This window comes from Triticum aestivum, chromosome 2D, assembly GCF_018294505.1.
Source record: "Triticum aestivum cultivar Chinese Spring chromosome 2D, IWGSC CS RefSeq v2.1, whole genome shotgun sequence".
In the NCBI taxonomy this organism is placed as follows: Eukaryota; Viridiplantae; Streptophyta; class Magnoliopsida; order Poales; family Poaceae; genus Triticum; species Triticum aestivum.
Window position 1 is genome coordinate 550,257,403 of NC_057799.1, and position 71,661 is coordinate 550,329,063.

Genomic DNA, 71,661 nt, shown 5'->3' on the forward strand with positions numbered 1-71,661 from the left:
TGCGAAGTGCCCACACCATCAGAAGACTACATGGATTATAAGCTCATTGCCGTGTTCAACATGGGATTAGTCTATCTGGAATCCGGTCGCCATACATGGTTATGGCTCATCGTCGATCCCCTTTACCCAACACTTCTGTCTGATGCTATAGTGCATGATGGCATCGTTTATGCGGTCGACGCACAGATTGGCTGCCTATACTGGAGGAATCTATCGTCGTGTAATTGTTCTATCTCATCTCAACTTTACCTTAAGAATACGACTGCCTGTTCATTGTTACAAATTTAGAATATATAGTATGTCTATAACCACATCATTGCTATATGTTCCTCTCATTTCCTAGATTGTTATGACCACACATGTTATTGTTAGAGTTGATATGAGAACAATTGGTATCTAATGATTGTTAGAATAGATATTATGAGTATAACCTCATGATTGCTATATGTTACTCTCATTTCCAGGATTTTTATAACAACGGATGTTATTGCTTAGAGTTGATATGATAACTGTAGTAAGTGCTATGGTAGAATATGAGTAGGCCCTATCATATCTGTTTTCCTCTCATTGTTACATGATGTTTGAACCATGATATATTGCTAGAATATGAAAGCCATTGGCTTATTTTTTTAACTTGGTGTATGATTATGACCACGGCATTGCAATTCTCGGTCTATGATATGTGTCACTGTTATAATAATCTTAATTCCACACATACTCTGAACATGATTGTTTATTTTTGTCCTTTTGGTCTCCAATTTGAATTGTTGCAGCAGACGCAAATGCGCCGGCCTTCATGATTCCAGGACCTGGAATCATACCAGCTGATGGGTGGTGGTTTATCGCTCGTTCAGCTGACGGTGGTCATTTGATGCTCATTTGCACGTACCAACTTGACCAAACCATTTCATCAAACCACATGCAGTACAATGCCTGGGGCGTTCGTGACATTGATGGCTATGGCTGCTTCGTGTATTGCCTCTTGCAAAATCTATCTTCCCTATTTGGTGTGTACTTGCAAGCTCCATGTATTCCACAAAAATTGACATGCTAAAAAGAGGCATTTTCATCATGACTAGTGCAATCATCATTAGTACTATGGATATTCAAAGAATTCATACTAACAACATTGCAATCATGCTCATCATTCAAATATTTAGTGCCAAACATTCTAATGCACTCTTCTTCTAACATTTGAACACAATTATCGGAATCCTTATTTTCACGAAAGACATTAAAAAGATGAAGCAGATGAGGCACTCTTAATTCCATTTTTTTGTAGTTTTCTTTTATAGACTAAACTAGTGATAAAACAAGAAACAAAAAGATTCGATTGCAAGATCTAGAGATATACCTTCAAGCAAGCACTCACCTCCCCGGCAACGGCGCCAGAAACTGCTTGATGTCTACTACGCAACCTTCTTCTTGTAGACGTTGTTGGGCCTCCAAGTGCAGAGGTTTGTAGGACAGTAGCAAATTTCCCTCAAGTGGATGACCTAAGGTTTATCAATCCGTGGGAGGCGTAGGATGAAGATGGTCTCTCTCAAACAACCCTGCAACCAAATAACAAAGAGTCTCTTGTGTCCCCAACACACCCAATACAATGGTAAATTGTATAGGTGCACTAGTTCGGCGAAGAGATGGTGATACAAGTGCAATATGGATGATAGATATGAGTATTTGTAATCTGAAAATATAAAAACAGCAAGGTAACAAGTAATAAAAGTGAGCACAAACGGTATTGCAATGCGTTGAAACAAGGCCTAGGGTTCATACTTTCACTAGTGCAAGTTCTCTCAACAATAATAACATAATTGGATCATATAACTATCCCTCAACATGCAACAAAGAGTCACTCCAAAGTCACTAATAGCGGAGAACAAACGAAGAGATTATGGTAGGGTATGAAACCACCTCAAAGTTATTCTTTCTGATCAATCTATTCAAGAGTTCGTACTAGAATAACACCTTAAGACACAAATCAACCAAAACCCTAATGTCACCTAGATACTCCAATGTCACCTCAAGTATCCATGGGTATGATTATACGATATGCATCACACAATCTCAGATTCATCTATTCAAACCAAAGTACTTCAAAGAGTGCCCCAAAGTTTCTACCGGAGAGTCAAGACGAAAATGTGTGCCAACCCCTATGCATAAGTTCACGAGATCACGGAACCCGCAAGTTGATCACCAAAACATACATCAAGTAGATCACGTGATATCCCATGGTCACCACAGATAAGCACATGCAAGACATACATCAAGTGTTCTCAAATCCTTAAAGACTCAATCTGATAAGATAACTTCAAAGGGAAAACTCAATCCATTACAAGAGAGTAGAGGGGGAGAAACATCATAAGATCCAACTATAATAGCAAAGCTCGCGATACATCAAGATCGTACCACCTCAAGAACACGAGAGAGAGAGAGATCAAACACATAGCTACTGGTACATACCCTCAACCCCGGGGGTGAACTACTCCCTCCTCGTCATGGAGAACACCGGGATGATGAAGATGGCCACCGGTGAGGGATCCCACCTCCGGCAGGGTGCCGGAACAGGGTTCCGATTGGTTTTTGGTGGCTATAGAGGCTTGCAGCGGCGGAACTCCCGATCCAGGTTATGTTCTGGGGGTTTCTGTATATATAAGAGGTTTTGGCGTCGGGGGCAAGTCAGGGGGGTCTCCGAGGCGGCCACGAGGTAGGGGGGCGCGCCCAGGGGGTAGGGCGCGCCCCCACCCTCGTGGCTGCCTCGGGACTCTTCTGGCCCATCTCCGGTGCTCCGTGGGCTTCTTCTGTCCAAAAATAATCTCCGTCAAGTTTCAGGTCAATTGGACTCCATTTGGTATTCCTTTTCTACAATACTGAAAAACAAGGAAAAAACAGAAACTGGCACTGAGCTCTGGGTTAATAGGTTAGTCCCAAAAATCATATAAAATAGCATATAAATGCATATAAAACATCCTAGATGGATAATATAATAGCATGGAACAATAAAAAATTATAGATACGTTGGAGACGTATCATCTGGCTACAGCAAAAGCATCAACGACTTTGGCTACAGCGAAAGCAGCAGCAAGGATGATCCGGAATGGAGTGGGGAAGAAGAGGAGCAGAGTGGGGATGAGGAGGTGCAACCTATTCTGTCTGACGATGACCTCGCGATGGTGGTGGCTGACGATGGCGAAGCGATGGTGGTGGCTGACGATGGGCAAGAGATGGTGGTGGCTGAAGATGACCTAGCGATGGTGCTGCCTGAAGATGGCCTCGCGATGGTGGTGGTGCCTGACAATGACCTCGCGATGGTGGTGGCGCCGGTGATCCCATAGCTGGGCGACATGATCATGCCAATTGTGGTAGAAGACTACATCCCACTACCTCGCCGCTCTAAGCGCATCAGGATGATGAAGGAGAAGAAGGAGGAGTGAAGTATGTCAGGTATGTCAGATCTCCAAAATGATTTATACTTAGCTTTATTTCCTCCGAAATGACCTAAGTTAGCTCTAATATTCTAGTTATCTCTAATACGCTTAGTTACCTAGGTTTGCTCAATAATGACATACACTTAGCTTACTTATGTAAAAAATGGCATAATTAGCTTACTTAGGTTTGAAATGGCAAAACAATCTTGGTAACCTCATATATGTCATATAGTTAGCTTATTTTCCTCGAAAACGGCATAATAAGCCTAATTAGCTCCAAAATGATCAATTTTACCTAAGTTAGCTCTAAAATGCCAAATTAGCTCTAATATGCTTAGTTACCTGGGTTAGCTCAAGAAAGACCTATACTTAGCTTACTTATGTCAAAAATGGCATAATATGCTTAGTTAACTCAAAAAATGGCATAATTAGTTAGGTTAGCTCCAAAATGGCCAATTTTACCTAGGTTAGCTCCAATATGATCCATTTTACCTAGGTTAGCTCCCAAATGACCAAGTTTACCTAGGTTAGCTCCAGTATGATCCATTTTACCTAGGTTAGCTCCAAAATGACCTATTTACCTAGCTTAGCTCTAAAATGACCTAACACACTTAGCATTTTTACCTAGCTTAGCTAAAAAATGGCATTTTTACCTACCTTAGTTACAAGAAGAAGAAGATAAAGAAGAGGAGAGGAGAAAAAGAAAGAGAAGATAAATTCTTCTTCTTCTTTTTCTTCTTCCTTTTCTTCTTTTTCTTATAGCTAGTCTTCTTCTTCTTCTAACTTTCGTCTTTCCCAATTTGCAGATTTGCTTTAGATGAGGAAGCTTGCGTTCATGGAGTGTACTCTTCTCCTTGTGCTTCCTTTTTGTTTATGGAAACTTGTTGGAAACTTCTTTTGGATATGTATGTATATATGGATATGTTATTGGAAACTTCTTGTTGGAAACTTCTTTTGGATATGTATGTATATATGGATATGTTGTTGGAGACTTCTTGTTGGAAATCATTGTATGTTGGATATGTTGTTGGAAACTTGTATGTTTCTTATGTTATTGGAAACTTATTGTTGGTATGCTTGTTGAAATTATTTTGAAATGTGTATACATACATACATACATACATACATACATACATACATACATACATACATACATACATACATACATGGCAGCTGCCACGTGGCAGCTACCTGCATGACCTGGGGGCACTGAGCTGGCCTATGTGGTTTCTTTGCCGTGTGCTGGCAGACGGCAAAGAACTTTGCATCTTTGTCGTCTGTCAGCAGACGGCAAAGCGCACCGTTAACCCCTTAACGACCCTAAGCTACCACATGTGCCGTCCAGGTCCTTTGCTGCCCGCTAGCTGACGGCAAAGACCATTTTATATTTGCCGTCCACCAGCAGACGACAAAGAACCCTTTGCCGTATCCTATTCAACCGTACCTGTTGCCGTCTGCTGGCTGGCGGCAAAGGCCTTTGCCGTCCGCCAGGCATGCCTTTGCCGTCAGCCATGGCATATGGCAAAGTGCCTGATTCCTGTAGTGATTGTTCAAGCTTGCAGGTTTACCCGGAGATGAAGTTATGAAGAAGGTTTTCCCTTTATCTTTGAAAGGAAAAGCATTGGCATGGTATAGGCTATGCGATGATATTGGATCTTGGAATTGGAATCGATTGAAATTGGAGTTCCATCAAAAAATTTATCCTATGCATCTAGTTCATCGTGATCAGAATTATATATATAATTTTTGGCCTCATGAAGGAGAAAGTATCGCTCTAGCTTGGGGGAGGCTTAAGTCAATATTATATTCATGCCCCAATCATGAGCTCTCAAGACAAATTATTATCCAGAATTTTTATGATTGGCTTTCTCGTGATGATCAATCCATGCTCGATACTTCTTGTACTGGTTCCTTTATGAAGAAGACTATTGAATTCCGGTGGGATCTTTTGGAAAGAATTAAACGCAACTCTGAAGATCGGGAACTCGACAAAGTTAAAGAGTCATGTATTAAACTTAAGTATGATTGTGTTAAATCTTTTATGGATACCGATGCTTTTCAAAAGTTTAGCACTAAATATGGACTTGAATCTGAGATAGTAGCCTCGTTTTGTGAATCATTTGCTACTCATGTTGATCTCCCTAAAGAGAAGTGGTTTAAATATCACCCACCTATTAAAGAAGAAATTAGAGAACCGGTACCAGTTAAAGAAGAAACTATACTTTACAATGTTTATCCAGTTGTTCCTACTGCTTACATTGCGAAACCACCTTTCCCTGTTAGGATAAAGGAACATGCTAAAGTTTCAACTGTGGTCAACAAAAGTTATATTAGAACACCTAAACCTGATGAACAAATTAAAGTAGAACCTAGTATTGCTATGGTCTCTTGGAAGAAAATGTAGATGGGCATGTTTTTTACTTCTGCGAAGAAGCTGCTAGAATTGCCAAACCTGATAAAAAGGATAAACATAGACCTGTTGTTGGCATGCCCGTTGTCTCAGTTAAAATAGGAGATCACTGTTATCATGGTTTATGTGACATAGGTGCTAGCGTGAGTGCTATTCCTTATTCCTTATATCAAGAAATTATGAATGACATAGCACCCGCAGAGATAGAAGACATAGATGTTACTATTAAACTTGCTAATAGAGATACCATATCACCAATTGAGATTGTTAGAGATGTTGAAGTCTTGTGTGGGAAAATAAAATACCCTACTGATTTTCTTGTTCTTGGTTCCCCACAAGATGACTTTTGTCCCATTATCTTTGGTAGACCTTTCTTGAACACCGCTAATGCAAGGATAGACTGTGAGAAACAAATTGTCGGTGTTAGTTTTGGTGATGAGTCTCATGAGTTTAATTTTTCCAAGTTTAGTAGAAAGCTTCATGAAAAAGAATTGCCTAGTGAGGATGAAATAATTGGTCTTGCTTCTATTGTTGTGCCTCCTACTGATCCACTAGAACGATATTTGCTAGACCATGAAAATGATTTACATATGCATGAAAGAAATGAAATAGATAAGATTTTCTTTGGACAACGTCCTCTGCTTAAACACAATTTGCCTATAGAAACTCTAGGAAGTCCTCCTCCACCTAAAGGTGTTCCTGTGTTTGAATTAAAACAATTGCCAGACACTTTGAAATATGCTTATCTTGATGAAAAGAAGATATATTCTGTTATTATTAGTGCTAACCTTTCAGAACATGAAGAAGAAAGATTATTGAAAGTTATAAGGAAGCACCGAGCTGCTATTGGATATACTCTTGATGATTTAAAGGGCATTAGATCACTCTAGCTATGTCAGCACAAAATTAATATGGAACCTGATGCTAAACCCGTTGTTGATCACCAACGTCGTTTAAATCCCAAAATGAAGGAAGTGGTAAGAACGGAAATCTTAAAACTTCTGGAAGCAGGAATAATCTATCCTATAGCTGATAGTAGATGGGTAAGTCGTGTTCATTGTGTCCTTAAGAAAGGAGGTATAACTGTCGTTCCTAATGATAAGAATGAACTTATTCCACAAAGAATTGTTACAGGCTATATAATGGTAATTGATTTTAGAAAATTAAACAAAGCAACTAGAAAAGATCATTACCCTCTGCCTTTTATTGATCAAATGCTAGAAAGATTATCTAAGCACACACATTTTTGCTTCCTTGATGGATATTCTGGTTTTTCACAAATACCTGTTTCTCAACCTGACCAAGAAAAGACCACTTTTACTTGTCCCTTTGGAACTTATGCTTATAGACATATGCCTTTCGGTTTATGCAATGCACCCGCTACCTTTGAAAGATGTATGACTGCTATATTCTCTGATTTTTTGTGAAAAGATTGTTGAGGTTTTCATGGATGATTTTTTCATTTATGGAACTTCTTTTGATGATTGCTTAAGCAATCTTGATCAAGTTTTGCAGAGATGTGAACAAACAAATCTTGTCTTGAATTGGGAGAAGTGCCACTTTATGGTTAATGAAGGTATTGTCTTGGGCCATAAATTTTCTGAAAGAGGTATTGAAGTGGACAAATCTAAGGTTGATGCAACTGAGAAAATGCCATGTCCTAAAGATATCAAAGGTATTCGTGGTTTCTTAGGTCATGCTGGTTTCTATAGGAGATTTTTCAAAGACTTTACCAAAATTTCTAGGCCTCTTACGAATCTTTTGCAAAAGGATGTTCCTTTTGTTTTTGATGATGATTGTTTAGAAGTCTTTGAAACACTCAAGAAAGCCTTAATTTCTGCACCTATTGTTCAACCACCTGATTGGAACTTGCCTTTTGAAATTATGTGCGATGCTAGTGATTATGATGTTGGTGTTGTTCTAGGACAAAGAGTTGATAAGAAACTGAATGTTATTCATTATGCTAGTAAAACTCTAGACAATGCCCAACGAAACTATGCTACTACTGAAAAATAATTCTTAGCAGTGGTGTTTGCTTGTGATAAATTTAGATCTTACATTGTTGATTTGAAAGTAATTGTTCACACTGATCATGCTGCTATTAAATATCTTATGGAAAAGAAAGATGCTAAACCTAGACTTATTCGATGGGTTCTCTTGCTACAAGAATTTGATTTACATATCACTGATAGAAAAGGAGCTGAGAACCCCGTAGCTGGTAACTTGTCGAGGCTTGAAAATGTGCCTGATGACCCACTACCTATTGATGATAGTTTTCCTGATGAGCATTTAGCTGCAATAAATGTTGCTCATAACACTCCTTGGTATGCTGACTATGCTAATTACATTGTTGCTAAATATTTACCACCTAGCTTTACATACCAACAAAAGAAAAAAATCTTTTATGATTTAAGACATTACTTTTGGGATGACCCATATCTTTATAAAGAAGGAGTAGATGGTATTATTAGAGGTTCTGTACCTGAGCATGAACAGGGACAAATCCTATGGAAATGTCACTCTGAAGCTTATGGAGGACATCATGCTGGAGATAGAACTGCTCACAAGGTATTGCAATCTGGATTTTATTGGGCTACTCTCTTCAAGGATGCCCGTAAGTTCGTCTTATCTTGTGATGAATGCCAAAGAATAGGTAATATCTGTAAGCGTCAAGAAATGCCTATGAATTATTCACTTGTTGTTGAACCATTTGATGTTTGAGGATTTGATTACATGGGACCTTTTCCTTCCTCTAATGGGTATACACATATTCTGGTTGCTGTTGATTATGTTACTAAATGGGTAGAAGCTATTCCAACCAGTAGTGCTGATCACAACACCTCTATTAAAATCCTTAAGGAAGTTATTTTCCCAAGATTTGGAGTCCCTAGATATTTAATGACTGATGGTGGTTCACACTTTATTCATGGTGTTTTCCATAAAATGCTTGCCAAGTATGACGTTAACCATAGAATTGCACCACCTTATCATCCTCAGTCTAGTGGTCAAGTTGAACTTAGCAATAGAGAACAAAGTTAATTTTGCAAAAGACTGTCAATAGGTCCAGGAAGAATTGGTCTAAGAAATTAGATGATGCACTTTGGGCTTACAGAAGAGCATACAAAAATCCTATGGGTATGTCTCCTTATAAAATGGTTTATGGAAAAGCTTGTCATTTGCCTCTAGAGTTAGAACATAAAGCATATTGGGCAATCAAAGAGCTCAACTATGATTTCAAACTTGCTGGTGAAAAGAGGTTATTTGATATTAGCTCTTTAGATGAATGGAGAACCCAAGCTTATGAAAATGCTAAGTTGTTTAAAGAAAAGGTTAGAAGATGGCATGATAAAAGAATCCAAAAGCGTGAGTTTAAAATAGGAGAATATGTTCTTTTGTACAACTCTTGTTTCAGATTCTTTGCAGGAAAACTCCTCTCAAAATGGGAAGGCCCCTATGTAATCGAGGAGGTTTATCGGTCTAGAGCCATCAAAATAAATAATGTCGAAGGTACTAACCCGAAGGTTGTTAACGGGAAACGAATAAAACATTATATCTCAGGTACGCCCATTAATGTTGAAAGTAATATTATCCAAACTTTGACGCCGGAAGAACACATAAAAGAGTCCTTCTGGAACACTCTAGAATCGTGAAAATAAGGAGGTACGTGATATGGTAAGTAAACGGACTCCGAAAAATCCGCAAAAATATTTTTTGTTAGTTTTGGAATATTTACAAAATTATGAAAATAAGAAACTTCCAGGAAGCGTACCCTGGTGGGCACAAGACACCAGGCCAGGAGCACCCAGGTGGGTTATGCCCACCTAGGGTACCTTCCGGACTCCGTTTTTCTTCCGTTTGCTTGTTTCCCAAGATAAAAAAATCTTTATATACCCCCGAACCTATTGATCACCGTATCGTGGAGAAATCTTTTATTTTCTTTTCCTTGCTGTTCTCCTGACAGATCTGAAAATATGTCATCCCAAGACTCCGAGGGTGAGAGCTATGTTGCTGATTTCATCACAATCCCAAGTTCTATGGGGATGTGGAGCACTATGGCTGGACCACGGAGGAAGAGGAAGACTATCATCCTAGGGAGAAGCATGAGACGAGCTCAGATGAGGACGAACCTCCGCTACCTCAACCTGGGGACATTCATGTGGAATTCAAGAAGTCAAGCCTCCCCAATAAAGCCAAGAGGCCTAAGGTTCAATTTATACCTTTTCGCCTTTTGTAGGAATGCAAGCAGGATTATGTAAGAGGGTATTGGAGCTCGAGCAGGAGGTCGATGAATTGAAGGAGGAAAATTCCATCCTCAAGCGTAAGCTAAGGAAGAAGGGCAAACCTTCTACAACATCACCACCACCACCATCTTCTTCATCACCAAAAGAGAATTGAGTATCGGGTATGGGCACTCACCTTGGCTTCCGCCAAGCTTGGGGGAGGTGCCCCGGTATCGTATCATCCCCACTATCTTTTGCTTTTACTTATTTTAGTTTGATCTTTTGCTTTAGATGAATAAAAGTTTAGTTCGATCCTTTATTTTCGAGAGTTTTCTTAGTGATCTATCCTTGTAATCGTGTGCGAGATATATAATAAAGTTAGTTTGAGTTTTTTGCTTTCTTTACTTTCATGTTGCAATCAAAAGAAAGAAAATAAATGAAAAAGATCATATGCTAATCTTATGGTAGGTGATGACACCACATAAGGAAAAGTATAAGTAGAAAATTTTGTTAGAGATTGACATGCATAGCATTAGTCAATGATGCAACTCATGAAAGAAATAATAAGGGAAGAGAAGATTCACATATAAATATACTATCCTAGAAATCTTTTGTGATTGTGAGCCCTCATCAAAATATTATATGCCAAAATTGTTGACGTTGGACAAGGAAGACAACCTAATGGTTTATGTTTGTTTATATTCACATAGAAGTCATATTGTCATGGATCCTTTAACATGTGGTGCTTGCCCCCCTATCTTTGCTAGCCAAGAATTCCGCTCTAAGTAGAGATACTACTTGTGCATCCAAAAACCCTTAAACCCAAATCTTATTTTCAAGAGTCCACCATACCTACCTAGGGATTGAGCAAGATCCCTCAAGTAAGTTGTCATCGGTGCCAAAAGGCAATAAAAATTTCTTCTAAAAGTGTGAGATCATTTAGTGTAAGAGAAGATTGAGCGTTGTACGAACTTGTGATGGTGAAGAATAAAAGTGACAGCAGACTAAGGCATAGCCTAGTGGTGGGAAGGGGTTGATGCCTTCCCACCCACCCAGGTTCAAGGCACGGTACTTGCAATTTGGGTTTGTTGCACCAATTATACTGTAGGGGGTTCCCTTACAGTCTTTCTGTCAAAAAAAAGAATAAAAGCAACAGACTGCATACTAAAGGTTGCTATCACAAGGGGCAATACAACGTGACGTTCTTTTGCACTAATGAGTTGAGCATACAAACAAATAAACGCATGGCAACCTCTGCTTCCCTCTGCGAAGGGCCTATCTTTTACTTTTATGCAAAGAGTCAAAAGTTTTCTCTCTATTCCTTTTTATTTTTCTCCTTTGGCAAGCATCATGTGGTGAGGAAAGATCTAGGAACATATGTCTAGTTGAATATAGATAGCATGAGTTATTATTGTTGACATCACCCTTGAGGTGAATACGATGGGAGGCGAAACTACAAGCCCCTATCTTTCTATGTGTCCGGTTGAAACGTTTTGCTCATGTGTACGCGGTGAGTGTTAGCAATCATGGAAGACTATACGATGGTTGAGTATGTGGACTTTCCTAAAGGCTTCGATACGTGACCCTTCCTGAAAAGATGATGAATTGTAGTTGCAAAGTTGACTGAGAACATAGTTTGTTAGTTTCTAATAGAGCTTTTGCTTTATACTTCAATAGTGTGATGAATTGTCACTTGTTCATGAGAAGTCTGTGATAAAAGTTCTATGATAAGAGTCTTATGTTTAAATTTGTTATTTTTATAATAATCAACATGATGCTTCTATGTCTGTATTTTGTTTTTATCGACACCTCTTTCTCTAAGCATGTGGACATGTTTTTCGATTTCGGTTTTCGCTTGAGGACAAGCGAGGTCTAAGCTTGGGGGAGTTGATACGTCCATTTTGCATCATGTTTTCCTACTATTATTTATGATGTTTTTATCCATAATAATGCTTTTTGGAGTAATTCTAATGCCTTTTCTCTCATAATATGCAAGGTATACACAGAGAGGGAGAATTCCGGCAGCTGGAAATGTGGACCTGGAAAAGCTACGTCAAGCCACCTATTCTGCACAACTCCAAACAATTTGAAACTTCACGGAGAATTTTTCTGGAATATATGAAGAATATTGGAGCAAATAAGTACCAAAGGGGGCCCACCAGATGGGCACAACCCACGTGGGCGCGCCAAGGAGCCCAGGCGCGCCCTGGTGGGTTGTGCTCACCCAGGACCACATCCGGTGCCCATCTTCTGGTATGTAAGTCATTTTAACCTAGAAAAAATGAGGAGAGGACTTTCGGGACGGAGCGCCGCCGTCTCGAGGCGGAACTTGGGCAGGAGCACTTTTGCCCTCCGGCGTAGCGATTCCGCAAAGGGAACTTCCCTCCCGGAGGGGGAAATCATCGTCCTCATCATCACCAACAAATCTCCCATCTTGGGGAGGGCAATCTCCATCAACATCTTCAACAGCACCATCTGATCTCAAACCCTAGTTCATCTCTTGTGTTCAATCTTGTTACCAGAACTATAGATTGGTGCTTGTGGGTGACTAGTAGTGTTGATTACATCTTGTAGTTGATTACTATATGGTTTATTTGGTGGAAGATTATATGTTCAGATCCAATATGCTATTTAATACCCCTCTGATCTTGAGCATGATTATCATTTGTGAGTAGTTACTTTTGTTCTTGAGGTCACGGAAGAAATCATGTGAATTTGATATGTGTTTGATATTTTGATAGTATGTATATTGTGATTCCCTTAGTGGTGTCATGTGAACGTCAACTACATGACACTTCACCATATTTGGGCCTAAGGGAATGCATTGTGGAGTAGCAATTAGATGATGGGTTGCGAGAGTGACAGAAGCTTAAACCCCAGTTTATGCGCTATTTCGTAAGGGACCGATTGGATCCAAAAGTTTAATGTTATGGCTAGAATTTATTCTTAATACTTTTCTCGTAGTTGCGGATGCTTGCGGGAGGGTTAATCATAAGTAGGATGTTTGTTCAAGTAAGAACAACACCTAAGCACCGGTCCACCCACATATCAAATTATCAAAGTACCGAACACAAATCAAACCAACGTGGTGAAAGTGACTAGATGAAATTCCCGTGTACCCTCAAGAATGCTTTGCTTATCATAAGAGACTATTTTGGCCTGCCCTTTGCCTCAAAAGTATTGAGCTACCTTGCTGCACTTTTGCTACTATTATCGTTACTTGCTCGTTACAAATTATCTTGCTACCAAACTACTCTGTTACTTACTATTTCAGCACTTGCAGACTTTACCTTGCTGAAAACCACTTGTCATTTCCTTCCGCTCCTCGTTGGGTTCGACACTCTTACTTATCGAAAAGAGCTACCATTGATCCCATATACTTCTGGGTCATCAACCCCCGGCGCCTCGTCCTCCCGTGCTCCTCCTCCCCCTCCTCCTCCGGCGCCCGTGTGTTTTCGCCCAGGTTGTCGGTGCCTGCACATCCCGGTGCACCAAGCGCGGTGGCACTGGCGGTGCCGGCGGTTCCGCGGACCAGGCGGCGATGGCGATGGCGACATCGACATCAAGGGCAAGCGCAAGGCCGACAACGTCTAGGGCAGCGTGCGGGGCGATGCAGTCTTTTTTATGTTTTAATTATTGTTTAATTAGGTTTATGTGGACTTTGGCCAGTGGTTGACCGGCCACTTATGTTTAATTATGTTTATTTCTGTGAGCTGTTTTTTTTTCACGCCAGCACATTTGGGTCCGCCTCCCGTTGGGCGGTCAAGCCGACTCATTTGAGAATGCGGACGCGCACGTCCGCCTGGCGGACCCAAACGGACGAAAAGCGGTCAAAGCATGCGTCCGTTTGGGTCGCCCGTTGGAGCTGCTCTTACGAACTTTGTGGGAGCTCGGTGAGGTCCCCTGGTTTGCAGATTCCCCTAATTAATGCAACGCGGTGCGAATGAGTCATGTGCCGCTGGTCGCCCAGTAAGTCATCCTCGTGACTTATGAGATAGCTTCAGTCATTTGTTGGCCTTATTGCTGACCCCTCGAGTTTACTTTCGGGACCGTCCCCTACAACCTCGTAGGACTGTTTTTCGTCGAGCCTGTCGCGACTGTGCCTCTGTCGGCGGTCCCAACGGCGCAGTCATCTGTGTGGGTCCCTTCCCCTGAAGCAGAGATCCGGCCTTGGGGTAAGTATAGTTTTTGGGCTTGGGCGCCGTCTTAGTAATGCCCCACACGGGAATGTCTTTATGTGGGCTATTTTTGGTAGGAACTCCCGCCGAAAAGGCAGCAACTGACTCTAAGGCAGGGACGTCGGCGAGGGTGGTGTGGACCTGGTGACTGACGTCTACTACACAACCTTCTTCTTGTAGACGTTGTTGGGCCTCCAAGTGCAGAGGTTTGTAGGACAGTAGCAAATTTCCCTCAAGTGGATGACCTAAGGTTTATCAATCCGTGGGAGGCGTAGGATGAAGATGGTCTCTCTCAAACAACCCTGCAACCAAATAACAAAGAGTCTCTTGTGTCCCCAACACACCCAATACAATGGTAAATTGTGTAGGTGCACTAGTTCGGCGAAGAGATGGTGATACAAGTGCAATATGGATGGTAGATATAGGATTTTCAATGCAATTCACCGCACAGTACATATAAATTTCCTCTAGATCAAAATCAAGAACTTTATCAAGGAAAAATTCTGGAATATCCTTAGTTATACGTTTCATTTCTTCATAACCCACAAGCAAACTAAGTTCATTATGATGCGCAAGGGAAATCAAGTCATCACAATTTTTGGACACGATACGATCATGAAACAATTTGCATCGGAGATTTAAATGATCACGTTCATTGCAAAGTTCACAAGGATGGCAAAGAAATTTTAACTTTTCAGCACAAGCATCTAGCCTCTCGTGCAACCATTTAGTTTCTGAATACTTATGCCTCTTGCAAAATCTATCTTCCCTATTTGGTGTGTACTTGCAAACTCTATGCACTCCACAAAAATTGACATGCTTATAAGAGACATTTTCATCATGACTAGTGCAATCATCATTAAATACTACGGATATTCAAAGAGTTCATACTAACAACATTGCAATCATGCTCATCATTCAAAGATTGTATGCCAAACATTTTATTGCATTCTTCTTCTAACACTTTGGCACAATTATTGGAATCCTTATTTTCACGAAAGACGTTAAAAAGATGCAGCATATGAGGCACCCTCAATTCCATTTTCTTTTTGTAGTTTTCTTTTATAAACAAACTAGTAATGAAACAAGAAACTAAAAGATTCGATTGCAAGATCTAAATATATACCTTCAAGCACTAACCTCCCCGGCAACGGCGCCAGAAAAGAGCTTGATGTCTACAACACAACCTTCTTCTTGTAGACGTTGTTGGGCCTCCAAGTGCAAAGGTTTGTAGGACAGTAGCAAATTTCCCTGAAGTGGATGACCTAAGGTTTATCAATCCGTGGGAGGTGTAGGATGAAGATGGTCTCTCTCAAACAACCCTGCAACCAAATAACAAAGAGTCTCTTGTGTCCCCAACACACCCAATACAATGGTAAATTGTATAGGTGCACTAGTTCTGCGAAGAGATGGTGATGCAAGTGCAATATGGATGGTAGATATAGGTTTTCGTAATCTGAAAATATAAAAACATCAAGGTAACTAATGATAAAATTGAGCACAAACGGTATTGCAATGCTTCAAAACAAGGCCTATGGTTCTTACTTTCACTAGTGCAAGTTCTCTCAACAAGGATAACATAATTAGATCATATAACTATCCCTCAACATGCAACAAAGAGTCACTCCAAAGTCACTAATAGCGGAGAACAAACGAAGAGATTATTGTAGGGTACGAAGCCACCTCAAAGTTATTCTTTCTAATCAATCCATTGGGCTATTCCTATAAGTGTCACAAACAGCCCTAGAGTTCATAGTAAAATAACACCTTAAGAAACAAATCAACCAAAACCCTAATGTCACCTAGATACCCCAATGGCACCTCAAGTATCCGCAGGTATGATTATACGCTATGCATCACACAATCTCAGATTCATCTATTCAACCAACACAAAGAACTTCAAAGAGTGCCCCAAAGTTTCTACCGGAGAGTCAAGACGAAAAGGTGTGCCAACCCCTATGCATAGACTCCCAAGGTCACGGAACCCGCAAGTTGATCACCAAAACATACATCAAGTGAATCAATAGAATACCCCATTGTCACCATAGGTATCCCATGCAAGACATACATCAAGTGTTCTCAAATCCTTAAAGACTCAATCCGATAAGATAACTTCAAAGGGAAAACTCAATTCATCACAAGGAGATAGAGGGGGAGAAACATCATAAGATCCAACTATAGTAGCAAAGCTCGCGTTACATCAAGATCGTGCCACATCAAGAACACGAGAGAGAGAGAGAGAGAGAGAGAGAGAGAGAGAGAGATCAAACACATAGCTACTAGTACATACCCTCAGCCCCGAGGGTGAACTACTCCCTCCTCGTCATGGAGAGCGTCAGGGTGATGAAGATGGCCACCGGTGATGATTCCCCCTCCGGCAGGGTGCCGGAACAGGGTCCCGATTGGTTTTTGGTGGCTACAGAGACTTGCGGCGGCGGAACTCCCGATCTAGGTTTGTTTTCGGGGGTTTCTGTATTTATAGGAATTTTTGGCGTCGGTCTCACGTCAGGGGGGTCTCCAAGTCATCCACGAGGCAGGGGGCGCGCCTAGGGGGTAGGGCGCGCCCTCCACCCTCGTGGATGGCTCGGGACTCTTCTGCCTCAACTATTTTACTCGGGGGGCTTATTTTGGTCCATAAAAAATCATCAAAAATTGGTACGTCAATTGGACTTCGTTTGGTATTCCTTTTCTGTAAAACTCAAAAACAAGGAAAAAACAAAAACTGGCATTGGGCTCTAGGTTAATAGGTTAGTTCCAAAAATCATATAAAATAGCATATTAATGCATATAAAACATCCAAGATGCATAATATAATAGCATGGAACAATAAAAAATTATAGATACATTGGAGACGTATCAGTGACCTCCCAAGTCCCGGCCTCCTCACCCAACCCGAGTGCACCGGACTTTCCTCTAGTAAGTGTGGCCGCCACGGCGGCGATCGTAAAGGTCTCCGTTGGCGGGCAGACCGCTCGGCGGCCTCGTCGTCCAGTGCGATGGCAAGGGTATGTTCCTTCTTGTCCAGTGGATTCGGGTCTGAGGTCCTGCAGGTGGTCACGGCACCCTTGCATACTGCGGATGAGGCGTTGGGACGCCTATGGGGGGGCACTAGTAGAAAAAGGGTCTAATGTGAAGCACATAGTCGCGGTTTGTAGCTGAACCGGCACTAATGTGACCATTAGTGCCGGTTCCAACGGCTAGGCGGGCGGCGATCATTAGTACCGGTTCGTGGAGAACCTTTAGTACCGGTTCGTGCCACGAACCGGTACTAATGAGGTTGTGGCAGGCTGTTGTCAGGTTTTTTGCTGTACGAGCCCCTTTAGTACCAGTTCGTGGCACGAACTGATACTAGAGTTTTTTAGTTGGTGCAATGGTTTTTTAGTCCCACCTCGCTCCGCTAACAGGGTTTTTACCATCTTAAATATGTTACTCTCAAACTATCACAACCACTTGGTCTTCATTGAACTCTATGTGTAGAATTTGTGGCCGCAATATGAGTCTTCTCCGGTTTCTAAACCGGTGAGGACTCATATTGACAATTCAGATTGTACACAAAAAGATCATTGATGATCAATGTATTTTTGATGTATATTTTTACATGTTTACACATAGCAGTAGCGCGTTTTGGCTGAAAGGCGCTACTCATCAATGTATTTTTATGTATATTTTTACATGTTTACACAATCTCTTTCGGAGTATCAGGGTTTTGGACAAAAACTCATCTGTTACAAAGGCATTTCATTTTTTTAACTTATTACAACTCCAGACTTTTTGTGTGTTCATTATGCACCATTCAAAGCCACATCATCAACTTTCAACCCTTTCTGCCTTCATTTGCTATTTTTCATGCATTTACTGATTTGTTTTGAGCTAAATGACCCTGAAATTGAAAAGCACTACAAATGAACTCTGAAAAGGTTGAAACTTGGCATGGTATCATCATTTCACCCACATAGCATGTGCAAAAAAGTAGAGAGGGTTACGAAAAAAACTGGATGCACTTCGTGTACAAACTGGACAATCTCTTTCGAAGTATCAAGGTTTCGGACGAAAACTCATCTCTTACAAAGGCATTTCATTTTTTTAAATTATTACAACTCCAGACTTTTTGTGCGTTCATTATGCACCATTCAAAGCCACGTCATCAACTTTCAACCCTTTCTGCCTTCATTTGCTATTTTTCATGCATTTACCATTTGTTTTGAGCTAAATGACCCTGAAATTGAAAATCACTACAAATGAACTCTGAAGAGGTTGAAACTTGGCATGGTATCATCATTTCACCCACATAGCATGTGCAAAAAAATAGAGAAGGTTACGGCAAAAACTAAATGCACTTCGTGTACAAACTGGACAATCTCTTTCGAAGTATCAGGGTTTCGGACGAAAACTCATTTGTTACAAAGGCATTTCATTTTTTAAACTTATTACAACTCCAGACTTTTTGTGCGTTCATTATGCACCATTCAAAGCCAGGTCATCAACTTTCAACCCTTTCTGCCTTCATTTGCTATTTTTCATGCATTTACTGATTTGTTTTGAGCTAAATGACCCTGAAATTGAAAAGCACTACAAATGAACTCTGAAAAGGTTGAAACTTGGCATGGTATCATCATTTCACCCACATAGCATGTGCAAAAAAGTAGGGAGGGTTACGGCAAAAACTCGATGCACTTCGTGTACTAACTGGAGAATCTCTTTCAAAGTATCAGGGTTTCGGACGAAAACTCATCTGTTACAAAGGATTTCATTTTTTTAACTTATTACTACTCCAAATTTTTGTGCGTTCACTATGCACCATTCAAAGCCACGTCATCAACTTTCAACCCTTTCTGCCTTCATTTGCTATTTTTCATGCATTTACTGATTTGTTTTGAGCAAAATGACCCTGAAATTGAAAAGCACTACAAATGAACTCTGAAGAGGTTGAAACTTGGCATGGTATCATCATTTCACCCACATAGCATGTGCAAAAAAGTAGAGAGGGTTACGGCAAAAACTGGATGCACTTCGTGTACAAACTGGACAATCTCTTTCAAAGTATCAGGGTTTCGGACGAAAACTCATCTGTTACAAAGGCATTTCATTTTTTAACTTATTACAACTCCAGACTTTTTGTGCATTTATTATGCACCATTCAAAGCCACATCATTAACTTTCAACCCTTTCTGCCTTCATTTGCTATTTTTCATGCATTTACTGATTTGTTTTGAGCTAAATGACCCTGAAATTGAAAAGCACTACAAATGAACTCTAAAGAGGTTGAAACTTGGCATGGTATCATCATTTCAACCACATAGCATTTGTAGTTCTTTGCGCGCAATTTTTTTAACTATTCAAATTTCACCCAAATTTGGGTGAAATGATGATCAAATTTAATTTTTTAAATTTTTTTAAACTATTCAAATTTGAAAACTACTGGCGCTAACATAAAGTTTGTAATTTTTTGTATCTAAAGCAAAATATTTAGAAAGAAACTCTAAATACAGCAAAAAACAACTCAAAAATAAATATAAGAAAATAAATAAAGCAGAAAAGAAAAAAATTACATAAAAATACAACTTTGCGCGCTGCCCAATGGACCTGCTTGGCCTTGGGCCAGGATGCAGGCCCGTGAGGCCTAGCAGGCCCATAGGGCAGCGGGCAAAGTTAGGCCCAGAAGCCTGCTATAGAGAGGAGCTCGAGAGAGCTACTGCACTGGGGCTTATAAACCAGTGCGGACGCTCTTCGGCTAGCGAGGTGGGACTGAACTTTGTGCACCGCGGGTGGCAGAGAACCACCTTTAGTACCGGTTGGTGGCTCCAACCGGTACTAAAGGGGGGTCTTTAGTTCCGGTTGGAGCCACCAACCGGTACTAAAGGCCTGCGCTTCCCGCCGCTTGGCCTAGCAAAAGCAGACCTTTAGTACCGGTTGGTAGCTCCAACCGGTACTAAAGGCCCCTCCTATATATATAGCACTTATGAAAATTGCAATTAGTTTCTTCTTCATCTTCTTCGTCATCGCGCCCGTCCAAGTCGCCGCCGCGCTCGCCCGTCCCCGTGGCCGCCCCCGTCGCGCGCGCCCGTCCCCGTCCCCGTCCTCATCGCCGTCATCATCGCCGTCCCCGTCCCCGCCCCCGTAGCGCGCGCCCGTCCCTGTACGTCGCCGCCCCGGCCCGTCCCCGTCGCCGCCCCCCGTCGCCTCGCATCGCCGGCCGTCACCCCGCTGTAAGACCGCCCACTGCGCGCCGCGCCGGCCGGCCCTCACACACACACATGACACACACACAGAGATAGATTTTTCTTAATTATTTTCTGTTTTTTATTTTTTAGTTTCTTATACTTATAGTTTATATAAATGTTAGATTAATGTCAAATGTTAGATGATTATATATATATATATATAGAAATGTTAGATATTAATGTCAAATGTTAGATGAATTAGATAGAAATGTTAGATATTAATGTCACATGTTAGATGAATTAGATAGAAATGTTAGATATTAATGTCAAATGTTAGATGAATTAGCTAGATATTAATGTTAGATGAGTTAGTTTTTTATAATTTTGGTTATAGATGAATTAGATATATTAATGTTAGATGAATTAGATATATTAAATTTAGGTATATGAGATTTGATCATCTAATTAAAATTTTACTATATAGAACTAGCTACTTTATTTTTAGTAAGAAAATTAATAGAACTAATTTATTTTTAGTAAGTGCTTAGTTGAATTAGTTGAATTAATAGAACTAGTTGAATTAGTTGAATTGATAGAACTAGTAAGTGTCTATCAATTAATGTTTCAACTATGAACATAGGAAATGTCTGACGACGAAAAGGATTTGGTATGTGTGAATACTGCGAAGACGAGCGCGGTCTGTGCGACATAAATTTCCTAGTTGATGGTAGGCGCTTCAGCATCAAGCTGGATGAGACCTTCGAAGTGGATACAGTAAGTCACGACAAGTCTTTTTTCGTAATTAAGCATGACTTATACTTCATTTGCTTCAACTTATAATTTTGATCTTTTACTATTCTACTAGCGTATCCCCTGCCATGCAAGAATTTTTGTCTTGGATAAGATAGGTTTCAGTCCTAAGAAAACTATGGAGGTAAAGAGAGTTTACTTGAGGACCGAGCATGGTTATACTTTCGACGTCAAATTATACAATGCAGACACCTACACCTATTTTGAATGCAAAACTTGGCAAGCACTATGCAAGGCTTATGCATTTGAGCCTGATATGGTTATCACCTTTGATATTCATCCAGAAGATGATATTGAAGGTAATAGAGACATTTGGGTCGATGTGCAGACGCCTCCAGTTCTACCATTATGTGAGTTTCTCAACCATATTTATGTCTTCGCACTACAAGAAATATGTCAACTTGCGACCATCACTATTGGTCGCTGAAAGGTCATAGTTTTTCATTTGTGACCTTTTTGTGACCAAAAACAGATGGTCAAAAGCTGACGGTCGTAAACTAAAATTCACGACCTTCTTTGTGATATGTAAAAGATCGTTGGTTCTTCGACCAAATTTTTGGTCACTAGCAGCCTCCCCAGGACACGTAGGATCCAGCGTGGCAAGCTGACGTGGATAAGAATCAGCCCGGTCCAATTCGGTGTTTATATGGGCCGAGCCCACTAATACAGCCTTTTTACTATATATTTTTTATATTATTTTTCTCTAGCTACATGGGCCTGGCCCAACAATTTGGCCTTTTTATTTTCTAGGGCATGGCCTTTTGTGGTCCATTTCATTTTAATTTCCATTTTTTGTCATCTCCAGTTTTTAGATGGGTCCCAATTGTCAGATTTTTCCTGGCAGTGGATCCACATCACTTTTTAAGCAATATATATCAAACATAAAGAAGAGAGAAGCATATCAAAATCTTCAAATAACAACCAAAATAGGTTTATTACAATATATTCTGTACAGAACAGAACATGTGAAACTCCATACACTCGTTCACATCACAACAACCAGTTTAACCGTCAAATATTGCATGCCCAGGAACTTCAAACTTCACGTAGATAACCATACAATATTCCACACAATCACAAATATTGCGATCGAAAAATAAAACGCTCTGCCAGTGTAAAGCTAGCTACTCTTGGATACCACGGAACATGCTCTTCAACATAATAAGAAGTCATCAATGGAGTTCTACCAACAACACAAGCTCCATTCACCTACAAGAACAGAATGGAATATCAAGTACTTGGATCGTTCAAGCAGATTACAACCAACATATATATGTAGAAATACATCAGGAAATATGATGGAGCAAATCGGACAACAAATACATTAAGTAAACAGCCCAACCGATGAGTGATGACGACAAGCAAAGAGTATAAACCTAGGTTTGGACATAAATAGTGTCAACTCAAGCAGAATATAATAAGGCAGTAAACATGTTGTCACATCCTCTTTGACCCTCTTCAGATCAAATCATCTACATAGCTTCTATTTTCTTTGTGCTTTACAACAAAGAGCAAAACTAAAGAGAGCAAAGCATAGTTGATGATGGATTGGTGAATTACCTCGATGGCGTACATGATGGTAATGTCGGTCCTTCTGGAGCTAGTAGTGTTCGTCCACAGACATAAGCATAGAAAAGAAAACATGATTTCAGCGAAACTAAAACTGTCAATGAAAGTTGAATAACAATGCAGCAGATTAGCTCTTAGCATGGAGGAACATCACCAAATTAAACAAGATGGTTGTTCAAGTTTCTATATGACTATTCATGATTTCAGTTTGTCATCATCGTTTAAATAGCTTGGAAAACATTGACAGCAAAGAAACAAAAAATTTAAGTCAATAGCTTTGTGAGCATGTAGTAGATTGTTCACATCCTAATGAAATACATGTCAAAGAAGCTTGAACTATACTAGCAACAGAAAGCAGTCAGCGGTATCTGAGAGTGCCAGCTATAGATAAAATCATGCACACTCGAATATAAACTGAACAACAGCAACCAGAGCAAGACATTGTCGTTGTCGTCTACAAATAGAAGTGTAACATTACTTTCTAGCAATCAGAAAGAAAATTTGGGTGCCTGCTTCTAGTACACAAGCTCAGGTAGTGCAACATGTCTAGCAGAACAATAGCAGCAAAATGTCAACAACAAGCACTAAGGCCGGACCGTTGAGATGGTGATTCATGTGGCTTTCTCCTCCACATGTCAGCAGCAAGCACTAAGGTCGATCTCGTCGAATGCCACCGCCTTGGCGCTCCCGGCCTCCGCCAGTACCTGCCAAAAGACCCATTCAGAATTCAGATCACACCTACACACGATGAACCATTCAAATTCGAACTGACTTGAAGCAGAGCATGGTTCTATAGATCGTTTTCCAGGTTAGGTTAGGCTATGCACTTGTCCATCTAATCTAAACTAAACATGATAGAGTGGAAAATACCATCACTGCAAGGTATGCTACAACGCCTACATGACAGCTAAAAGGTTCATCGATAATACAGAAAAATTATGGCGTTGTGAAACATACTATGTCACATAGAGATAGAATTCACAGGTGAAATCGAGGCGACTTATGATGCAAGTTTTCAGTGTGAGAAGCACCTAGGCAAGGGCTAACCTGGTTGATAAGGGCAGCAGAGCGAGAGACGAGCTCGATGTTGTTGCCATCGAGGACGATCTCATCCTTTACTTTCTCGGACCGCGGGATTGTCACACGTCAATCATGTCAACTTTCCTTACCTGTTCAAGGAAAGGGATAATCTCAGTACATTTCATACACGACTCAAGTAACACAAATAAGCGTCAGAACAGCTGAAGGCATGCAAGACATCACAAACACACAAGGCAAGAGTGGCATTTGCTTCTCTAGAGTATACGACACTCAGGTTCGTTGATTTCTTTACAGAAGGAGTAGTTGAAATCATGCATGCTTGGCCAACATAATTAAGCGCAGCCTGAGCCTACTACACAAACCACGAACATGTGACACGATTTCCATGTGGTAGCAGCATATCACCCGGCCAATGGTTAATGCAGGAATGCACAAGTGTTAAAGCTCAGGCAATTCCTCGATGCCTGGCTCTGCTGGTCGAATCCAACAGCTGGCTACTAATTATGTCCACGATTTCTCAAGTTCTACAAAGAGCTATGGCATGATTACGCAAGATAATATAAAATCAGCCGTAACAAAGCACTCTCGCACATCAACTCACTCTGCGGCAAATATATGTCCTAGGGAATCGCTGTAACATCCTGAACCAAGCAGTAGTCACTAGCAGTTTCAGCAGGCCGATCCTCAAGCTACAGGATCCAAATCTCACCCGCCATGGAGCACGCAAGATAACAACAATTCCAGTAAAAAAGCAAAGCACTCGTCCTCTCCGATGCTGATTCCATGGATCCGCATGCGCGCTGGAACAAGCAGAGATCGGCCAATCAGCGCAAACCGCGTGCTCCTCCTTGGCTGGGATCCCTCAGCTCCTCCTAATCTGGTGGGTGCGGCGCTCCCGCGATCGGATCGAGCTTGGCGTCGTCGGCAGACTCCGGAAGCCGTCAGAATCGCCGGCGTGGGTGGCGGCGGCGGAGAAGGAGGGACTTACCATATATTTGTTGAAAAATTGTATCAAATCAATTTTCTAAAGTACTAGGCCATATATAATGCACAATTGACCAAATGGTTAGGTGTCAAAAGTTTCGATGCACCTCTCATGAAAAAGACAAATTTCCGCCGATTCAGCAGAAAACGGGTAAAATTTGTACTGTAGCTGCCTCATAGTTTGCTCTTTATTTTTTCCAAAAATCATTTCTAGGTACATAAGTATCTATTTGATCATAGGAACACAAAAAAATTTCCAACATTCAACCACTATGTAGGAATGGTCATGCCCGCCGTTTTGACCCCATTTTGAAACGGGCATAAAAAATTCAAAACAATCAAAAAATTGGAAAACCTTCGCATTGTGTCATTATATGTGACCAAGTTACCAGGAAAAATAATAAACTTGTAATACGGCAATGCTTTTAAAAAAGTATTCTCAGAAACGAGCTACCATGTGTGGAGATCAATGGCTTTCAAGCCAAATGATCAATCATATGGTCACATTCATGGCATATTTTGTACAAATGATCTCATATTGTGCACAAGGGTGCATTTTGGAATGGCAAACAATGTTCCCTAAGGGAGTTTTCATTTTCTTTGCACGGAAAATTCATTTTCCATTTTTCGAGTGCCCGAAATGAGGTTTGTTTGTGAAGGAACTACCAAATAAATGTTGTAAAAATGGACCAAATCAATTTTATAAAATAATAGGCCATGTTTAATGCACAACTGACACAATGGTTGGGTGTCAAAAGCCTTGATCCACCTCTGGTGAAAAAGACAAATTTTCGTCGATTCAGTAGGAAGCGGGTCAAATTTGAACTGTAGCTGCCTCATAGTTTGCTCTTTATTTTTTCCAAAAATTATTTCTAGGTACATAACCATCTATTTAATCATAGAAACATCAAAAGGTTTCCAAGATTCAACAACTAGCTAGGAACGGTCATTCCCGCCGTTTTGACCGCATTTTGAAACGGGCATAAAAAATTCAAAACAAAAATAAAAAAATTGGAAAACCTTCGCATTGTGTCATCATATGTGACCAAGTTTCCAGGAAAAATAATAAACTTTTAACACGGCAATTATTTTAAAAAAGTGTTCTCAGAAATGAGCTATCATGCGTGAAGATTCATGGCTTTCAAGCCAAATGATCAATCTTATGACCACATTCATGGCATAGTTTGTTCAAATGATCTCATATTGTGCACAAGGGTGCATCTTGGAATTCCAAACAATGTTGCCTAAGGGAGTTTTCATTTTCTTTGCACGGAAAATTCATTTTCCATTTTTCGAGTGCCCGAAATGAGGTTTGTTTGTGAAGGAACTACCAAATAAATGTTGTAAAAATGGACCAAATCAATTTTATAAAATAATAGGCCATGTTTAATGCACAACTGACACAATGGTTGGGTGTCAAAAGCCTTGATCCACCTCTGGTGAAAAAGACAAATTTTCGTCGATTCAGTAGGAAGCGGGTCAAATTTGAACTGTAGCTGCCTCATAGTTTGCTCTTTATTTTTTCCAAAAATTATTTCTAGGTACATAACCATCTATTTAATCATAGAAACATCAAAAGGTTTCCAAGATTCAACAACTAGCTAGGAACGGTCATTCCCGCCGTTTTGACCGCATTTTGAAACGGGCATAAAAAATTCAAAACAAAAATAAAAAAATTGGAAAACCTTCGCATTGTGTCATCATATGTGACCAAGTTTCCAGGAAAAATAATAAACTTTTAACACGGCAATTATTTTAAAAAAGTGTTCTCAGAAATGAGCTATCATGCGTGAAGATTCATGGCTTTCAAGCCAAATGATCAATCTTATGACCACATTCATGGCATAGTTTGTTCAAATGATCTCATATTGTGCACAAGGGTGCATCTTGGAATTCCAAACAATGTTGCCTAAGGGAGTTTTCATTTTCTTTGCACGGAAAATTCATTTTCCATTTTTTGAGTGCCCGAAATGAGGTTTTTTTGTGAAGGTACTACCAAATAAATTTTGTAAAAATGGACCAAATCAATTTTATAAAATACTAGGCCATGTTTAATGCACAATTGACACAATGGTTGGGTGTCAAAAGCCTTGATCCACCTCTGGTGAAAAAGACAAATTTCCGCCGATTCAGTAGGAAGCGGGTCAAATTTGGACTGTAGCTGCCTCATAGTTTGCTCTTTATTTTTTCCAAAAATCATTTCTAGGTACATAACTATCTATTTAATCATAGAAACATCAAAAGGTTTCCGAGATTCAACAACTAGCTAGGAACGGTCAAGCCCGCCGTTTTGACCGCATTTTTAAACAGGCATAAAAAATTCAAAATTGGAAAACCTTCGCATTATGTCATCATATGTGACCAAGTTTCCAGAAAAAATAATAAACTTGTAATACGGCAATTATTTTTAAAAAGTGTTCTCAGAAATGAGCTATCATGCGTGAAGATTCATGGCTTTCAAGCCAAATGATCAATCTTATGGCCACATTCATGGCATAGTTTGTTCAAATGATCTCATATTGTGCAAAAGGGTGCATCTTGGAATTCCAAACAATGTTGCCTAAGGGAGTTTTCCTTTTCTTTGCACGGAAAATTCATTTTCCATTTTTTGAGTGCCCGAAATGAGGTTTTTTTGTGAAGGAACTACCAAATAATTGTTGCAAAAATGGACCAAATCAATTTTATAAAATACTAGGCCATGTTTAATGCAAAATTGACAAAATGGTTGGGTGTAAATTTATCCACTACTGGTGAAAAAGACAAATTTCCGCCAATTCAGCAGGAAGCGGGTCAAATTTGAACTGCAACTGCCTTATAGTTTGCTCTTTACTTTTTCCAAAAATCATTTCTAGGTACATAAGTTTCTATTTAAGCATAAATACATGGTTTGGTGGTGATACGTTGAGGTTTGGACGGTGGCCCAGGGCCCCAACTCCAAAGCGCGTAGACTCGCATGCCCGCCGCGTGGTCACCGCGTGACCGTGGCGTTGCCATGCGTTCTGGGAAGCGTAGGCATGTCTAGTAGGTTTGGAACTCCCCAGGTAGATGCTTGGAAGAAAATAACAAAATAGAATCTCACGAGGAGACCGAACAATGCTCAAACATGAATTAGCACCCAAGTGTTTGATTAGTGGTACGGGAAATGCACATGGCCAATGGGCCTGAGTTTTGGCTGAGGATGATCATCTACTAAGGATACTATCTTGGAAAATTTGCAGCTCAAATGGAGGAGCCTAGGTGTCACTTGCTATGCAACGTACCACACTGGACAGAAATATGAATGTTGAAGCCACACTCACATGTATTGTTAGATGGGGCTCAAATTTTGTGGAGAGCTATGTTTTGGGAATATAGAAGATGTGGCAAAAATTCAGCTGATTAGGATATACCTAGCTAGTACTTCCTTCACAACAGTTCGAGTTGAACAAAAACTTCGAAAATTTGCCGAGGAAGATTTACCAGGCAAATGGAGTTGAATATTGTCATGAGGCAATGATTTGGATAGTAAAGAATGCCCAATTTTTTGGGAATTTTGGGAATGACAGAAATATAAGTTGCTTCTCAACCTAGGGCAAAAATTGACACATGGACATGACACATAGGCAAAACTGATGAGGTGGCGCCTAGTCATAGCAATCCACCATAATTTACAAGGTTATGACCATCTATATTGGTCGTGATCAGCTAGAAATAAGGCAGCGGATCAGTGTTGTCTGCTTTATGACCATTTCGTGTATTGAAATTACGACCTTTATGGCCAAAATGGTCGATATAGTTGAGGGTTTGGAGCCCCCCGAGCAGCTTTTGACCAATTGGTCTCAAATGGTCATAGATCTATGACCAATTCTTTCAGGGTCACTGACAGAAGGTCACTAGTTGACATATTTCTTATAGTGCTCGATATTGTTTATTCAAAAATAGTTGACAACTAATTTCTATTGACAGCTTATTTCCATTCAAGCAAACATGTCCGGCGCTTGGTAGACAGGACCGTCCACTGTCCCGGGGCTGAACTAAACTGCGAGGAGATAATTACGTCATTATGTTTCATGGCTTGAGGATCTTGATGATGTCAAGAGCAATTATTTTCCTGAACTTGAAAATCTTAGTACTCAAAACGTGCGACCAATAGTGTTCGTATTGAACTACGGTCACATCTACTTAGGAAAGATGGTAAGATTTTTACTATTTATCCTTAGTGCATCTTTTGAATACATTATTTTTAAGCTAAACTTCATTGCTAAGTATGTTACTATACGATGTTCTTCAACAGGGACTCCCGATGATAGTTGTGCCTCAGTGGATCGAGACTAAAGGTTGCATGTCAATGGTTAGCTTACGACCAAGACATCCTACAGCGCACATGAGTGCATTCAGGATTTTTAAAACCGAGGAATGCTTAATAGTGAAAGACTGGAGCAAAATTGTGAAGGATCGTAGAGAAATACTAGGGGGCAGCAATGAGAAGCGCAGCTCACGATTAGGAGACAGGTTCATCTGCATGCTCTAATATGATGAATCAGGAGAGCTACACATGTTATATGCTATTTTACCTAAGAGAGAGCAACAGGAGTGATTAGCTAGTTCATGCTCTTAGTACTTGTCCTCTCATGTCCGTGTTCTTCGTCCTGAACTTAATCTCAAAGTGATTTGCTTTTGTGGTCTTATGAACGCTTATAATCTCATGACCATGTTGAACTCGATGATATCTTTGATTCTGGTACAAGTGAATGTTTTTCTTTAAGCTAGTGTTGGTGGTGATTAGATAGCAGTAATGACTATGATGATTAAATAGTGGTAATGACGACTATGATGATTATTAGTTAGTGTTGTTGGTGATGATATGATGCAAGAATTTTTATATTAATATGATGATGATGATGACGATGAGTTATTATATCATTTATGAAAGAAACCGCGGATTAGTTTCAACTTGATGGATCCTATAGCTAAGTGATCAAGTAATATGGATAATCCATATCCATATTACTTGATCACTTAGGATCCATCCACTTAAAACTAATCCGCGGTACTTTCACCTAGTGATTTAATAACTCATTATAATGTAAAAACAATCTCTAAATTAAATGGAAAACACGAAATTAAAGGAAAAATAAATAATAAAACCAAAACCCCCAAACCTTTAGTACCGGTTGGTGTTACCAACCGGTACCAAAGCTCTCCCCGCCCCCGGCACTAGCTCGTGCCACGTGGTGGCCCTTTAGTGGCGGTTTGTGCTGAACCGGTACTAAAGGGGGGACCTTTAGTCCCACACCCTTTAGTGCCGGTTACAGAACCGGCACTGAAGGGCCTTACGAACCGGTGCTAATGCCCGATTCTGCACTAGTGGGGGGCGAAAGGAGGTTGGGCGGGCTACGGAGCCCGGTTTCAAGGTATGATACCTTAGTACATATGGTGGTAGTAGCACCCGATGCCGAGTACCGTGCCGCTGTGCTTGCCGGGCTTGGTCCCTCAGAAGAAAATGTTGTGATGACTAGGTCTCGTTCGAGGCGAACTGCAATCGTGAGGGAAGGTCGCGGAGTTGGAGTCATAGATCGCGATATTGCAGCGCCAAGGGGACAGGTTGCAGGGTGATCTTGATGTTGCCTCATCTGAGTCTTGACTCCTATGAATTGCACTTAGGTGGTCTGTTTTATGTTTATAGCGGCGGGAGGCGGTCATGCTTCCTTTTTAGCTGCCGAGACCGCGGCAAGCCTGAAGAAGGAGGCAGAGGAGGCGGCGCAGGAATCGGACCAACAATTTGAGCCAAAAACATTTTAAATGTTTGAAATGAGGAGAATCTACGATGACATAAGATTCATAATTGTCACCGTATATCACATTCGATACAAATTTATTCACATAAAAGATAATGACCAAATTTCTACACAAAGGAAGGTGGCAAAATCTGTGCAGACACGCAGATCGCTCTGCTAGTTCTGACTGAAAACTTTTGGCATATTTAGGGCATCTCCAATGTCGACCCCCAAAACAAACGCATTGTTTGTCTGCGAATTGGTCTGTGCCAGTCTGCGGACACAGATGGGGAGTCGACCATCCAACCCTGTTCCTTAACTGCCTGTCCCTATTTTTTTCTAAGACCGCAACACTAAAAATTAATTATTAAAAATAGGACAATTCATCCTCAATCACTGAGTACCTCATCATCGTGAAGTCCTTTCACGCATGAAAGGAAGCATGCACGTGCTGCCAAAAGATCGAGCCCCTAGAGTTCCTGCCTACAAAGTCCGCAGATACGGCCGACCACACATCACGCGACAACTCATCGTCGATCACCGAGTACCTCGTCATCGTGCTTTACTCTAGAAAACAAGAAGAAGTTTGACAAAAAAAGCTCAATGGAATTTGACCGAACACATGCCGGGCGTGGAGTCCGCCATGGACATCGTTGGCGGAGGGGTGGAGGGTACCTGCCTGCGGGGGGGGGGGGGGGGGGGGGGGGGTTCCTGGGTGGATGGTGGCGTAGTCCAAGGAGCACACGCGCATTGGTGGGGTTGTGGACGTCCTATGATGCCTGGGCGGCAACGTTAGACGAGGAAGGTGCATATGCAAAGCAAGGGGAAAGCAGGGGCGGATTGGAAGAAAAATGGATCGGGATTTGAGTGGGCCTGGGGTGTTGGAGTCCTACGTGGCGGTGGTCCGGACTGCGGCAAAGCCCCCCTCACCCCACAAATTGCCTCCGGTTTGCGGAGTATCATGTTTGATGACAAAATGGATCTAGACGGTCTGAGGGTCGGCGTTGGAAACGCTCTTATGAGCGGATACCGTGTTTTATTTTGATTCGAAGACATTAAACATGGCATGGTACCAGACCCTCTCCTCGTAACACGTGCACCGTTGCTGGTATCGGAACTATAAATCATCCCTAGCTGAGATTTGATTCTCAGACCACACCAGTATTACTCAAACTCGAAGTAAGATCATAATAGCAGAAGAAAGCAGGGCCAAAATGGCCACCTCAAGAGCGGAGCTTCTGCAAGCTGAGGCAGAGCTGGTGCGCCACTCCTTAGGCTACCTCAAGTCCATGGCGTTGCACAGCGCGGTGAAGCTTGGAATCCCCGACGCTCTCCACCGCTGCGGCGGCGCCGCCTCTTTGCCCGACCTGCTATCCACCCTCGCCCTCCCTTGTAGCAAACGGCCATACCTGTCTCGGCTCATGAAGATGCTAGCCGTGGAAGGGGTCTTCACGGCCGTGGCCGTGGATGTGGATGCTCCTCCCGCCGCCGGCGAGGGCGCTGCCGGCACCGCGCCGAGCGTCCGGTACGGCCTCAGCCCGGTGTCGCGCCTCCTCGTCAGCGGCAGCGGCGCGTGCCTGTCCCCGTGCATGCTCATGGGCACCTCGCCGTTGTTTCTGGAGGCTTCTCTCCGGCTGCCCCAGTGGTTCCAGAGGGACGGCGACGGCGAGGGTGAGCCGGCGTTCGCCATGGCGCACGGCGAGAGCCCCTACGGCGCAGCTGGCCATGACATGGAGTTCAACGCGCTGGTGAATGAGGCGATGGGGTCTGACAGCCAGTTTATGGCGGAGCTCGTCGTCCGCGAGTGCGGCGAGGTGTTCACGGGCGTGACGTCGCTGGTCGACGTCGGCGGCGGGAACGGCACCATGGCGACGGCCATCGCCAAGGCCTTCCCGCATGTCAGGTGTTCGGTGCTGGACCTCCCACATGTTATACAAGGCGTCTCAGCACACGAGTCGGTTGAGTTTGCTGCCGGCGACATGATGGAATACGTTCCACCAGCTGATGCAGTTCTGCTTAAGGTATAATTTATTTTTAAAATTTATTGACAGTAGTTAAGAAAGACACACTTCCTGTTCACACTTATACCAATTCCTCACAAAACAAGTGAGCGGTTAACAAGAATAAACGGGTGCATCCGACAAAAAGAAAAAATATATTGACGTATAGATGTATTGCTTAGTCTCTTAGTGATAGTTTTTGACTTGTGGGATTGGCAGTGTGTGCTACACAACTGGAGCGACGAGGATTGTGTGAAGATCCTGACAAAATGCAGAGAGGCCATTGCCCAAGGAGCGAAAGCAGGGGCAGGGAAGGTGATAATCATCGATGCTGTTGTTGGATCTCCCACACACTCACAGCAAGTACTTGAAGCCCAAGTCTTGATGGATATGCAAATGATGATGCTGTTCATGAGCAAAGAACGCGAGGAACTGAACTGGCAAAAGATATTCATAGAAGCAGGATTTAGTCATTACAAAATACAGCCTATCCTAGGAATGCGATCCATCATCGAGCTCTACCCATAGCTTATCCATGGATAGTCCTTTTCCCTCATATATATATTGCAGTACTATCCATTTTATACTTTCCGCTTCCACGGGGATACGTAATAATTGTTAAATTTATGTATTTCATTCAAAAGATCCAAACTCAATAGGGATATGTAATAATTATTAAATTTATGTACTTCACTCAAAAGTCCGAATTCGAAAGGGATATGTAATAATTAATAGATTTATGTACTTCATTCAAAAGAACGGACAATATATTTCAACAACAATATCAATGCTACACTGGTGCTTGAGGAACTTGATTGTCCTAGCTATTGACCCTTTGGATCTCGGCCTCTCCAGGTGGATACATAGCCAACAACTCTGCTTTTATTATTTCTCTGTTGGATTGTTCAATGTGCATCACGAGCAACTCCGGTTTTCAGTTGACTGATGCAACCACATTAAGTTCTGGATGCCTCCAGTGTTCGAAACATTAGGTTGTGATCTTTGTAATATTACTTTCTAGTTTTTTTTCTTTGTTGTCAAATTTTGGGACACAAAATCAGTAGGTGCTTATTTGGTGTTGGTACTCTTCCCTATAAATTTGGTCCCTTCATTAGACACAAAACTGCCTTTCATTGCTCATCAGCAATTTCGCAGAGAAAGAAAGAGGCACGTCTCAGGTAATCCAGTGCAACATCAGAACACTGTTGTTATATCCAGTGTAACATCATAAAGAGTACAAAATAATGTTACAGAATGAATCTTACATTCACGTTATGCAGATCATATATGCAATTGTGTATAACACCCTCATTGCTCAGGAAAGGACCTGGCAAGTATCATTTCGTTTCGCAATAAAGAAGACTTGAAGGAACAATCCTGGGAGCCCCCTTTGATGGAGCCCAGGAAAGAACCTAAAACTAATCCAGGATCCAGCACCGACCATGCAGATAATTAATCTTTATGCGAGTGTGACATGTAATGCCTTGTATATTTGTCCACCTTTGGTCCTGAAGAGCCGTAGTTCTGGTCATAGTACTCTACTAATGCACAACTACCTAAGGCAGCGATCGTTAGAGCTTGCGCGTGCAACCTGCAAGGTCAAACAGAGTTTTAGATGATATGATTGCAACTTCTTGAATTATGGCATTGTGCAAATCAGATTCATACATACAGTCCTCTGGAATCTAGCCCATGTAGAGTTTTAAGCACAACCAGTGTCTATATAGTTGCAAGGGAAACCTAGTCAAACCTAATTACAACCTGCAGACAAACATCATCTACTAACGTGGGTCCTAGGGAAAGTCACTTGCAATACTAAAGATGTTAGGCTGATCCAGAAGCAAAGGCTCAATTGGTGGCTGACAGCAACCTGTATTTCGATATGTTCTATAATGTTGCCTACTCTGCAGTAGTGACAGTATAGGACATATCGAAACAGAGCTCGCTGTCAGCCACCAATTGAGTCTTCCCTTATGGTCACCCTAACATGAGGGTTTACGAAAAAATGTTTACAATGTTAGGCTGATCCAGAAGCAAAGGCTCAATTAGTAGCTGACACGATCCGTATCATGATATGTTCTATAATGTTGCCTACTCTAGTTGTGACAGTATAGGATACGTCGAAACAGAGCTCGATGTCAGCCACCAATTGATCCTTTGCTTATGGTCATCCTAACATGAGAGACTTACAAGAAAATGTTTACAATGTTAGGCTGATCCAGAAGCGAAGGCTCGATTGGTGGCTGACAGCGACCTGTATTTCAATATGTTCTATATAATGTTGCCTACCCTGCAATAGTGGCAGTGTAGGACACGTCGAAGCAGAGCTCGCTGTCAGCCAAAAGAAACTCCTATATAACGTGAAGCCCATACATATGTGATCACGTATCAACTACCAATACACTACCAAGGGAGATTAGGCTGCAACCAAAGGCATGCGGCAAGATGGGGCTACAAATATAACACAAAATACTTGGCAGCAACAGGGGGAATCACATGGGGAAAGAATTGTCGAATTTTGAAACAAACACCATTTTTTCAGATGAAATTGGTTGTGATACTACCGCCCAAATACTGATGCACAAATGACAGAGATATATTTGAAACCTAAAAACTTGCAAAAACAAGCAACGACATGATCCTCTTTTAGCCTTAGCAAAACTAGAAATAAGAGGCCACCTAACTTAAGTATACAGTTTGTGCCGTACAAGCACAACCATTCACCAAATTATTTTAGTAACAAAGGCAAATTGGTCATGATGAAAATCAAGATAGGCGGTAATTCTCACACAAAAGAGACTGAAACTACCAATCTCAAATCAAAAGGAGCATAAAAAGAATGGGGTGAAACGTAAATAATAAATGATAAATGGGCAAACCTTGCGTGGATGAGCTTGACGCTGGTCTTCATGTTGGGCCGCGACCAGTTGTACGCGATGGAGCTGGAGATCCCGCTAAGCCACAGGCAACCTGCCCCCGCCGGAAAAGAACGATGCCATAGATTAGAATACATAGGCCTGAATTTGGGGGGAAATCAAGGAGTCACCCGCTAGAGCCAGCGAACAAATATATTGACACAGAATCGCGAGATCAAATCAGATGCGGTAAAACTTGGAATAATCGCCGCGGGGATTCGACCGACAATCGAAACATCGGTATTAGGAGAACCAAACTCGAAATATCCAGATCCGGCCCGGGGAAAACAAATCCAGGGGAGAAATTTCGAGGGGATTACCTACGGCTCGGAGCTTGTGATCGACCACCCACTTCCGCATGGATTCGATCTTGCTCGGGGCCTCCGCCATTTGCTTCGCCGCCTCTGTTCCGCTGTTCGCGTTCGAAGTTTATTAGGCGCTCGCTTTTTCTCCCTCTCTGTTTTCTCGATATAATTTGGGAGTTTCGTCGGCCTCTGCTTTATATAGGATGGCCTGTTTGCTGGTTTGGCCCCTGGAGAAATCTGGAATTCGTTTAGTACCCGCACATGGTTTGGATCCGTTTCACATGTGACATGTCGGGCTCGTTTTCTTGCAACGGAAGAAAGGGTGGTCCATGTTTTTTCTTTCAAAAATATTCGTCTGCTTCTCCGCGTCTAAATTGGTTCCGAGTGTCATTACGTTTTTTCTTCCGCGGGAAGAGTGTCATTACGTTTTCATAGATTGGTGATTAACAATTCGATAAACTTTAAAATTATAGGAGTACTCCCTTTGTCCAAAAATACCCGTCGGAGAAATGAAACGGATGGAGTATATTTGCAATTTGAAATGTATTGGTTGACAAAATGACATGTTTCATTTTATTTAAAAAGGACAGATTTGTGTATTTTTCATTACATACTCAATATTCATTCAACTTTGTTTTAGAAAATACTCCCTCCGTCCAAATTAATTGTCTAGACATCCTATTCCTTAACATGTTTCTTTTCTTTCCCTCTCCTGTCAATATCCTTTTTGCCTTATGTCTCGGAGGCATGGGGCATGTCGCGGTTGGTTAGCATATGCATCCTCCACCTCACAGGGCTATCAACCCTCTTTTTGTATTTACTTCATGCACCAGTGAAAATTAATGAACAAGGGTGAATAAGATATTTCAACACTCACACTCTGTGTCTAGTCTGCTCCGGTCCTTATGAGTGGGTTCAATATAGGTTGCACTTTTAGTTAATAGTGCTTCTGTTTACTGGATCTAAAACTCGAGACATTTGGTTCCGATGATATATTAAATTATTCACATATACCAAATGATTCACCAAAAATCCTAACTAATAGAGAAGGGTGAGCAATATATTTCAAAGATTGTGCTCATTGTTTCTTACATGTCCTCTAGGCACTAAAGCAAGATTAGGCTCACATAAGTAGGATGGAGATTTGGAGCGGGTCCTCAGTTAGTGGTATTGTTGCGCATCGTGGCCATCCTTGGTTAGATCTGTTGTTGCGCGTTGTGGCCATCTTATTTTTAGTCGTAAGGGCTTGGGGTCCAATCGCTCGGAGGGTCTTGGATTTTCTAGAGGCATGGCATATTTTTCTGGATTATTTTCGATGCAACGTACTCCCTCCATTCCTAAATATAAGTTTTTGAAGAGATATCACTATGGACCACATACGGAGCAAAATGAGTGAATCTACACTCTAAAATGCATCTATATACATATGTATGTTGTTTATAGTGGAATCTCTACAAAGATTTATATCTAGGAACGGAGGGAGTACTGCAGTCCTATGTGATCCAACGGCTGCCACCTCCCCACCGTTGATAGAGTGTATCCAACGGTTCATGTTCCAATTATTCTCAAGCCATATAATCGTACAGAAATGGGGTCACGCTACGCGTCCGCCGACGGATAGCTAGAAAACATCCGCCGCCTTGCTGGCCGTTGGATGGACGCGGGGATGTCCATCCAATTAACCCACTCACAAGCGACACCCCCTTTTGCAACAAGGGCGGTGTTGCAGAAACAAGTCCTGCAACAGGATGCTTGTTGCAAAACGTCGGAACCGCTATTTACCTTTCTGAAACATAGTCCGTGTTGCAGATTTTTTTTGCAACTAAGGTCTTGTTTCAGTTTTTTTTTAAACAGAGGTTTGTTGAAAAGAAATTGTCTTCACTTTTTTGCAACATATATTATGTTATGGGAGACCCTTTTGCAACATTGGAGTTGTTGCAGAAAAATTAGAGGAGGGTCACGAGGAGTCAGGGGCACATGTCACGTGCGGTGTGTGTCGTACGAGCGAAACATGTGTTGTGTTGCAGATTTTTTTTTTGGACATGCTACGCGTCAGCCGGCGAATCTTTTTAAAGGATCCATTGGATCTCGTGGCTTAGTGTTGTCCTCATTTCTGAAACAGAGGGTGTGTTGCAAGTTTTCCTTTGCAACACAAGTCTTGTTGCAAAAATATTTGCAACGAGGTTAGTGTTGCAAATATATTTTTGCAGCAGAGGTCTTGTGGCATTTTTTTTGCCACAGAGGTCTTGTTGCATATATCTTTTGCAACACACGTCTTGTTGCATTTTTTTTACGTCTTCAATTTTTTGCAACATCGGAGTTGTTGCGGAAAGTATTTTGCAACACAGATGTTGTTACAGAAAAATTACAGTAAAGATGTAGTGACGGGCCACCCATGAAACACGCGTCACACGCTCAAGGCGGCGGACGCGCGGTGTTGGATCAGCCGGCTGTTCACAAGCTTTTTCCAAATAAACGAGCCAAAATAGTCACTTTGGTTTTGAGTTAGGGCCGCTGAGCTGGTCGCCGGAGAGGAATAGGATGGAGAAAGTGGAAACGAACACCAAATCGTATTTTAGCACTTTGGCGGCCTTGGAAGGGAAATGGCGTAGAGATCGGCAACCTTAGGGTGTAAACTGCAAAACTCCTCGGCAAAAAGGGCACGTTTGGACGGCGGCCGCGAGGTCAAACGCAAGCCACGGTCAGGACCCAACGAACACGAGGTCCATCTGGCCGAACGAACCTTTCCGTGGAGGAGGCACAACCGCACGAACTCCCTCCTTGCTTGAAGCTTGATTCCTGGCGTTCTTTGTACCTAGCGAATTTGAGTTGCGCTTTTTCTAGCTGGCTTGACCAACGCGCCCGATGATGGTGTCGGCTGGGTCCAAACCATAGACAAAGCTTCATTCTTTTTCTGACAATCTGGACAAAGCTTCATGAGGGGTAAGGCGGAACTTGGGGCGTGCTACGCGTCCAGCTGTCGCGAGCCGTCATATCTAAAACTATCGAGCGGCGTCCACCACCATTGCAACAAACTTCTTGTTGCGAAAACCTTTACAACTGATATCTAGTTGCAGAACCTTTGCAACAAAAAAGGTCACATCACCATTGCGACAAGGAGCCTCAACTACGTCTCAGGGTCAGCCACCGGTTCCGGCCCTTCCACGAGCAGCACAGAAAAGTCCGGTTGTGGCGCGCAGCTGGATCTGGAGCGCAACACCGGCGCCCCCCTTGTCTCCCTTCGCGCAGCCATGTTTTAAGCATCTGGCGGCCATGGACTTGGCTCCTCCCCCGTCGTCCCCTTGTCTCCTTTTCACAACCATGTTTGGCAGTTGCTGGCCATGGACTTGGCTCCCTTGAGCGGCCATTGTGAGCTTCTTCGGGAGGGAGAGCTAGAAGACAGAGACGCGAGGGGGTAGGATTGGGTCACAGAACATGTTCTAAAGAAATGGGATGTTGGTTGCTTCATGTGGGAGTGTGATGCGCGGCATCACGTTTTTTTTCTCGAATATGCACGAGCGTGCATATTATATATTAAAGAAGAAAGGCAAAAGGTTGCCTCCACCATGTTTTACAAAAGCTTCCGTTACAATTACCCTTCCTACGCGCCCACCTCTCTAAGCTACCAAAGAAGGGTCCAATGTCCCCCTTGAACTTGCCGGCTAGCGACCATATCTTCCCTTCGGACTTGACCCTAGCAATAAGCACATCCATCGAAGGAGATGCTCCCTCGAACACAATAGCATTGCGATGCTTCCACAGCTCTCAAATAGTGAGGATGAAGATAGTATGAAGATCCTTGCGCCGCAGGTTATTCGGTCCTTGTTTATCCCGAAGCCAAACGCCAAGCGTGTCTTGCGCCGTCGGTGTCCAATCTAGCTTGCCCAATGCCTCACAGACCACAGCCCAGATGGACCTAGCGAACACACATGTTAGCAGCACATGGTGGAGGAAGGTGGGTGGATGCAGGGACCTCCTATATGCCACTCTTTGCGGCAAAGAGACGTAGTTTCGCACAGGCGGTCTCCAACTGGGCTGGCCCATGACGCCAGCAAACCTCTGCAGGTCCAAAAATTTTGACATCGCTGGGAATCGATCCCGCTATCTCGTGCTCCCGACCGCGAGCCGCAACCAGCTGAGCTAGCGAGATTTTCAGATTAACCAGCAGCATCAACCTTTAAGAACCAATAGGCAGCGCAGATCCGAATTATTTTTGGAATTTTGAAAGCAATTTTTCTAAAAAAAAACTGAGTGTTTTGTGAAACACAAACACTGTTCAAATTTGCTCATTGTTTTACAAAACTGAAACATTTTTCAAAATCATGAACGCCTTTTCTGAAGAGAGGAACATTTTTCGAAATTCCAAATGAAAATTGTGCAAACGTGAACATTTCTAAACTCCCGACCAAAATTTGAAAACATGAACATTGTTTTGAAAATTTTGAACAATTTTTGAAAAGGGAACATATTTTGAAACACAAAAAATGAAAACATGAACATTTTTTAAAACTGTTTGAACAATTTTCTAAAATGGGAACATTTTTTGAAATCCGTAACATGTTTTGACAAGTTGTGAAATTTTTGAACAGAAACATTCCGAACATTTTCAGTATTTATGAGAAAATTTTGAAAACACAACCTTTTTCGAGTTTTGATTTATATTTAGAACAAGAATGCTTTTGAAATTTCTGAACATTTTTTAAACAAAATAATGTTGAAAAATTTAAAAACAAATAGTGCATGAACAATTTTTAAAAGTGCGAACATTTTTTCAACTTATGAACAAAATTTGAAAACACAACCTTTTTTGAATTTTGATCATTTTCTTAAAAGCACGATTTTTTTAAACCTTTCTGAACCTTGATGAATTTCTGAATTTTCTGAACCTTGATGAATTTCTAAATTTTAGAAAACTGAACATTTTATGAAAAAGCTAACAAATTTTGGAAAAGGTGGACATGTTTTGAATTTTGAAACATTTTTTGAACAATAAAAAGAAATGAAAGAAAATAAAATTGGAATGAAAATAAAAAAAGGAATGTGAAATAACATAAAAAGAAACAGGAAAAAAACGAAAATAAACCGGCTGGAAGCCTGTGGAACATTCCAAAAACCAGAAACTGAAAGGTTTGTGTGCACTCCCGAAATGGGCCGGCCCTAATCGCTCGATGTCGAGCTCTACCTATTCGTTACGGCGACAATTTGCCGCAACGTGCGGCAAATAGGAAATTCTGTGGACGCAGTGCTGTTATCCGCCGGTTGAACTATATTATTTTCCGGACTTTATTAATCAAAGTCCACAAATAGTCTGGAGAAAGCTGGGAGCAGCTAGTGGATGAGCGCTCCTTCGGGAGCCTCATAATGATCAACGCCACTTGGCGTGCTCTCAGTCGCTCCGGATTTTTTTATTTTTCTGCACGCGTTTTCGGCTTTTAAAATTGTTTTTTTTCGACGTATCGTTTTCCAACGGTCTTCCTTAGCTTTTGGATTAAAAAATCAAATTTTTTCGTAAAAAAATCATTTTTTTCTTTCACGAGAGTCACGGTTTTGCTTTTGTGAGAGGCACGGTTTTTCTTTCGTCAGAGTCACGACTGTGCCTCTTGGAAACGAAAAAAATGTGTTTTTTTTGCTTTCCGCGAGAGGCGCGGCCGTGCCTCTCGGAAACAAAAAATTGTGTTTTTCTGTTTTTTTTCCTTCCGTGAGAAGCACGGTTTTGCTTTCGCGAGAGGCACGGTTGTGCTTTCGGGAGAGTCAAGGCCATGCCTCTCGGAAACGAAAAAAACGCGTTTCTTTCGCGAGACGCACGATTTAGCTTCCGCGAGAGGCATGGTTGTGCTTTCACGAGAGGCACGACCGTGCCTCGGAAACGAAAAAACGTGTTTTTTAATATTTTTTCTTTCGCAGGAGGTGCGGTTTTGCTTCCGCGAGAGGCATGGGCGTGCTTTTTTCGGAAAAGGAAAAACCCGTGCTCCCGGTTCAGTTTTTTCGTCCATTTTTTCATGAAAAAAGTTCATCAATAGTATCTAGTTTTTAAGATCTCGACGCGAGGAATCCAACGATGAAAACGATTCGGAATTTGGACGCACGATTTAAGAGATAAAACATTTTGGATAAATAGATGTAGAAAAAAGAGAAAACTCCCAAGTTACGAGGCGCACATGCAACGCGCCATTTGTCGCAACCTGAGAAGGTGGGAGTGATCTTTGTAATGAGTACTCCTCGATTAGTGATTTCGGAGAAAGTTTCATGGGAATCAAAATATGACCCGACCTGGCCCAGGAGTTAAGCGCGCTAAAAAAAAGTAGTAATAACCGACAAAAAGAGATGAGCGGCCCACAAGCTCTCTGTTGGTGGCAACTCAGCCCACATCGTTTACCAGCCGCATGGGCCGAAAAGGCGACAAGGGCGTTCTCAGCGTGTTGCGAGTCGTACCCATCGATTTTTCCCCTTCTCTCCGCCGGCGACGGCCCTCCCGGCCGGATCCAGCGCAGCCACCCCCCTTCGGATCCAGCGACGCCGCCTGGGCTCCCCCGGTTCCGCCACTGCAAGACTTCTCTCGGTTCAGCGACCTTGAGCACAGAGATGCGGGGAGTCGGAGGCCCACTGCTCACTGTCAGCGATCTCTTGAGCGACCTCGCCGTCGAAGGAGGCGACGACCACCTCGACGGCGGAGGCGACGCGTCTGTTCCCTCCTCCCCCTTGGCAGCGCATCAGGTTGAGGAAGCTGACCCCTCCGAGCTCCAGCGGCTCTTCGCGGTGAGGGCTCCCTTCGTCCCCTTGTTCCTGATTTTTTCCAGCATCAAATTGATTCTCCCGTCATATCGTTACTTGCTCCTTCGAATTTGTTGTCCGAGCCATGTGTCCATCAGCTGTTCTGTTAACATGAATTGCCATGAACTACTCAATTGTGTTCTACATGAAGGATCTTGCTGCCCATAGCCACAACAAGTGTGCAATGTTGGATATTGGGGTTAATTAAGATGGTCTCACCTAACTTAAGTTCATAATCCCTACTCCCTCCATTCACAAATATAGGATGTTTTGGATATTCAATATGGACTGAGATGAGTGAACAAACACACTGAAACATGTCTATATACATCCGATTCACAAATAAGTTAGGACATCTTATATTCGTGAACGGAGGTAGTATCTTGTGGTAGGTTAGTTCCAGCTTAACAGATTGCTCAGTTGCTGATGTTCTGGCTCATGTTTGTTGTTTGCTTCATTTTCGAATTTAGTGTTTAATTCTGATGAAAGAGTCTAAGAGGCCAGTAAATGCTGTTTTGCTCGTCAATTTAATGTGGGGTGCTACTCTATTAGTTGTTAGCTATCTGGGATGAAGACTTACATGTAATTCATTTGGCCATTCATCATCAATCAGGAAGACTATGATAATTTGATGAAGTCGCTACAAGAGAATGACCCTGCGTGGCCTTCCCTGATGCTGAAGGTGTGATTCTTCCCTTCCTTTTTCTTTACTGTGGATGTAACCTGTGGTTATTTACTACAGTTCGTTGCTGGATGTAAACTAACGTTTTTGCTCCTCAATCGCTGTACCTCAAACTCTAGTTGTGCAGGGCGTTGAAGACTTCCGATAAGTTGCTGAGTTGCGCGAATGTGAAAGCTGAGCAGCTGCTAGAGAAGGTGGAGAAACTGGAGCATGTCTTAGAGAGGGGAGATCGTGCAGTGGATTCAATCATAGAGGTTCTTCAGAGCATGCAGCTCACCGAGGATCATCAGACCTCCAAATCGAACCCACCTAGCAAGTAGTGAGCTGTGGTGGCGACGTGGCATAGGTGTTGTGTTTGATTATCCAAATCAGGACTCGTGCCTTTCCTGCCAGCATTCTTGCACAAATCCTTTTACTAGTTCCTTGTATGCTTCCTGAATTGAACGAACTGAAATGCTATATGCTTCCAGGGTCCATTTCTGTAGAAGCCTGAGAAGTGTTGTGGCAGTCCGTTGGATAATACGGAGTACTAAAGACGTGCATGTTTCTAAAGATAGACAGGAAAATATTTGTAAGTGCCAATGATTTAGAAGAATTTCATGGAAATTTTGAAAGATTCCATTTTGTAGGAATTTTTCCGCTAGAGCTTGTTGGTGTGTAGGATTGAGAACCATGTAGTATCATTTTTTATGGTTTAGTTTGCATGCAATTAAGAAAAAAATACACTAATCTCACGGAATTTTCTCCCTATTTTTATGACAACTACGCAATACACCTAGTCCTTCAGAAATGTATATATTTTTCTATGGCGCAACCAAGCAACTTAAATCCAATTCTACCTGTTTCCTATTTTTGTTTTTTTAGAATAGTACTCAGAAACAAGGAGACCCTCAATATGAATTCAGTGGTGTCAGTTTTCTTCCGCATATTGTACGAAATCAAGTGTTAATCTCGCATCAAAAAAATGAAAAGGTGTTGCAGTCTTGTCCAGGTTGACGTTTGTAAAAGGGTGAGAAAATCAAAGGCAACATACCGTATACGCTAGAATCAGTTCCCCTTAACAGTGAATGCAATGACAACAGTGTTCGAAACATGATAGTTTACTAGTAAATTTGCATAAAACGGGGCACCACGCTCTTGTGATTCAAACACGATAATGGCAACCTTCACGTCACAGCACACAGTCCCAGATGGTCTTACTCGCTCCAAGACCCAGGAGCTTTAAGTAGTGCGGCACTTGGGCCTCCTCGGCTAGATATGTGGCTAGTTAAGTCCATCTACACCCGGCCATCTTGGCAAGGTTACTTCGCGCAGGAAGGAGCTACGTGCAGAAGCAAATCCCAATGGTTCCCAGCAATTATAACTAAGTGAAAAACTTGTGTACGTTGAATATGCGGCATGTTGAAATGAACCTAGCAACAACTAGGCTCTACTCCTTGGCCGATGCACGATGGTTTCTTAGGGTTATTGCTCCATCTCTCTTCTCACACTTAAATAGGAACATTGTGTGGTGCAACATCCATGTGATGGATGCTTTCATGCAATTCAATGCTGCCATATGAGCACATGGGCATTTTTGTATTGTTGTGAGTATCATTGCCGAAGTAGCTCCCATGTTATTAGTTTTACTCGTATCGATTCACGTTCATAGTGTAGTTCTTGGTGACCACATTTGAGAAAATCCTTCCGTTTGGTGGGAGCAATTGTAGAGTGGCTCTAGAGCACACACACGTCACCAAGGGCGAGGATTACCAGACCTACAAATTGAAACCACCTATAGACATTGTGTTTGATTATGCAAATCAGGAGTCCTACCTTTCCTTCTAGTATTCTACTAGTACATTTCCATCTACTAGTTCCTGATAGGACGCTTCCAGGGATCACCTTGAAATTCTGAACAAACTGCATTGCTATATGCCTGCTTATACATAGTAAGGTTTTGGAGATTTTTCCAGTAGGCAGAGAGGTGTTGTCGCAGTCCATCGGACAATATAATATGTACATGTTTCTAAAGATAAACATTGATCGTAGTTTCTTTAATCGTTCATAGATGCATCATCACAAACTCTATACACTGCACAAACACATGGGTCATCTTGATAGTTGATTATAAAATTACTTAGGAGTGACCAATCGGGAAAAGCAGCCGTGTTCAACATTTACCTGTTCACTAGAGAACACACAACTATTTGACACGAACAACACCATTATATGATCTCAAATTGATGGAACAACATGCAAGGCAATTTTGCCATCCTTACATTTTCGGTATAACATGCATTATTTTTTACCAAGAGCTTAATGCGATAATCACACTTTCAAATCATACTATAACAATAAGACCGAGTAGCACAATGCCTTTCCAAGTGCTCCTCCACTTATTTAGCCATATAAGTGTTGAAGCTTATGTAGAGCGATTGACACCTGCTAGATGCTTATGGGTAGTACATCCGATCATCAAGAGCAGTTGTTCGGCATGGTGAGACCGCACTTACCGGGTAGCGCCATGGCGCGGTTTGCATCGATGTGATACATTCTCAGCCATATGCCGGCGATGCCCTTGTAGCGGCAGATGCATGATAGGTTGGCCTTCCCAAGGGCAGCACAACACTCAGCTGATGGACTGTCTGTCGGGTTATTCACTGCCGCCGCGGGCTGGCAAAGCTTGAATTCATCATTTGACATGCCGCAGACGCCATGAACACCCTCTAGTGCAGCGAGGGACACTGCCATGACAAGTAACAATGCCGCAACCATTGTGCGTGACTTAGCCATGGCTGCTGGTACTATAATTTTGTATCTAGTGGATGGCTAGCTGGGATTTTGGTCTTACCTAGATTTTACTTTGGGAATGTGTGAGATGAAAGTTTGGTGTGTGGCTCTATTTATAGTGGCAGGCCGCTATGTTCATGAAGTGTGTGTTATGCATCAAGCAAGAACTTAGGCGCGCGAAGTGCTGCCCACATGTAGAAGCACTATCGTCTTATGATGGGAAAAAAGGAAAATGCACTTGAACCAACTATGAACGATAACGACTACCATAGTTGGCAACAGAGATATGTAATGAAGCATTACTGATTTCTTTTGAAAGATTGGTGCGAAAATCTCCATAATGCAACATGAGGAGTACGCCGCAAAGGTCAGTCGTTCGCAATGGTATAAATTGATTTTTTTTATGCCTCTAAGCAAATAAGTTTTTTTGTAAAAGAAAGATGGCTCATGATATCATTTGAAGATCGAATTGTTTAACTGACCAGTTGATTGAGATAGGCACTGAAACCTTTATGGCATTCCACTGCCGAATTATAGGAATGACTTCATTACTTCTCTCATGCCGATTTTGCTAGTATGTGTTTTGGCTTGTACGTAAAATGTGCTCACAGCTATTTTGTGTTCGAAAAGAGGGTGATGTCTTCATATTTAATGAAACGAGATGATCTATAACAAAGAAACATCACCCTCTTGGCCTATGGTCATATGTTAAATGTTATGTTTTTTTTATTATTTGGAAGTCCTTAAAAGGCATGTGTACATTTCGTGTCCTCCCCTTCGAAATGTAAACGAAAAGCACCTGCTCCTGGTCAGTCAATTAGACAAGGACGATCGCTCGCTTGAAGCATTACACACTGCAGCTGGATGCATGCATGCACCAGCTGTAGCTTGAGGTATTTTCTTCAGACCATAGAAAAACCGGCTTGATTGGGGCTGCGCTAGCTTTTGCCGACTTAATTCAGTAATGCTGTTAGGCGAACAAGCAAATCACGTAGCGCATGACGGATTGCACCAGTGGTGGAAGGCGAGCTCAGCCAGGTCTCGCTTAGCATGATAACATTCCAAGGCGTGGATATTTGCCCGGGACGTCGACCGGCACTCCAGCTTAAATGAAAAGCGTCCGTTGTTTATGCCCATAAGATATTTTGCTGCCGACCACCTCCACCGCTACCCAGTACACATGCTATTTTTAACTTTACAACATGACTAAGAACTCTCATTTTTATAAACTGCTTGACATGGAAGTAAATTCATAGTATAATCTAGAAATAAAGCAGATAAACCATGACGAATATTGTAGGAGGCTAACAATAATCTAGATGTACCATCACATCTAGTGTATAAGTGAACTCATAACTTTTATCCCAACTCTTTGTACCTCGAACTCTAGCTGTAGTCTCGTGGATGTTGTGTTTGATTATATATATGCAACTAACGTTTTTGCTCCCTACTCTCGCTTTACCTCTTTTTTTTTGAAAATGAGGATAACCCCCGGCCTTTGCATCAGGACGATACATGCAGTCATATATTATTAATAGTGCAAAATCCTGCAGCCGAACACCATCGACCTAGAAATAAAGCAGGAAACAAACCCTGAGGCCGTATACCTCGCGACAGTACCTCCCTCAGATAGCCACTAATCCCTATGATACAAGACAGAACATAAATAAAAAATGCACAACTCCTAAGCTAGGCCTTCAAGAAGGAATCACCGCACGTGCGCCGATGATGGCGAGTCCACCACAAGATTGAACTCTGGATTCTCATCCACAAAGCCAAGCTTCAATCCACCACCTTCAGCAAGGACACGACATGGGCGCGCGACGACATAGTCTGATCAGAGATCTTGTGTTTCCACCGGAGTGCATAAACTCGTCGCTGAAGCCGGCTGTACCATCCGCCCTTATCCGACTACCGATACCTCGATAGCCGGATACCTCTGGAGGAGACAACAAAAGACAAAGATGTCCCATGCCGCTTGCCTCCCGCTACTGTCACACCACCTTCGATCCGACAGCCACAGGCTAAACATGACACCTTCGCTAGAGCCACCGTGCAATGCCTGCCGGAAGCAGGCATGCCAATGTCCATATGAGACGTCGTGCGTAGCATCCGCCGGTAGCACATCCACCAGTGGCTTCACCTGCCGACGACAAGCACCACCCAAGAACTCTGAAAGAGGCACATGTGTCACCTGCCGAGTCACATCGAACCCAATCTGTTGATGGAAGGGACGTCCCATACCCCCACCAGCCTTAGAAGGCCATCACCACCTCGAGATCCAGACTCCGAATCACCCACACGATCCCGGAGTCCGCCGCTGTTGATGAAGAGGGGCCGCCGCCCCGATTTCGAGCACTATAGGGAGTACCATACAACGACAACAACCGCCGTGATCCCGCATCCAGCGTCGTCGACTCCGGAGGAAGCTCCGCCTGCCACGCGCGTCCTACGATGTCCCCGAAAGCGGGATCCCAAGATCCGCTACCACCAACGCTGCCACAAGGACCCACCACCTGGCCCGTCATCCCCGACGGAGGGGACGCCGCCACTGCCAGGACCGAAGCTGCTGCTCCGGGGATCAAGCACTGCCACTTGACTACGTCTCCTCCCAATCGGCCCCCCTACGAAGCCACCGGAGCAGTGCCGAACCGTCGGGATGACGAAGATCGAGGCAATCTCTCGCTCTACCTCAAACTCTAGTTGTACATGGCGTTGAAGGCTTACGATAAGTAGCTGAGTTGCGCGAATGTGAAAGTTGAGTAGCTGCTAGAGAAGGTGGAGAAACTGGAGCACATCTTAGAGAGGGGAGATCATGAGGTGGGAGCAATTGTAGAGGGTCTCAGACCATGCACCTCGCCGAGGATCATCAGACCTCCAAATCAAAACCACCTAGCAAGTAGTGAGCTATATATGGTGGCGTAGATGTTGTGTTTGAGTATGCAAATCGTGAGTCATGCCTTTCTCTCTCTCGAAACATGCTTTTGCCCCGTTTTATAAATAAAGCAACCAACCAATCCACACACCAAGTAGCAACAAACAGATCGACATAAATAGTCTGTTGGGCCACAGCACAAGCAAGCCCAAAACAACAAAGAAGAAAAGTATTAAAAAATACCACCAAGTGATCATCACATCAAGGGGGCGCCGGAGAAGCTAGTCAACGCGCCAAGGCCTGTAGTGCCTCCAACATCTGCCCCAGGCGCACATAGTCCCATTGCCTAGCCAGCGGGTGCCAGTGCTGACTCGAGCCTTTCCTGCCAGCATTCGAGCACAAATCCATTTACTAGACCTTGTTAGGATGCTTCTTGAATTGAACGAAGTGACATGCTACTTTAAAAGCCTGAGAAGTGTTGTGTCAGTCCATTGGATAATGCTAAAGACATGTGTGTTTTCAAAAGATAGACATTGACCACAAATTACTCTTATAATACTCCTAATTCATACATATATATACAAAATCACAAACTATAAAGCAAAGTATTTCTAAGGGCCTCAATGGTTTAGAAGAATTTCATAGAGTTTTGTAGGAATTTTTCCTCTAGAGATTGTTGGTTAGTAGGATCTATATATGATTTTTTGTGGTATAGTCCGCATGTAATTTCAAAGAAAAATTACACTAGTCTCACTGAATTCCCCTCTATTTTTATGACAACTATATATGCCGTAAACCTAGTCCTTTAGGAATTAATGTATATTATTCTATTTTAAAAAAAATTCCACCCCTCGCAAAAAATGTATATTTTCTACAATGCAACCAAGCAATTTATATCACAATTCTACCGGTTTCCTGTTTCTGCTTTTCTAGATTGATAAGAAACATGGAAGCCCTCGATATGAATTCAGAAGTGTCAGTTTTTTTTTTCACACAATGTATGAAATCAAGTGTTAATCTTGCACCCAAAAAAGAAATGGAGTTGCAGTCTTGTCCTGTTGACGTTCATAATTCTGAGAGAAGTTAAGGGTAGATTCTCAAATGCACTAGAATCAATTTAACTCTCACGACGAATGCAGTGACCGTTGTGTTCGAAACGATATAATCCACTATAATTTTGCATAAAATATGATGCCACATTCTTGTGCTTCAAACACGATAATTGCAATCTGCAAATCACAGCACACCCAATCTGACTCGCTCCAAGACGCACGCAGGATCATTAAGAAGTGTGGCACTTCGCCCTCCTTCGCTTCAAGACATCAATTCAATTCTAGATACGTGCCTAGTTAATAAAATTCACTAGAATGACAAATTCCTAAAGGAATCCATCTTCACCTGGTCATCTTGGCAAGGTTACTTTGCATATCAAGCCAAGCACGTATAGTCATAAATCCTGGTGGTTCCCAATCCTAGCTAGGGTGCATGTGGATTTCAACGACGCTAAAAAAGCAATTCTAATTAAGCGCAAAACTTGAGTACATTCAATATTGCGGTATGCTAAAACGAACCTAGCAACAACTAAGCTCTACTCCTTAGTCGACGCACGATGGTTTGTTTATGAATCGTTACTCCATCTCTCTTCTCACACTTAAATAGGAACGTTGTGTGGTGCAACGTCCATGTGACGGATGCTTTCATGTAATTCGATACTGCCATACGAGCACATGTGCATTTTTTATGGTTTGTCAGTCTCCCTCCTTGAACAGTAGCTCCCCCGTTATAAATTTTGCATGCATCAATAACGTTCACACTGTAGTTCCTCTCGGTGACCAGATATAGGGTCTCCAGAGCATGCACCTTGCCGAGGATCATCAGACCTCCAAATCAGAAGCACCTAGCAAGTAGTTAGCTTTAGTGGCGTAGTTTTATTATGCAAATATAGAGCCCTGCGCTTTCTGCTAATATTCTAGCGCATGTCCGTTTACCATTTTTTTTAGAAAAGGACATGTCCATTTACTTGTTCCTAGCAAGATGCTTCCCGGGGTCACCTTCAAATTCTGAATGGACCACAGTGCTATATGTATGCTTGCTTATACATAGTTACATTTTGGAGTTTTCTCTAGAAGCCACAGAAGTGTCGTGGCACTCCGTTGGATACTATAAGGCGTGCATGTTTTCTAAAGACTAGTGGTTGGGGCGCCACCCGGTGGCGCTGCCTGAGCGGCGACTCTGCGGTGCCAGGTTGCCTTCGCCCATTCAACTACTTTGTTCACCTCTTGTTAGCACATACACATGACAACGGTGAGCTCTTTGATCAACGTTTTATGTTGCTACTTCATGTGAAAAGTAAAGAGAAATGCATGACAGGCAATGCAAATGAATCTCGTCTGTAGCACAGTACAGACAAACTGCAGCTTAGCTGCTTTTCGGATGTGCATAATTACAGCTCTAGCAAGAGCGTCCACAGTTTTTTCTCCCCTTCTCTACGTCCAGCACCCTCACCTAAAGTAGATGCCAAGCGATATCGAGACGGGCAAGGGCAGCGGTGGCTCGCCAGAGCAGTACCAGCCGGTGTGCGTGACCGGAGCCACCGACTCATCCACACCCTGCTCCGGCAGGGCGTCTTGTCCATGCCACGGCGAAGGACTCAGATGTGGCCACCAATTGGTTCTTTGCAGATTGGTGCTGAAAATCAATCAATAATGGAACCTATCCAACACCAGATTACGACACGGTAAGCGAAAACAACTTGAGTTCTAATAAACATTTGGGAGAAACAATAAGATGGACAACATACATACTACGAACACTTTTTAAAAAAATTCAGAAGAAAAAAAATGTGAGAGGACCTAATGGGTGGATAAATGAACCAACCACCAACCATTTATAGAAGTTCGGATAAAATTAAAAGTACCTCATGAAATAGAGTACTATAGCAACTAAGAAAGATTTTCAGATGATCAGGATATGAAGGTGTTCGCAGCTTCAGCTCGTGCAAATTAAAGGCCTGCGTCATGGCGCCTCCTGCCTATATGTTCACAACACCGACCCTCTGCTTAGGACAGCCATCCGACACCCTGTAGAGCATGAAGCAGACGTAGTCCCGCATTATTGATTGCTCTAGTTGCTTTTTTCCCGGGGATTGATTACAACTGCAGGACTAACATAATCATTCAATTGATTGAGAATAGAGCATCTGGAGAGACATAAGAATGTAAACACAAAGGGATAACCTACCTTCCTTCATTGGCTTGTCCAGTCAACGCCGTTGTTGGACGAAGCAAACAAAATACAGAATAGTCACACTAAAAAAAAGAAAAGGTTCCATTGTTGTGCAGCACACCGATATTCATTTTTTCTATCCCTTGATCTTGTAACCAAATCCAACACAGAGGAAAAAAATCTTAGCACATGGTAATATTACGGCCTAACAGGTATTCATATAAGAGAGGAGAGCAAGGGAATGAAAAGAAGCTTCAAAGAAGGGAAGTTGTATAAACTTCTGATCAGGATGACCTCACAGAAGTTATTTGGTAGATGGAAGAGGTGCACAGTCAATAAAATATATAGATTTCAAAGTTATTTTTCTTTGGTGTTCTATTGAATGAAATATATCCTTCTATAGCCACGTAATTTTCTTATCTATACTTTGAACATGTTCTCAAGGAAATGAGGGCTAAAAGTAGCAGCAACTAAAGGAAGAGCTCATCCAATTCTGTCTACAACAGCAGCAGTGGCAGAACTGATCTTCTCAAGATACTCTCATATGAATTGGGTGTGGAATTTTAAATAAAAGAAATGATATTTACATGCACTGTTGTAACATCAATGTTTGCTCACAGAAGCATGTTACTGTCTTACTGCATAACCATCCAATGCAGGTGAATAAATAATAATAACATGAATAACAACCTCTTATTGGATAAAAAAAGGATATTACAAAAACAAAACAGATGGTTCACAAGTGAGGGCTATTGAGTCTAAACACTTGTTGCTTTGATCTGGGAAGACTAATAAGTTTTATTGATTTTCACCTTAATTAGAGGAACAAGAGGGTGCTGAATAGACGCGGGGGTTGGCAACAAGCCGCACATCTCTTATTTCATCTCCAAGAACGTCCGTCAAACCATATATAGCCTCTTATGAGTTCACAATAAACAAACATAATGATACAAGAGGAGTAAAAGACATCATAGGCTACACTGGAATCTAATCCAAGCTCCAAAGGTAATGTAAAGATGCAGATGTTCCAGTGTAACATCTCAATAGGAATCCAAGTTGGTAATCAAACACCGAAACTGGATCTTCAGAACTGAGTAACTTCAAAATTTGTGTAACCAATGGCTGGTATATTAACAAGTCTGTAGGGTATAGTAGTCAAGAACAGCTGAAGTTTCGGTGCCCTATGAGCATGGCCATACCACTCAGCATACTCATTGATGCCACGCAATCAAAAATCCTACGAGCATGGTAAGTCTGAAAGATTGGTTGTTTAATAGCAACCAAAGTGATACCAACATAGGTAAAGCATGTGTTTGTGTAGAGCATACCGCAAAGGGACCAACAATCTCCAGTTGTTGGGATAAGCCTTTAATAATTTCCTGATAAAAAACTTGCAATCAGACATTGCTCTAAGTGTGTTCGATACGAAATCTTATCTTCCAATTGAGAGCAGAGCATATAACTGGATTCCTTCATAAGTTCAGCAATTGATAGAAAAGAAACTCAGAAAAAGCATGATGAAGCTACGAACATGTGTTGTTACATGTGGCAAGCAACAAAAAACAGCATCTATATATGAAAAATCTGCATCTTTACTTGCAACTAAATTTGGCAGGTCCTACAATATTAAAAGAGGATCAACATATGCGAACACAAATTCATATACAGAAATGTGCTACTGCTGAAAGGTTCAGCTAATTCTTGATGTACAGGAGTGCCAGACTGACTCTGTACAGTGTTTACCTAACACGACCAGACCCCCGACCACTTCTTTGATGTTCTAAATTTCTAAGCCAACATTTTCACCCACTGCCCTTCTCATGGCCAAGCAAAAGAGTTCAGCAACGGTAGGAAGTGAAAAAACAAATACATGGTGTAACTGAAAAATAAATCCTAAATTTAGTATAGAATAATTCAGTACCGGTGTGGAAATGAAAGCACTGGATACTAAGGCCCTGTACAACGGCAGGTGCTTAGACAGGTGCCAGAGAAAAAAAAACCGTTTTTTTTTCAAGATTGGACTGCATGGGTGCTTAGAAAGGGGGGGAGAAGCAAACATTTACTTCCAGTGCCAGCCGGTGCTTCGAAGAAATAACCGCTCCCGAAAAGTCACGGGTGCTTCACCCGGTGCCTACGTCAAACCAACTGAGGCACCTCTGATTAGCACCTCCCCATTGCGAGACCACGTTTATTAGCGATGCAATGCTAGTCTTTTTTCCTTAAGCACCTGGCATAAGCACCTGCCGTTGTACAGGGCCTAAATGAATCCTAAATTTAGTATCTGCAACCTGCAACATCTACATCTATTAATAGTTATCAAATATATCTTGGAACTCACTGAAGATGAAGCAACCGAAAAGGATAAAACAAAGTAAGACCTTCAATGAATTGTTAGGAATTGTGGTGCAGACTCAAACTAAAGCTTTCTAACTGAATTAACAAATCTCAACAATTGTCAAGCTGCAATGAACCAATCAAACAAGTGTTTTCTTTAACTTTCAATGCCGAATAAACAATACATGTATATGGCACTCGCAGGAAATCAACACTTTCCATCTTGAAATCAAACCCTAGCCGCAGGAACCGCACAAACCAGTGCTCATCGAATCAAAACTACAACTGTAAGGATAGGAGGCATTGTTTACCTCAGCTACAACGGGGGTTAGGCTGGCAGTGCCCTTGCTATATACCAGCGCGTTCTCTGTCGTGCGTTGGTCAAGGTCAAGCATCAATAGAAAATGCTAGAATCCTCACAAGCTTAGGGTAGTCTCACTAGATATTTGGAAAAGTTAGCACCAATTTAATCACGAAAGAAGGGGCATTTGGGGCTTACCATAGGCATTGTATCCCTGAACTCTACACTGGCTAACAGTTCTAGAGTATACAAGCAGCCAAAGTACTATCAAATCTACCATTTCATTTTACAGAAAAACAGTAGCCAGTTTACATTTGTTACCAAGCAGATTTACTCACCCTAAAATCGGCTTTCCTTAAAACCTCCTTTGTAGATGTTTCAAACTGAGGTCTTGGAGGATTCCTTGGGGCTGCAGGTCTTGTAAGGTCAAGATCCTGTATGCATTAGAGTTGAATAAAATCTGGTGTTAGAAGAATATCATTCCAGGAGATAACAACATACTGATGCTTGCATGATTAAATGATAAATGTTATTTAGATAGCAAAAATACTATCACTGTATCTTCTGGTTCGTGGTTTTTTAGGCAATATTGGATCAGACAAGCAATTTCTTTCTGTTCTGACAAACATCTATCCACAAAAGAGCACTACACTGTGAAAATATACAAACTCCGCACAATCTAGCTCACACATCTAGCCACACTTCCTGAATACTTGTATATGCTAGACTAAATCTCAAGATTGCAAAGGAATTGTGATCTCTCGAATACTTGAATCACCAAAGTAACAAACAGTTATCCCTTTTACCCGGACATTGTAAGTCGAGGCACGCCTGTAATTCACATCTGACCTGAAGTCGTAGTCATCATCCTCAACCCATCAGGGGTGGGGCCTTCTCCCCGTCGACCATCCCCGCCACCGACACCTGCCGCTCCGGCTACAGGCCGAGACGTGCGCGTCCGCACCGGATCCCCTCCACCCGAAATCCTTGTGGCGGCTCAGGCTCATCGACGGTCCCGTGCTCTTTCTCCAAGGAACGAGACGGTCAAGGAGGAGGGGGCGACGCAGGGCCGGAGCTCGGCCTAGAGAGAGGAAAGGGAAGGAGAAGTGCTGGAGGCGGACGCGGCGAGAGAGAGAGAGAGGGGCGGACGCTGAGGCGGCGGAGGCTGCGTGCAAGAAAGGCAGAAGAGAAGGGGTATGAGGTCTGGTTCGTGATTGAAGGGATGGCGAGCAAACTTTCCTTCTTCTTTTTTTCTCACATCCACACAGTATCCCTGATGACGTGGCTGTTGCGAGAGAACGCTCCTTGCGCGACTGTTAATAGGTTCAATTAACATTGACTACAGTTTCTTTAATCATACATAGATGTGAAATTACGAACTCTATAAAGAAAACTAGCCGCACAAACGCACGAGTGTCTTGATAGTTGATTACAGAATTACCTAGGAGTGACCAATCGGAAAAAGTTGCCGTGATCCACATTTACTTGTTCACTAGAAAACATGCAACTTTTAGACACGAAGAATACCAGTATAAGATATTAAATTCATGGGACAACATGCCAGGTACTTCCTCCGTTCCACTTTATAATGCGCCTGTGTGTGCAGCGTTTATACCAATGCGTGAGGTGGCGCTCTCATTTGGACAGAAATTGCCCTCCGACTGCTCGCTCTGTCACAGCATGTGGGTGTCTGCTGCTGCGTTCCTGTGAACCAGCCTTTTTTCGACAAAGGGTGAATTTTATTGGCTCAAAAGAAGCATCAAGAGGATACAATATAATGAGCATACACCCGGCCTCTGCATAACTAGGATGCACACAGCCAACCCAACACAAACGCTAAAACACACCAACGACTAGCAAAGTCATAAGACCAAAAGCTATGAATAGGTGTGAAAAGAAAAAAAGAAATAAAAAAGCCCCAAAGCGATCAGATCAGCGAACGACAAACTAGAACTGCGACCATATCCGCACCAACCATTGACACCACATTGACGACGAGGATCTTCAACAACAACGCCTTCAAGAAGGAAGCGACACTCAAGCGCCGCCGTCGCCGGATCCAACCAAAAAGGCTAGAATCAAAGTTTTCACCCTGAAGAAACAATCCGAACGTATCCGAGCAATGCCTCCAACAAGGTCACGATGTAAAAAAAAATATCGCCATTGCCAGGGATGACCACTCGGGTCTGACCTAGGCTTTCGCCCCGGAGCTCGAGACCGGGTGCTCGCAGCACCACCATCAAAGTCACACATGTGTTGTCGCCGCCGCTTTTCCACAATCCAAGCAGCTGCAATTTAACCGCCGCCACTCCAACAACATTCCTTTACGTCAAGTCATTGTCCATAATTTGTACCTCACCACCGAAAGTCATTCACCAGATCAAGAGATAAAAAACTCCCGAATTCACTTTGATGACCCCCGATGTCGTGGATCCATAGAAAATCGTTGCAGAACGATCTACAGTCACCACCATCTGGCCAATCAAATCTAGACCACCACCACCAACAGAGGATCACAACGGCGGCCTGCATCGCACATGCCATAAGGCCAGCTCATCGCCGCAGCCTTGCAGTGGCCGGAGTAGTGACAACAAACACTACGGGGCGCCCAAGGGATCCTCCCCGCGCCACACCCGGACAAGATCTTTGGGGGATGGAGGAGCGCGCCATAGCCGAAGGGTCACGCAAAGGGGGAGGGCCAGGACGGTCGCAGCCAGCCCCGCGACGACCACCGCCGGCAGGAAGGACGCCGGAGCAGCAGACCGAATCTTCACGAGGAGGGCGGAAGTGTGCAACCGGAGGTGACCCAGACCCAAGCCAACAGCCGCCAGGCGCTGGGGCGCCCGGATCTGGCGCGCCGCCCGCGAGATCCGCAGGAAGCGACTGGAGATGGCGGACGGCGACGGAGCCCGGGACGAGGGGAGGAGCGGGAGAGGAGGAGGCTGAGGAGGCACGCCCCGCCGCCGCCGTCCTTGAGGGCCGAGAAGGCTTTGCTGCTGGTCCCCTCTGGCGACGGCGAGGAGAATGGATCGGAAGGGAGAGCTGCCGGTCGCGAGATTAGGGCGCCGCCCGAGTCGCCCCTACGGAGCGACGCGGGGGCCGGGAGGAGGGGGCTTTCCAAGTTTTGTGAACCAGCCTAGGGCTACTTTTGTCCAAAGCAGCGTGTACGCACTATATTTCGGAATCTAGACAAAAAACTATACGCTTTAGAATATGGAATGGAGGGAGTACTTGCCATCCTTACACTTTCAGTATAACATGCATACTTTTTTATGAAGAGCTTAATGAGATAATCACACTTCCAATCACACAACGCTGGATCCAACCACAACACGTTCCGCTGAGAGGTGCCCCCGTGCCGCTCCCGCGAGCGGCCCGGGCGGAACCCTAGTTCGCCGCCGCCGCTCCCCTTTCTCGCCTTCCTTCTCCCTTGCCGCCACCAGGGGACGCCGTCGGGCAAAGCCCGCGCGTGCGTCGGCGGCGGCGGGGCTCCCTCCCCCCTCGCGAGGCTTCTGGGCGGCGCGGGACGGCCGGCCCTCGTGGCGGCGCTCGGCTCGGCGGTAGGTCGGGCCGCCGGCGGATCTGGGCGGGGCTCCCCTGCTTGGTGGCGCTGCGGCGCTGGCGGCGGCGTGATCTGCGCGGGGCGGCGAGGTGCGGGCTCCTCCTCCTCCCGATCTGATGGCGCCGCGGTGGCGCCGGCGCTTGGGCGTGCAGCGGGGTCCGCGAGGGTGGTGGCGCGCGACATCTTCCTCCCCGATCTGATGGCTCCATGGTGGCGCCAGTGCTCGGGCGGCAGATGGCTTCGGCAAGCGGTGGGGGGCGCTGGGCTCTCGGCGGCGCTCCGGCGTGTGTAGGCGGCGGTGGTCCCTGTGCGCGCTCGGCGGCTCCGTCTCTGACCCGGACGGCGCGGGGGATGGCGGCGGCCCAGTGTAGCTGGCGATCTGGATGCGGTGGTGCCGGTGGCTTGCTGATCTACCGGTACTCCAGGGTCTGCCTGGTGGTGCTGGTGGTGACGGCGGCCCGTGCACGAGAGTTGGATCCCTTCAAACTGATCTAGGTGAAAACTTGCCTTCGACTTCTGCTAAGGCCGGCGGTGGCGGCGCTATCTGCGTCGTTCCCTTCTTGAAGGCATCGCCGTGGAGAAGTTCAAGACCACTCTCTGCTACCTCCGGGGGAAACCCTAGATCGGATGATCGGATGACAGCGACGCTCTGGTGTCGTTCCTCCCTTGGGGGCGTCATTCTTGAAGGTACACACGTGATCGAGGGACCAAAGGATGGATTCTTTGGTGGAGCGGTGCTTCATCCTACACACTGATGGCGACGGATCTTGACGGCGTGGCGCAGTGCAGATTCGGAGTTTGCTGTGGGAGGATGGACTCGCGCAGGAGGACGACGTTGTCGGGCGTCGTGGTGGCGTCGATGGCAGAGAGACCTGACATGGTACATGCAACAGTACAGCTCTGAAGATGGATTGGTGGCAGGTGGCTGCGGCGGCCTCATACCCGGCAGGCGTCCTGGTTGAGGAGTGCGCCGGACTGGTAGGTGCCCCATACCCGGCAGGCGTCCTGGTTGGGACCTCAGGTCTTAGATGTTTAGGTTTGGCTGCGATGTCTGTTTGGTATTAGGCCCAGACTATCTGCGCCCTTTCATCAATTGGATAGGTGTAGCGACAGTTGTTGCTTAGACGGTGACTTTACTCTTGCTGTTGTATGACTTTGTAAGGTCTTATAAGAATAATTAATAAAGTGGCCGTATACATCACCCAAATGCAGAGGCCGGGAGTCATCCTCCTTTTCTAAAAAAAAAAAAACACACAACGCTCAGACCAAGTAGCACAATTCTTGCCTTTCCTGCTAGCGTTCTAGCACAGGTCCATTTACTAGATCCTGGTAGAATGCTTCCTGAATTGAACGAACCGAAATGCTATATGCTTCCATGATCTACCCCCTCTGTTCCAAAATAGATGACTCAATTTTGTATTAACTTTAGAACAAAGTTGAGTTATCTATTTTGGAATGGAGGGAGTATTTGTCTAGAAGCCTGAAAAGTGTTAATGCTAAAGCCGTGCATGTTTTCTAAAGACACATCTGCTTCAGTACACCCCCTAAACATATCAACGGCTGTGATTATCCCATACCCCTTCATAACGAAAGGCATGATGGTATTTTTTTAAAGTACGTACTATAAAGAAAAATATTTTTAAGGGCATCAATGATTTAGAAGAAGTTTGGAAGATTGTACTAAAATATCTTGGAAGAATTTTAAGGGCCTCAATGATTTAGAAGTATTTCGTAGGAATTTTTGTTAGTATGTAAGATTGAGAATTACATATGATTTTTTTATGGTCTAGTTTGCATGCAATTTCAGAGAAAAGTACACTAATATCGTGGTAATTCTTCCCTATTCTTATGACAACTATGCAATGCAACTGGCCCTTTAGGAATGTGTATTGTTTCTACAATGCAACCAACAACTTACATCACAATTCTACCGGCTCCCTATTTCTGCATTTTTAGAATCGTAGGAAAGGAGGCCCTCAATATGAAATCAGCAGTCTCAGTATTCTTTCACACAATTTATGAAATCAAGTGTTAGTCTTGCACAAAAAAAAAAGGGTTGCAGTCTTGACCGGTTGAAGATTGTAATCTTGAGAGAAAATCAAGGGTAGAATCCTAAATACACTAGAATGAGCTTAATTCTGACGTGAATGTGGTGACATCAGTGTTCAAAACGAAATAGTTTACTACTAGTAATTTTGCATAAAACAGGACACCACATTCTTGTGCTTCAAACACGATAATGGCAATCTGCATGACACAACACACAGAGATAGTCTGATTGCTCTAAGACGCAAGATCTTCAGCCCGCAGATCCATGCCTAGTTAAAAAAATGCATGATGGCGTCAAATTCACGAAAGAGTCCATCTCCCCATGGCCATCTTGGCAAGGTTACATCGTGCAGAAAGCCCAGCTCGTGCAGTTGCAAATTCCAATGGTTCCCAGTCCTAGGATGCATGTGGATTTCAACAACACTCAAAAAGCAATTCAAACCAAGTACAATACGTGTGTCTGCTGAATATGTGGCATGCTGAAATGAACCTAGCAACGACTAAGCTCTACTCCTTGGTCGACACACAAAGGATTCTTTACGGATTGTTGCTCTACTCTTCTCACACTTAAATAGAAACATTGTGTGGTGCAACAACCATGTGATGGATGTTTTCATGCAATTCAACACTGCCATATAAAGCACATGGACATTTTTGTATTGTTGTGAGTGCCCCTCCTTCAGCGAAGTAGCTCCCCTATTATAAATTTTGCCTGTATCAATCAACGTTCATAGTGTGGTTCCTCTTGGTGACCACATTTGAGAAAGCCCTTGCATTTGGTAGGGGCAATTGTAGAGTGACCTGAGAGCACACACACACCTCACCGAGGATTATCAGACCTCCAAATTGGAACTACCTAGCAAGTAGTGAGTTGTGCTGGCGTGGACATTATGTTTGATTATGCGAATCAGGAGTCCTGCCTTTTCTGATTGTATTCTAGCACATGTCCATTTACTAGTTCCTGGTAGGATGCTTTCCGGGATCACCTCTAAATTCTGAACGATCTGTTGTGCTATATGTTTTCTTATACATAGTTACGTCTTAGAGATTCTCTAGAAGCCAGAGAGGTGCTGCGGCAGTCCGTTGGACACCATAGGACGTGGATGTTTTGACAATCTAAACATTGATTGCAGTTTCTTTTAGTGCACATAGATGCAAAAATCACAAACTCAATGTAGAAAACTAGCTGCACAAATGCACAGTCGTCTTGGTAGTTGATTATAGAATTATTTAGGTGTGGCCAATAGGAAAAGAAGTTGTGATCGAAATTTAGGTGTTCAATAGAAAATATGCAACCTTTTGACACGAACAACTCCAATATAAGATATTAATTTCACGGGACAACATGCAAGGCACGTTTGCATCCTTACACTTCTAGTATAACATGCATATACTATTTTATCAAGAGCTTAATGGGATAATCACACTTTCAAATTACACAACAACAATAAGACCGAGTAGCACAATGCTTTTTCAAGTGCTCCTCAACTTATTTAGCCATATATAAGTGTCGATGCATATGTAGAGCAACCGACTCCTAGATGCTCATGGGTAGTACATCCGATCATCACGAGCAGTTGTTGGGCATGGTGAGACCGCACTTGCCTGGCAGAGCCATGGCGCGCTTTGCGTCGATGTGGTACATTTTCAGCCATATGCCGGCGATGCCTTTGTAGCGGCAAATGCATGATAGATTGGCCTTCCCAAGCGCAGCACAACACTCAGCCGACGGACTCTCTGTCGGGTTATTCACTGCCGCCGCGGGCTGGCAAAGCTTGAATTCATCATTCGACATGCCGCAGACGCCATGAACACCCTCTAGTGTGGCGAGGGACACCACCATGACAAGCAACAGTGTTGCAGCCAATGCATTTGACTTACCCATGGCTGTTTGTTCTATTATTTTGTATCTAGTTGGTTGCCCGTGAAAATTTTTGGTCTTAGCTAGGCTTTACTTTGGGAATGTGTGAGATGAATGTTTGGTGTATGGCTCTATTTATAGGGGCAGCCGCTTTGTTCATGCAGTGTGTATTATGCATCAAGCAAGAACTTAGGGGCGCCAAGTGCTGCCCACATGCAGAAGCACTATCTTCTTATCATGAAAGAAAAATCTGCACTCGAACCCACTGTGAACGATAACGACTACCATAGTTGGCAACAAAGAAATGTAACGAAGTAAAACTACTGATTTCTTTTGAAAGATTAGTGCGAAAATCTCTATAATGTAGTGTACGCCGCAAAACTATCATAGAAAGCGATTCTTCGATTTGCCCAGTCACAAAGCTTTTTGCATGCCTTCCGAAAAAGTAAACTTTTTGCAAAAGAAAGACGGCTCATGATAACACTTGAGAATTGAACTGTTTAACCGACCGATCGATTCAGACAACCACCGAAATCTCTATGGTATATGTTCCGCTGCCGTATTATAGGAATGACTTCATTAGCGCTAAGCAAGTGTTTTGCCCTGTACCATGTGTTCACAGATATTTTGTTGTCGAAAAGAGGGTGATGTGCTCATATATAGTTAATGAAACGAGATGACCTATAAAAAAGAAACACCAATCTTGGCCTATGTTAATATATTATATGTTCGGCATTTTTAATTTGGAAAATCCTTAGGAGTCATGTATATGCACCTATTACTGAGATAACAGTACATTGCATTTCCTCCCCTTCGAAAAGTAAACAAAAAACACATGCTCCTGGTCAATTAATTAGACAAGGACATCCGCTAGCTAGCTTGAAGCATTACACCCTGCAACTAGATGCATGCATGCACCAACTGTAGCTTGAGGTATTTTCTTCAGACCATAGAGGAAATCAGCTTGATCTTGGACTGGTGGTAGCTTTTGCCGACTTAATCCAGTAGTGCTGTTAACAGGTAGACACAACACATAAACAGATTGTGGCGGGAGTGGAAGACGAGCTCAGCCAGGTCTTGCGGAGCATGATAACATTCCATGGCATAGATATTTGGCGGGGACGTCGACCGGCACTCCAAATTAAATGAGAAGAGTCTATTGTTCATGCGAATAAGATATGTTTGTTTCTAGAATTGACAGGTGATGCACAGGGGTTTTCCCTCATTTATTGTGGATCAAGTTTGGCGTGGGATGGAACCACTCATCAAATAATACCTTGATACAGTGGCGGATCTAGGATTTTGAACCAGGGTGGTCCAACCTAATATTTTTTTTACAACTGCGAATGTACTAATTAATTTACCAATAGCACAAGATAAATTGATCAATTTTTTTCTCAAATAAGTCTCAATTTTGCATAAAAGAATCCTGCATACCTTGAAAAGTTCAAAGACTACCTGCATGCGGTCATTCTTCCACATTTGATATATGTATGTAATCATGTGATCATGATTGACATTCTGTTCTTCAATGTGACAATGACATTTATTGATTCAAAAAATGAGAACAATGTATCAATTTTTTGACCTAAACTGAAACAATTTGGTAGTAATTAGTAAAATTCTTGGAAATTACAGCTCAAGATGCCACATTGATTTTTTTTGCCCCAAACTGAAATAGTTCAGTAGTAAGTAGTAAAATTCCTAGACAGAATTCAGCAGTACTGCGTTATAATTTACTTCTAAAGGAGCACAGCAAGCCTAAATCCATAATGAGCAGTACTGGCAGGTGGAAGCACGCCGAGCAATGAGTAAGAGTAAACAGAAATTGGGGAACGAGCAGAAATCTCATCAAAGGTACCTCAAATCGTGCTGGGAGGGTGACGGCTGGCCTGCTGCAACTGCAGAACGCCGGCTGCCGAGCGCCGAGCGCCGACTGCCGAGTGCGGACTAGGCTGGGCGCGGTGGCGCCGGGCCGATGCGGGACAGGCATAGTCGCCGGCAAGGCATGGATCCAGGCAGCAAGTCAGGGCAACGAGATTGGCTGGAGCGTAGAGCAGCTGCGAGGGGATTTGGGGACGGGGAGCTAGTGTGCGGGCTACCACGGTCCACGGGCCACGGCTGTGCGAACGAGTCGAGCTTGTGGTTGTTGGGCTTTAGTTTCTTTCCTTCTGGCCCATCCCCTAATCTCTCATGGACTATGGTATATATATATGGGTCGTACCAAAATCCCAGGGTGGGCCGCGGCCCACCCTGTCCACCCTGTAGATCCGCCACTGCCTTGATACTCATTTAAAAAATTCTGATGACCATGTTTATTTTGGTACTCATACTAAAATGGCCGTATGCATCCCTAGTTGGTGCAGAGGCCGGGGAAGTGAAATTCTTCCCCATTTTTTAAGCTGAACCTGAGCGGCCAAACACGAGAACACTGGATAAAAGAAGAACACCGGTCTCCTCCCGTGTCGCCCCTGCGCGGCGACCGGGGGGAACCCTAGTGTCGCCGCGTCCTCGTCCCTCCCCCGACCTCTCCTCGCCGCCGCCGGGGCGTGCCGACGGGCAAAGCACGGTCGGCGTCAGCGGCGGCGGGATCTCTTCTCCCACGGCTCGCTGGATCTGGAGCGGGCGGATTGCGGTGGTGGTTGGCGGCGCGCTGGAGGCGGGGTGCGCCGGCGCGGGCTTGGGGGCGATGGCAGGCACGCTCGCGGTTTCCCCTGGTGTGCGTGGGAGTCCGCTCGGGGCGCGCGACGGCGGCCCTCGGCAAGCGGTGGCGGGCGCTCCGGCATGTGCTGGCGGCGGTGCTCCCTATGCGCGGTCGGCGGCTCCGTCTCTGACCCGGACGGCGCGGGGGATGGCGGCGGCCTAGCGTGGCCAGCGATCTGGATGCGGTGGTGCCGGCGGCTCGCTGATCTGCCGATACTCCAGGGTTCTGCCTGGTGGTGCTGGTGGTGACGGCGGCCCTCGCACGAGAGTTGGATCCCTTTGAACTGATCTGGGTGAAAACTTGCCTTCGGCGTCTGCTAAGGCCGGCGGTGGCGGCGCTATCTGCGTCGTTCCCTTCTTGAAGGCATCGCCGCGGAGAAGTTCTAGGCCACTCTCTGCTACCTCTGGGGGAAACCCTGTTGGGGATCGTAGCAGAATTTTAAAATTTTCCTACGCTCACCAAGATCCATCTATGGAGTATACTAGCAACGAGGGGAAAGGAGTGCATCTACATACCCTTGTAGATCGCGAGCGGAAGCGTTCCAATGAACGTTGTTGACGGAGTCGTACTCGCCGTGATTCAAATCACCGATGACCGAGTGCCGAACGGACGGCACCTCCGCGTTCAACACTCGTACGGTGCAGCAACGTCTCCTCCTTCTTGATCTAGCAAGGGGGAAGGAGAGGTTGATGGAGATCCAGCAGCACGACGGCGTGGTGGTGGATGTAGCGCGATGTCGGCAGGGCTTCGCCGAGCTTCTGCGAGAGAGAGAGGTGTAGCAGGGGAGGAGGGAGGCGCCCAAGGCTGTAATATGCTGCCCTCCCTCCCCCCCTTTATATAGGCCCCCTGGGAGGGGGGGGGCGCCGGCCAAGATCCCATCAAGGGAGGGGGCGGCGGCCAAGGGAGGAGACTTCCCCCCCAAGGCAAGTGGGGCACCCCCCCACCCTAGGGTTTCCAACCCTAGGCGCAGGGGGGAGGCCCATGGGGGGCGCCCCAGCCCACTAGGGGCTGGTTCCCTTCCCACTTCAGCCCATGGGCCCCTCCGGGATAGGTGGCCCCACCCGATAGACCCCCGGGACCCTTCCGGTGGTCCCGGTACAATACCGATAACCCCCGAAACTTTCCCGATGGCCGAAACTTGACTTCCTATATATAATTCTTCACCTCTGGACCATTCCGGAACTCCTCGTGACGTCTGGGATCTCATCCGGGACTCCGAACAACTTTCGGGTTTCCGCATACTCATATCTCTACAACCCTAGCGTCACCGAAACTTAAGTGTGTAGACCCTACGGGTTCGGGAGACATGCAGACATGACCGAGACGCCTCTCCGGTCAATAACCAACAGCGGGATCTGGATACCCATGTTGGCTCCCACATGTTCCACGATGATCTCATCGGATGAACCACGATGTCGAGGATTCAATCAATCCCGTATGCAATTCCCTTTGTCAATCGGTATGTTACTTGCCCGAGATTCGATCGTCGGTATCCCAATACCTTGTTCAATCTCGTTACCGGCAAGTCTCTTTACTCGTACCATAATGCATGATCCCGTGACTAACGCCTTAGTCACATTGAGCTCATTATGATGATGCATTACTGAGTGGGCCCAGAGATACCTCTCCGTCATCCGGAGTGACAAATCCCAGTCTCGATCCGTGCCAACCCAACAGACACTTTCGGAGATACCCGTAGTGTACCTTTATAGTCACCCAGTTACGTTGTGACGTTTGGCACACCCAAAGCACTCCTACGGTATCCGGGAGTTGCACGATCTCATGGTCTAAGGAATAGATACCTGACATTAAAAAGCTCTAGCAAACGAAACTACACGATCTTTTATGCTATGCTTAGGATTGGGTCTTGTCCATCACATCATTCTCCTAATGATGTGATCCCGTTATCAATGACATCTAATGTCCATAGTCAGGAAACCATGACTATCTGTTGATCAACGAGCTAGTCAACTAGAGGCTTACTAGGGACACATTGTGGTCTATGTATTCACACATGTATTACGATTTCCGGATAACACAATTACAGCATGAACAATAGACAATTATCATGAACAAAGAAATATAATAATAACCATTTATTATTGCCTCTAGGGCGTATTTCGAACAGTCTCCCACTTGCACTAGAGTCAATAATCTAGTTACATTGTGATGAATCGAACACCCATTGCGTCCTGGTGTTGATCATGTTTTGCCCTAGGGAGAGGTTTAGTCAACGGATCTGCTACATTCAGGTCCGTATGTACTTTACAAATATCTATGTCTCCATTTTGAACACTTTCACGAATGGAGTTGAAGCGACGCTTGATATGCCTGGTCTTCCTGTGAAACCTGGGCTCCTTCGCAAGGGCAATAGCTCCAGTGTTGTCATAGAAGAGAGTCAACGGGCCCGACGCATTGGGAATCACCCCTAGGTCGGTAATGAACTCCTTCATCCAGACTGCTTCCTGCGCTGCCTCCGAGGCTGCCATGTACTCCGCTTCACATGTAGATCCCGCCACGATACTTTGCTTGCAACTGCACCAGCTTACTGCTCCTCCATTCAAAATATACACGTATCCGGTTTGTGACTTCGAGTCATCCAGATCTGTGTCTAAGCTAGCGTCGACGTAACCCTTTACGACGAGCTCTTCGTCACCTCCATAAATGAGAAACATATCCTTAGTCCTCTTCAGGTACTTCAGGATATTCTTGACCGCTGTCCAGTGTTCCATGCCGGGATTACTTTGGTACCTTCCTACCAAACTTACGGCAAGGTTTACATCAGGTCTGGTACATAGCATGGCATACATAATAGACCCTATGGCCGAGGCATAGGGGATGACACTCATCTTTTCTCTATCTTCTATAGTGGTCGGGCATTGAGCCGTGCTCAACTGCACACCTTGCAATACAGGCAAGAACCCCTTCTTGGACTGATCCATATTGAACTTCTTCAATATCTTGTCAAGGTATGTACTCTGTGAAAGACCAATGAGGCATCTTGATCTATCTCTATAGATCTTGATGCCTAATATATAAGCAACTTCTCCAAGGTCCTTCATTGAAAAACACTTATTCAAATAGGCCTTTATACTTTCCAAGAATTCTATATCATTTCCCATCAATAGTATGTCATCCACATATAATATGAGAAATGCTACAGAGCTCCCACTCACTTTCTTATAAACACAGGCTTCTCCATAAGTCTGTGTAAACCCAAACGCTTTGATCATCTCATCAAAGCGAATGTTCCAACTCCGAGATGCTTGCACCAGCCCATAGATTGAGCGCTGGAGCTTGCATACTTTGTTAGCATTCTTAGGATCGACAAAACCTTCCGGCTGCATCATATACAACTCTTCCTTAAGGAAGCTGTTAAGGAATGCCGTTTTGACGTCCATCTGCCATATCTCATAATCATAGTATGCGGCAATTGCTAACATGATTCGGACGGACTTCAGCTTCGCTACGGGTGAGAAAGTCTCATCGTAGTCAACCCCTTGAACTTGTCGATAACCCTTAGCGACAAGTCGAGCCTTATAGATGGTCACATTACCATCCGCGTATGTCTTCTTCTTAAAGATCCATTTGTTTTCTATGGCTCACCGATCATCGGGCAAGTCAGTCAAAGTCCATACTTCGTTTTCATACATGGATCCTATCTCGGATTTCATGGCTTCTAGCCATTTGTCGGAATCCGAGCCCGCCATCGCTTCTTCATAGTTCGAAGGTTCACCGTTGTCTAACAACATGATTTCCAGGACAGGGTTGCCGTACCACTCTGGTGCGGAACGTGTCCTTGTGGACCTACGAAGTTCTGTAGTAACTTGATCCGAAGCTTCATGATCATCATCATTAACTTCCTCCCCAGTCGGTGTAGGCACCACAGGAACATCTTCCCGCGCTGCGCTACTTTCCGGTTCGGAAGGGGTGACTATCACCTCATCAAGTTCCACTTTCCTCCCACTCAATTCTTTCGAGAGAAACTCGTTCTCCAGAAAGGACCCGTTCTTGGCAACGAAGATCTTGCCTTCGGATCTGAGGTAGAAGGTATACCCAATAGTTTCCTTAGGGTATCCTATGAAGACGCATTTTTCCGACTTGGGTTCGAGCTTTTCAGGTTGAAGTTTCTTGACATAAGCATCGCATCCCCAAACTTTTAGAAACGACAGCTTAGGTCTCTTCCCAAACCATAATTCATACGGTGTCGTCTCAACGGATGTCGACGGAGCCCTATTTAAAGTGAATGCGACAGTCTCTAAAGCATAGCCCCAAAATGAGAGCGGTAAATCGGTCAGAGACATCATAGATCGCACCATATCCAATAGAGTGCGATTACGACGTTCGGACACACCGTTTCGCTGAGGTGTTCCAGGCGGCGTGAGTTGTGAAACGATTCCACATTTCCTTAAGTGTGCACCAAATTCGTGACTTAAATATTCTCCACCACGATCTGATCGTAAGAATTTTATTTTCCTGTCATGTTGATTCTCAACCTCACTCTGAAATTCCTTGAACTTTTCAAAGGTTTCAGACTTGTGTTTCATTAGGTAGACATACCCATATCTACTTAAGTCATCAGTAAGAGTGAGAACATAACGATATCCTCCGCGAGCCTCAACACTCATTGGACCGCACACATCGGTATGTATGATTTCCAATAAGTTGGTTGCTCGCTCCATTGTTCCGAAGAACGGAGTCTTGGTCATCTTACCCATGAGGCATGGTTCACACGTGTCAAATGATTCGTAATCAAGAGACTCCAAAAGTCCATCTGCATGGAGCTTCTTCATGCGCTTGACACCAATGTGACCAAGGCGGCAGTGCCACAAGTATGTGGGACTATCGTTATCAACTTTACATCTTTTGGTATTCACACTATGAATATGTGTAACATCACGTTCGAGATTCATCAAGAATAAACCATTGACCAGCGGGGCATGACCATAAAACATATCTCTCAAATAAATAGAACAACCATTATTCTCGGATTTAAATGAGTAGCCATCTCGAATTAAACGAGATCCAGATACAATGTTCATGCTCAAAGCTGGCACTAAATAACAATTTTTGAGGTTTAAAACTAATCCCGTAGGTAGATGCAGAGGTAGCGTGCCGACGGCGATCACATCGACCTTGGAACCATTCCCGACGCGCATCGTCATCTCGTCCTTTGCCAGTCTCCGTTTATTCCGCAGTTCCTGTTTTGAGTTACAAATATGAGCAACCGCACCGGTATCAAATACCCAGGAGCTACTACGAGTACTGGTAAGGTACACATCAATTACATGTATATCACATATACCTTTGGTGTTGCCGGCCTTCTTGTCCGCTAAGTATTTGGGGCAGTTCCGCTTCCAGTGACCACTTCCCTTGCAATAAAAGCACTCAGTCTCAGGCTTGGGTCCATTCTTCGACTTCTTCCCAGTAACTGGCTTACCGGGCGCGGCAACTCCCTTGCCGTCCTTCTTGAAGTTCTTCTTACCCTTGCCCTTCTTGAACTTAGTGGTTTTATTCTGACCTCCACCTCCGCTGATTTCAGCATTGAATATACCTCAGGAATGGTCTTTTCCATCCCCTGCATATTGAAGTTCATCACAAAGCTCTTGTAGCTTGGTGGAAGCGACTGGAGGATTCTGTCAATGACCGCGTCATCCGGGAGATTAACTCCCAGCTGGGATAAGCGGTTGTGTAACCCAGACATTCTGAGTATGTGCTCACTAACAGAACTATTCTCCTCCATTTTACAGCTGAAGAACTTGTCGGAGACTTCATATCTCTCGACCCGGGCATGAGCTTGAAAAACCATTTTCAGCTCCTCTAACATCTCATATGCTCCATGTTTCTCAAAACGCTTTTGGAGACCCGGTTCTAAGCTGTAAAGCATGCCGCACTGAACGAGGGAGTAATCATCAGCACGCTGCTGCCAAGCGTTCATAACGTCTTGGTTCTCTGGGATTGGTGCTTCACCTAGCGGTGCTTCTAAGACATAATCTTTCTTGGCTGCTATGAGGATGATCCTCAGGTTCCGGACCCAGTCCGTATAGTTGCTGCCATCATCTTTCAGCTTGGTTTTCTTTAGGAACGCTTTGAAATTGAGGACAACGTTGGCCATTTGATCTACAAGACATAGTGTAAAGATTTTAGACTAAGTTCATGATAATTGAGTTCATATAATCAAATTATTTAATGAACTCCCACTCAGATAGACATCCCTCTAGTCATCTAAGTGAAACATGATCCGAGTTAACTAGGCCGTGTCCGATCATCACGTGAGACGGACTAGTCAAGATCGGTGAACATCTCCATGTTGATCGTATCTTCTATACGACTCATGCTCGACCTTTCGGTCCTCCATGTTCCGAGGCCATGTCTGTACATGCTAGGCTCGTCAAGTTAACCTAAGTTTATTGCGTGTGTTCCGAGGCCATGTCTGTACATGCTAGGCTCGTCAACACCCGTTGTATGCGAACGTTAGAATCTATCACACCTGATCATCACGTGGTGCTTCGAAACAACGAACCTTCGCAACGGTGCACAGTTAGGGGGAACACTTTCTTGAAATTAATATAAGGGATCATCTTACTTACTACCGTCGTTCTAAGCAAATAAGATGCAAAACATGATAAACATCACATGCAATCAAATACTGACATGATATGGCCAATATCATTATGCTCCTTTGATCTCCATCTTCGGGGCACCATGATCATCTTCGTCACCGGCATGACACCATGATCTCCATCAT

At 43.6% G+C, this 71,661-nt stretch overlaps 5 protein-coding genes and 1 long non-coding RNA gene across 8 annotated transcripts; 2 read left to right on the forward strand and 4 right to left on the reverse strand.

The window, feature by feature from the left end:
* Window positions 1–31,693: 31,693 nt before the first annotated feature.
* LOC123054424 (flavonoid O-methyltransferase-like protein Os11g0303600) lies at window positions 31,694–33,313 on the forward strand. Its single transcript, XM_044478202.1, has 2 exons — window positions 31,694–32,578; window positions 32,777–33,313. Exons 1-2 carry the CDS (start codon window positions 31,772–31,774, stop codon window positions 33,083–33,085), a joined length of 1,116 nt encoding a protein of 371 aa, XP_044334137.1. The 5' UTR covers window positions 31,694–31,771; the 3' UTR covers window positions 33,086–33,313.
* A 423-nt stretch (window positions 33,314–33,736) lies between these two features.
* Window positions 33,737–35,960, reverse strand: LOC123054425 (uncharacterized). Its single transcript, XM_044478203.1, has 3 exons — window positions 35,793–35,960; window positions 35,437–35,527; window positions 33,737–34,148 (listed from the first exon to the last, which is right to left on the reverse strand). Exons 1-3 carry the CDS (start codon window positions 35,860–35,862, stop codon window positions 34,010–34,012), a joined length of 300 nt encoding a protein of 99 aa, XP_044334138.1. The 5' UTR covers window positions 35,863–35,960; the 3' UTR covers window positions 33,737–34,009.
* Window positions 35,961–42,177: 6,217 nt separating this feature from the next.
* LOC123054426 (uncharacterized) lies at window positions 42,178–43,964 on the forward strand. Its single transcript, XM_044478204.1, has 3 exons — window positions 42,178–42,533; window positions 43,162–43,230; window positions 43,350–43,964. Exons 1-3 carry the CDS (start codon window positions 42,360–42,362, stop codon window positions 43,548–43,550), a joined length of 444 nt encoding a protein of 147 aa, XP_044334139.1. The 5' UTR covers window positions 42,178–42,359; the 3' UTR covers window positions 43,551–43,964.
* Window positions 43,965–45,418: 1,454 nt separating this feature from the next.
* LOC123054427 (putative lipid-transfer protein DIR1) lies at window positions 45,419–46,096 on the reverse strand. The gene has a single exon (XM_044478205.1). It carries the CDS (start codon window positions 46,003–46,005, stop codon window positions 45,688–45,690), a length of 318 nt encoding a protein of 105 aa, XP_044334140.1. The 5' UTR covers window positions 46,006–46,096; the 3' UTR covers window positions 45,419–45,687.
* Window positions 46,097–51,220: 5,124 nt separating this feature from the next.
* LOC123054428 (uncharacterized) lies at window positions 51,221–55,944 on the reverse strand. 3 transcript variants are annotated; one of them, XR_006426169.1, is made up of 3 exons: window positions 55,587–55,944; window positions 54,391–55,171; window positions 51,221–54,342 (listed from the first exon to the last, which is right to left on the reverse strand). It is a non-coding gene; the product is annotated as an uncharacterized lncRNA (long non-coding RNA). The 3 variants fall into 3 exon arrangements; XR_006426168.1 differs by having other exon boundaries at window positions 51,221–52,032; window positions 52,118–55,171; XR_006426167.1 differs by having other exon boundaries at window positions 51,621–55,171.
* A 5,701-nt stretch (window positions 55,945–61,645) lies between these two features.
* LOC123054429 (putative lipid-transfer protein DIR1) lies at window positions 61,646–62,302 on the reverse strand. The gene has a single exon (XM_044478206.1). The coding sequence runs from the start codon at window positions 62,231–62,233 to the stop codon at window positions 61,916–61,918; it is 318 nt and encodes a 105-aa protein (XP_044334141.1). The 5' UTR covers window positions 62,234–62,302; the 3' UTR covers window positions 61,646–61,915.
* Window positions 62,303–71,661: the final 9,359 nt, after the last annotated feature.

Bases quoted from the DNA above. Each gene is read 5' to 3' on its own strand.
- LOC123054426 (XM_044478204.1), top strand. From the start codon at position 42,360: ATGCGGGGAGTCGGAGGCCCACTGCTCACTGTCAGCGATCTCTTGAGC. The intron at 42,534-43,161 runs GTGAGGGCTCCC...ATCATCAATCAG, and splicing joins AGCTCCAGCGGCTCTTCGCG to GAAGACTATGATAATTTGAT. The intron at 43,231-43,349 runs GTGTGATTCTTC...CTCAAACTCTAG, and splicing joins GGCCTTCCCTGATGCTGAAG to TTGTGCAGGGCGTTGAAGAC.
- LOC123054429 (XM_044478206.1), bottom strand. From the start codon at position 62,233: ATGGGTAAGTCAAATGCATTGGCTGCAACACTGTTGCTTGTCATGGTG.
- LOC123054427 (XM_044478205.1), bottom strand. From the start codon at position 46,005: ATGGCTAAGTCACGCACAATGGTTGCGGCATTGTTACTTGTCATGGCA.
- LOC123054424 (XM_044478202.1), top strand. From the start codon at position 31,772: ATGGCCACCTCAAGAGCGGAGCTTCTGCAAGCTGAGGCAGAGCTGGTG. The intron at 32,579-32,776 runs GTATAATTTATT...TGGGATTGGCAG, and splicing joins CTGATGCAGTTCTGCTTAAG to TGTGTGCTACACAACTGGAG.
- LOC123054425 (XM_044478203.1), bottom strand. From the start codon at position 35,862: ATGGCGGAGGCCCCGAGCAAGATCGAATCCATGCGGAAGTGGGTGGTC. The intron at 35,528-35,792 runs GTAATCCCCTCG...CGGCGGGGGCAG, and splicing joins TCACAAGCTCCGAGCCGTAG to GTTGCCTGTGGCTTAGCGGG. The intron at 34,149-35,436 runs GTTTGCCCATTT...TTGACCTTGCAG, and splicing joins GTCAAGCTCATCCACGCAAG to GTTGCACGCGCAAGCTCTAA.